The sequence below is a fragment of the Thermobia domestica genome, chromosome 14 (genome assembly GCF_964235325.1).
Source record: "Thermobia domestica chromosome 14, izTheDome1.hap1.1, whole genome shotgun sequence".
In the NCBI taxonomy this organism is placed as follows: domain Eukaryota; kingdom Metazoa; phylum Arthropoda; class Insecta; order Zygentoma; family Lepismatidae; genus Thermobia; species Thermobia domestica.
Window position 1 is genome coordinate 10,537,285 of NC_137467.1, and position 72,089 is coordinate 10,609,373.

Consider the following 72,089-nt stretch of genomic DNA (forward strand, 5'->3'; position numbering starts at 1 on the left):
TCATTTGTATCTTAGCGTCGAATGCTATGATCTTGATATAATGTATTTCGAATGAATTAAGGAACAAAGATACAAGAAATGGAAAATTTAACTTTTTCTGAAGACTTTACTTCGAAAACGTGCTGACATATCACGTCTCATCATGTAGATGCTTCCAAAAGACTTAAGTGATCATAATGTCATTTACAACAATTGTTATTTCAAACCGTTTCAGGGATACCGAACACTTGGATAGTGATTGTTATACTGTTTAAAATAACGTATTTGTGTTAATTTTTTATAATGATTGTTGCTCTCGTTTGCTTCTATAACATTACAACAATAGTTTTTGACGGTTTTAATTACAAGTCGCAGTTCCATTATTTTAAGCAGTATTGCCAACTTAAATAAATTGCTAAATATTATTCTAAATATAGTGCAAATAACGTAGCTACACTGCAAAATATTTTAAAATTACTCGTAATTTGTTTTATGGTGCAAGAATGTTTTCAAAACACGACGTTTTTCATATTCTTTATAATGTTAATGTTAATGTCAAAGATTTGGTTCCAGCAATACATGTAAATGCAAATTGTAACTGAAATTAAATGCACCGTAACTGACAACTTTTCAGTAACACTAGTTGTTCCCTTAAGCCTTATGCCTGATGTACACAAATCCATGCTTATTTAAAAATTCTAATTACACCCTAGTTATATTTCTATTGTTTTAGTTTGACCACCGACCATCTCAAACTCGATCCGTACCATATAGCTATATGCAATTATTCAAGGACTTATAGTTAGTAACACACATTGTATTGATTTTTTTTGTTTGGTTTGTTTTAGTTTAACTCCCCACGTTATGCTAGGGCGTCTAAAGGAGACGTGGAGCTAATGATTATAATGGAATTCGAACCACTTCGGTCGTTCAACTGTACCCCTACCGGAAATCGAATTCGGGACCACGTGAACCGAAGTCAAGCGTGCTATCCTCAAGACCAAATGGAGGTCCTCACATTGTGTTGATTTAAATAATTGAGTCAGGGTTGTGAGATTTGAAGATCAAAACCTAGCGTGTCTGTGCTCCAAAAGTAGCGGATTTGAACTATTTGTAGGCCAAATATACAGGGTGTTTTAAAACAAAACTACAACGTTTGGGAGGTGATTCCTCACACCAAAATAAGATGAAAAGTACAGACCAACCTGGATGCACAAATGCTTCCTTTCGGAGTTATAGGCTGCCGAAAACATGAAAAAATGAACTTTAAAGGTCCATAGCTCCAAAACTATGAGACCTACCGTAGTCGGGTCAAGACTTTACTTAGGAACCAATATGTGCTCTATCCAAAAATACATGTTTCAGAATCCTAAGTTACTCACGCAACAATTTTTGTACAGGCAATTTGGTTAGGGCTATAATCTGAAGTACCCACTAACCACCTATATAAAAATTGTTGCGGAAGTACTGCAGGATTCTGAAACATGTATTTTTGGATAAAGCACATATTAGTTCCTTACTAAAGTCTTGACCTGACTACGGTAGGCTCCATAGTTTTGGAACTATGGGCCTTTAAAGTTAATTTTTTCATGTTTTCGGCAGCCTATAACTCCGAAAGGAAGCATTTGTGCACCCAGGCTGGTGTGTACTTTTGGTCTTATTTCGGTGTTAGGAATCGCCTCCCAAACGTTGTCGGTGTTGTTTTGAAACACCCTGTATACAGTAGAAATGAATTATTTCCCAACTAATGACTGGTACTCATGAAATAATTTTTAACACGGGCTGGAAAATGTGCTGGACATATTGCAAGAAATTATGATCGATGGACAAAAACAATTCTAGACAGGATACCACGAGATAAAAACAGCCTAGGAAACGTCCTTATACAAGAAGGTTTGACGAAATCAAGAACAGCTGGGGAGTAACCTGAAAAAGAATTGCTCAAGATACACAGTTCTGGAGAAGACTTGGAAAGACCTTCATCCAGCAGTGGATTGATAATGGTTGATTATGATTATGGTTATGATTTTATTATATCTAGACCTCAGAGATAAACTAAACAAAGTCATAATTTCGTAATTTTGCAGTAGAAGCGAAAAACCGGTTCCTTAAGTAAGATCTATAGTACTATTTTTCAAACTATACTAAGTGGTTGCAAAGTAATAGGATGCTTTTAGACTTACATTATTACACCACTAGAAAGATCATAGTCTATTAAAAAAATATTGTTAAGTCAATTTCTACCAAAAAGTGACTTAGCATAGTTTACCTCTAAAGTTTATATATATATATATATATATATATATATATATATATATATATATATATATATATATATATATATATATATATATATATATATATATATATATATATATATATATATAACTTTTACTAGGTAATGTAGGGTAAAAACGGATCCAAAATTTAACGAAATTCCTACAGCGAAAAAAATTGTTTTGATCCTTCATATTGCAGCAAAACTACGAAAATTAATACAAAAGAAAACTAGAAAGTTAAGACTTGTTTGCCATGACAGAGAAAATAGATACATATAGCTCGAATTACCTATATACTGATATAATATGTATGTCCATGTTTCGCAAGTAATTTCAATCAATATAATAAAATGTTATAGCACTGGATATAGACCCTATGCTTATATAATACATTACGACCTTACGAACTTGTATAAGAAACAGAATGTACTTAAAATGAGGCGCGAACTATACGAAACATCGGACTTCGAATCTAATGTGTTTGGTGATCCAACCCGAAACCTGAGATAGCAAAGATGAGTGTCATAGCTCCCACCACAAGGTTAAAGTGTCAATTAAACACTGATATGTGAAATGGTAATAAAGCATTTGGTCAATTTGAAACAAAATATATTGTAGTGATAATTTACTCTATTTGTTAAGATAATGAACGTTATATTCTGTTTTTAAAATCACAGTCAAATCAGAATGTATTCGATGATAACTGAGAAATTGTAAAATTTCAATTTTGGTACGATTAAACACATTCGTGCTGCTACTTGTTGCGTTATCTGTTCGGAGGTATTGATCAATTCTGATTCAAAGGAAGGAAATAAACTACTGTATAGTAATAGAGTTAATTTAATAGAGTTTAATTGTATAGGCAGTACTGAGGCTATTTGAAACAAAATCTATTGCTGAAAGTAAAATATGGGTTACAATTAGGGTTTTATCCCAGGTATGTTATATCCACTGATGATTGAACCTGGAACACACGCATAGAAAGCATTAGCGCCTGCAAATTAGCTACAAGAGGCAGGGGCGGATGCAGGACCGACTTCTGGGGGAACGTTGGGTTGTCATACTGCTACTTTTAAGGGCTCCAAACTTTGGGATGGGTTTTATTTATATATAAAATATAAAAAGGTTCCTCTTCTGGGGGGGGCGATAGCCCCGATTTCCTCCTGGATCCGCCCCTGACAAGAGGTACATCATATCATAATTCTAAGTCAAGAATGAAGACAAAAAATAAGAAGCGGAAGCTACAGACTGTACGATAATAATACTTTCAAAATTTTAATTTCACACTATTTATTTCGAGACGAGACCGAGACTTGACCTTCGAGACCGAGACCGAGATCGAGACAAGCATCTGTTGACCGAGACGAGACCGAGACCGAGACGGCAATTTTTGACTCGAGACGAGATCGAGACCGAGACCGCTACTTATCAACCGAGACGAGACCGAGACTGTACAAAGTCTCGTCTCGTCTCGTCTCGATACCATCCCTACAGTGCAATTGCTGTGAGTATGGGTCCTTTTTCAGTTCTTCCCACGAGATGAGAAATGAACGTCAGATTATATCCAACTTGATTTCTTTTTGTTTTGAATTGGCAGTGTCGTCAAGAGAACTTGATGCGGTATCTTTCTCCCCCCTCCCCTCATAACTTTTTGGTTATTTCACTTTGTATCGCATCAATGAATAAAACACTCTGGATTATTGATGAAAACACGTAATTTTGTAGTCTCACTAATGCTATAACTCTTCTTCTTCTTCTTCTTATTATTATTATTATTATTATTATTATTATTATTATTATTGGTAGTAGTAGTAGTAGAAGTAGAAGTGGTAGTAGTAGTAGAAGTAGTAGTAGTAGTAGTAGTAGTAGTAGTAGTCCTAATGTATTTGTATATGTTATAAATGTTACTGGTAGCCCAAGCCATCAAACCAGTATACGTCATTCCATTTAATCATCTACTTACGTCTGGCTTAGGTTCTGACTACCCGGTCGTAGGTCGACCAGATGGGTAGGCTACTATACAGAACATAATAAAATAAAATTTTCATGAATCGTCGGCCGTTGTTAGCAGTTAATTGCCTGTTTATTGTTTCTAATATGAAGACAACTTCTGAAATATTAAGACATTAATAGACAACTTCTGTATCCCTACACTAGAACAAAGGGGAAATGTGGTAAATCTAATCTTTCTTCGTAAAGTAGTACAAAATGAGTTTAAGTGTACAGATATGATATCAACATTAAATTTTCATGTCCCGACACTTAAAACTTGTGTCGAAAACTCTGGCCTGTTCTATTGCAAAAAGGCAAGGACCAACGTATTATTGAAGTTAGGAATCTGGAGAATATGCTTTTCTTATAATTCTTATAATAAAGTAGTACAAAATGAGTTTAAGTGTACAGATATGATATCAACATTAAATTTTCATGTCCCGACACTTAAAACTTGTGTCGAAAACTCTGGCCTGTTCTATTGCAAAAAGGCAAGGACCAACGTATTATTGAAGTTAGGAATCTGGAGAATATGCTTTTCTTATAATAAATTATGTATCGAACACAACGAAATTGATATGTGTAATATGAACTATAATATGTTCAAGAAAATTATTGTAAATTTATTTTATAATGCACCAACACTATAATTGGACTTTGTCTGTTGTGTTGTTATTCACAAATAAATAATATATATTCAAGGATGAAAGTTAGGGGAAACGTGGGGGACGGCGTTACGTCATGCATCCCCGTATCTTTTCAGATTTACTTTTACCGCTGGATATACCTAATTTGTTTCACAGTACGAACATATAATGTTTTCACATACAAAATTATTTATATTTCTATAATCTTAGTACTAGTAGTTTTCTATATTAGCAATATACGAGGGTGGTTCCAAAACTAACCAAACAAAAAAATTGGGAAAAACTATATTTCCTAACAATCTCTTTTAGCTCGACATACTTTTCCGAACGATGCTCAATACCTTCGATACCCTGTTTATAGTGTGAATTGCCGAGCTCTTCAAAATAGAAATTAACCACAGACTTCACCTCTTCAATGGGCCGCGATTGCTCAATGGTAGAGCGTTTCCCTCTGGTGTATGGATACCTAGTTCAATCCCAGCTCGCACCAGGTGAGCTTTGTGGTGGACAAACACCGTGTGCGTGTGTTTTCACCGGTTCTCCCGTTTCCTCCCATTTTCTTCATGCCATCATTTCATTCATTTCTCATCATCGTCGTCTCCTTTAGCCTAGCCTTCATAAACGTAAAACTTAAAGATTTCATTTCATTTTTTTCCACTTCTTCATCGTTGGCAAATATTTTTACCACCGAGCCATTTTTTTCAAGTTTGGAGATAGAAAATAACCCCAGGGAGCTAAATCTGGGAATAGGGTGCCTGAGGAAGCAATTCAAACTTTGACTCATTCGTTTTGGCCATCACGATAACGGATGTGTGAGTTCCTTAGATTTATATTTTTTTCTCAATGAGTGTATGATCTATTAAATGTTCAATTTGTATGTTATAGAGCAGTGGTTTCCAAACTTTCCGATAACACGGACCCCCTGTTCATTCGGGAAGGGATCTGCAGACCCCTTGTTCATTCGGAAAGTGATCCGCGAACCCCCTTGCAATGCAATCTAAATTTCACATGGTATTGAGAAATATACTAACTAGAATTATTATTGATAAGAGAAAGATCAAGAAAAATAATGCAATAAATAATTAATTCTAAAGATACAAGATTGTTTCCTAGTGAACGAAGTTTCAATTGAAAATACACTAACTTTCAAGACTCGAAATCATTTTTGAAAGAAGGAAATTCATTTGATAAACAACGTTCCCAAGTGTGGGGCCACTAATGTGAGGAATGAAAATCTTTGTGTTTTTCCATAATTGCATTGAAATCTGGAATAATTTTTGTCACCATCAACTGTTAGGTCCGATTTCACATTACGAGGATTTCGCTTTAAAGTTTTAATACTGCAAAGACCAGAAAAGGTCTGCTCACATAAGTAAGTGGTAAAGAAAGGCATAAATGTTGAAATGCCTTTTCAGACAACTCTTCGTACTCACAGCGCGGATCTAGGAACATGTTTTGAGAGAGGTTTCTCATCTTTTTTCACAAATCCCAGAATTCCGGGAGAGGCTTGATGTTTATAAGCATAAAAATCATTGACATTTACTTCTTTTTTTTCTGTAAAAAAAAAAAAAACGAATTGATAGTAATGGGAGATTTCTGCAACTTGAAGATGAAATCCACGAAATTCTGAGGCGTCGTACAGTTAATGTACAACTGCTTTTGAAAAAGTGTCCTAACAAAGAAGAAATTTCTCTCTCTTCAAGTAGTCCTATATAACGGTTGCCCAGCTTCAGGGCAGAAATTTAGTAAAGTAGAAAAACATTCAAATTTACAAACGTAGGTATAATTTCTAATTGCTTTCTTTTCAGAAACTTAAAAAATACTTCTTGCATAACAGCTTTATGTTCCATTTTATTACAACACATATCAATTTTTACGAGCCGCGGACCCCCCTGGCTAGGTCCGACGGACCCCTGAGGATCCGCGGACCCCACTTTGAGAACTAAGGAAAAATTCTTCTAAAAGTTCTAACACTAGTTATATGAAAAGCGTATTTATAAGCATGGAGCACTCAGCATCATTATCTAGTGATGGTAGTTAAGAGATATCCCGAACAGATGGCATAACTTACTTATCAGTACTGCTTGAACTTTTATATTGTGCCTGTAGATGTCAGTACTAATCACAATACACAGGTGATTCCCTGCATATGTTTCCTTAAAAAAAAAAAAAAAAAAAGAAAGAAAGAAAGAAAACTCAACATTATCAGAGTACAAACCCTGTCACGCAGTTATCCTTGTTAATATCTTCAAGTACCTTCACAACCGGTGACGTCATTCAGCCGTTTCAGCGGTTTGTAAAATTTCTCAGATTCCTGGAACCGGTTATTAAAATTCTCTTCATTTGTAGATTCAGTCTTACAAAAGAAAATTAACACTTTCGATCCTAAACCCCAGTTAGACTCTTGTTTGTTTATTTGAAAACGCGGAGCCGGAGGTTTTTTTTTTTTTTTTTTTTTTTTTTTTTTTTTTTTTTTACATAGCCCGTATATAACTTATTACGGATTCCGGTCGGTTGTCGGCCGTGTTAAATGCTTAGTGAGACTCAGTTCTTGAAGAAATATTATTCACCCGGCATCCAGCGAAGAGTAAACGGACTTTTGCAGGTTGATTGTTGTGATCAACTTTCTGCGTTTGACTGTAGCACGTTCGATAATATCATGGAGTACCGTATTTTGTTTCGTTATAGAAGAAATATCAAAGATTTTTAGAACAAGTACAGTTTAGACCCTGTTCGGAAGGTGAAATTGATTATTCAGATTCAGATCCTGATTTCGAAATTTAAAAAGTAGGTGAGTACATGAGCAGTGCTGTACTGTGGAAAATCAGCGCCCGGGCCGGGAGTATACGACACCTCCTCCGCCTACATATGAGTGAAGTTGGCAGACAAGCTGCGAAGCGCCACCATGGTTGGCGCGAAGTGCATTAAAATTTTCAAAAATAAACCCTGCTTTTCCTTGATTTTGAGCACTTTTTATTACTTTTTCCTTCCATTTTATATATCTTTTCTTTTTTCTCATGAAATTTGCGCCCCCTTACTTCGGCGCCCAGGGTCGTCGCCGTACCCCCCCCCCCGCACGGCACAGTACTGTAAATGAGAACACCCATATAAAAATATTTGTATGAGAGCCATCCAGAAAGTAACTTTCCCACGCGTCCCATAGCTAGGAAACCGTATGTGGCACGCAACGACTGTGTTGACGTGAGAGAGTAAGGTCCTGGCTTCGCGCATGCGCCAGCGGTACTTTCCTAGTGCTCTCAGAAACGTCGTGGCAGTTTTTTTTTTTTTTTTTAATTTTTATTTTTATTCCAGCTCCCGCTGCGTGTGAAGTGCGAACAGTTATAACGTTTTTGAGTGCACAGGACATCGTGCCGATTGAAATCCGTTGTCAGTTGTGCCAGGTCTACGGACCTAACGTCATGAGCAAGCAGGCTGCTGGTAGACAATTTGCAGCAGGACGCTAAAATGTGATTGTTGTGGAGCGCAGTGGGAGGTCAACCGTCATCGCATATGTTCTTGTGGACCTTGTTCGGGAAAGCATCATGCAGAATCGTCGCTTCATATAATAATGGAACTCAGCGGTCAGTTCCCGCAGATTTCCCGCTCTTTATTACACACCATTGTCAGTGCTCGCACTTCACACTCAGCATTAGTATTATTTTTCTATTGTATTTTTTTTTTCGTTTGTTCAAAAAGTACATATTTCAAACAGTAGTGTGTCGAACTGTCTCTTCTTACATCACCAAATTATATACCTGTATATTCATAATAAAAATGTAAAGTCCAAAAACTTTTTTGCAATGTTTCTAATGCGTCTATTATTATTTAGCAATATGTTACAATTTTTTTTGAAAGGGCCTAGAAACCCAAGGATACTGGAATAAACAAGTTCAGATTAGCCCAGAATCGAAAATGTTAATTCCTTAGTAGGCCTACCGTTTTCGAAAATCAATATCCCAAATATCAACAAACAGATACTATCCAAAAGTTAATCCAAGTCTCTATTATTAGTATCGTTAAATTGAATAATTACAAGGACTTCCAAACTATAGGAATTCAATACTGAAACTTGGAATAGTACATGTGCAACTACAGGTTGCAATAGATCAATAAGATCAAATATAGTTAACGAAGAAGATAGGAAAAACTGCATCTCAATATTTCTTACTATTTTCGCTCTACGCAAATCAGTATTGAAACTGGACGTAATCAGGCCCGCAACCAGAGGGAGTCAGGGGGATCTGGCCCCCCAAAACTTTTCATGGCCCCTCCAGACCTCAATACAAAATGGTATTATTAATACAAAAATCATAATAATTTAGATATTTGTAAGAGAATTTTTAATGACTTGGCCCCCCTATCTTCTTCATGCCCCCCCCCCCCGAAACTTCTGTGTCTGGTTGCGGATCTGGACGTAGTAGAAACTTTCAAAAAATTCCGGTTTTGGTAGAGTGTTGCGTTGTGTGATGGCATGTTCTCTTGACATCCTGAATTGTTTGCTGAAAATTGCTTGATGCTTTCTAATACCATTTTGTTTTGTCGCGATTAAATCTTGAAACCGTACATGGTTTATTTTAAGCACTTCTGCTTTGAATAGATTTGACGAGATTAAAGTTATTATTGAGAAGCTGAAACAATGAAAGAAAAATCACATCTAGATATTTCTTACTGTTTTTGCCCTATGAAAATCAATGTCTATATACTGGAAGTGATAGTAAATGTTTACCACTTTCTGTTTCGGAATTCAGAAAAAAACTCGCAATTCAGAATTTTCCGAGTTCCGGAATTTTTCCATTTTTTCCAGATTCCGAAAAGTAAAAATTCCAGAATTCCGTCCCTATATAAAAGCTATTAATAAAGACTAAAATCCTTAATATTATTTTAAATAATACCTAAATTAAATTATTATAAGAATATCAGGAATAATAAAATCAGTTTTACAAGAAGATATTAAATATAATAATAATAATAATAATAATAATAATAATAATAATAATAATAATAATAATAATAATAATAATAATGCGTAACTAGAGCTGTTGTGATGTGATACATAATGTATTTGCATATACTTTTATTATGGTATGTCGCAACTTGTTTTACAAACACCCAGCAATGGTGAACAGACATGATGATGTCATATTCAACCAGTGGCGGCGATTGGACGTTAAAAGTGAGGGGGCAAGACATGATTTGAATATTTGTATATCAATTTTTCTGGCTGTTTCTAACACTTTGTGTGACTGAAGGTTGTATAACTAATAGGATACTATATTTTTCAGTTAAAATACCATATATCGTATTTCATATTTTATTAAGTAAATTGGCAAGACCAACGCAAGTAGGTAGTAGATACTAGACCTTTGTGCCCTTAAATAACGAAAGTGTAAGAAGAGATTTGATTTCTTGCTCATGAACATTTTAAAATTTTGTCTGGAAAATTGTGTGATCAGATTATTTAATAACAAATTTACAGAACAAATAAATACAAAGGGTAATATTAATCATAGTAATGAATAATGAGCCTTGTTTTGTAGAAGTCATATAAGTGAGGATTAATGAACAACTTATATTTTTAATTCCACACATGCCATTAAATGTATGTTATTACTCTCAGAAAATGAAAGACAGTAAATACTACAAGCATATGCTACGACATTTAAAGAAATATTTTTTTCTCAGCTTCCCGAAACATGTTCATTGCCATCAGGTGCAGTTTTCACTTTCTTGGAACACGTCAAAATACTTAGAATCACTCCACACTACAGTTATACAAAATAATCTTAAAACCTAGAATTATGTTGAATCACTAAATTTAATTGCATACACACTTACATCCCTAAAGACACACCACTTTACTCGTATATTACATTACAAAACAATGCAAAAGGTATAAGTTGTTTCTTATTACGCTCTTTTTAATCAATATTCCTTATTTTAGAAAGAAGAGAAGACATTTTAGGAATTGTCAATTTTTGTGCAATTAAAGAATAACTTGTGAAATACTTTTTTTTTCTGCGCGAAATGTTCTCTGAATTAGTTTCAAAGCGGCTAACTAACATATTGAACCCTTGTAAGAAGGGAATATAAAAGTAAAACCTGCTAAATCCATTTTTGAATTTTGTCTGGGAACGAAGAAAAAGTGACGCCCTCATGTTTTCAGAATTGTTGAACAACTTTTTTTGTTTAGAGGTTGATTTCACTCATTTGTATTAAGTAGGGACCACTAAACAAGAAATTGTTCAACAATTCTGAAACATAAGGGCATCACTTCTTCGTTTCCTGACAAAACTGAAAATGGATTTAGCAGGTTTGGCTTCTATACCTCTGGATTGAAAATATGCTCGAATTTTTGGATTGTTTTCCGTCGCACTTAAAACGCAATTCCTGTAGCTTTCTTAACTTTAGGGGAAGACAACCAAAACGTACTCACGCAACGGCAAATATTATATAGTACCATTTTTCTATGAAACAGTAATACATTCAAACACTTTATATATCCAAATGAAACATACATTAACGGGTTGCTTCAAAAATGTGGGGGGCAACTGCCCCCCTTTGCTCCCCCTAATCGCCGCCCATGTATTCAACCACGATGTTGTCACGCAAAGGATGGTGCAGACTCTCCATAAGTTGATGTATGAAACCTTTGTCATCCACCATATTCCTCCGATTTCTCTCCCACTGACTAGAACCTCTTCTGGTTCTCAATTTTCACTCACGCAATGGACCAACATGAACCATTCAAATTTACAAGAGTATATACCCAAATCCTATAGACCAATTACCAATTTTTAGTTTTGACAATTTCCAAAATTTAAGGGAGGTCCCCTACCCAAAATTTCAAGAAGATATATCATGCTTCCTATGTAATGTTCAAGAAGAGAAATTAATGTACTTATCCATATCATCATGTCAAGGAATAAAATTTCATCATAGTGGGCCCTTGGTACACTCCTTTCAAAATATGAACTCACCTATATATTAAAATGTTGGGTTTTTATGTTTGTGGTCAAGAAAAGTTAATATGTTTGTGGGCGTTTATATGTTTGTATCCAATCCTTTCGACAGTGAGTTCCCGGGAACCATAGGCTCCAGTAAGACGTCGTTTTCACTGGTCAATTCCAAATTTTCTGTAGAGTGTCCAGTTCTAATTGAATATTTTTTAAAAAAGAAAGCATGGCTGTTATTTCTTTATTACATTTTTAGGAGTACACTAGAAGATTTGAAATTTTAAAAAAGTAAAGCATCATATCCTACCAGTTATACATTCCAACACCACAAATTTGTATGCAAGACTTGCATCTCTGAGACGCTTATTTCATGGTCAAATGATAATGAAAAACGAAGATAACAATTTCTCCAGTCTGAGATGAATCTTTATTGTTTGGAATGTTTTGCCCAATGAACACCATATATATCAACGACATTATAATTAATTATGTGTGTAACGTATTTTCTTATTAGATACTTGCATGCAAGAAGAAAGAAAACACTGATCATACATTAATTAGAAACTCCAACCGGAAGTAGACTCAAATCTTGGAAGCGGTGCGAGATTTGAGTAAAAATCTTCCCTTTATGATACCCCTTGCCGATTTTTATCAAGACATCCTTGACTTGTATCTATAAAGGGCCATGTATAGATACCGTGAGGAATGACAAGATAATCCATGCTTATATGTGAATGATGCGCTGTGTAGAGAGCACAGGTTCAGCCAATGTTAATTAAAATTTCCCATCAAAATATAATATGTTACCTGCGTAGAGTTTTTGGCATGGTTTTAATAATAGAAGGATACGAAGTGAACATCATAAATTTACAGAATTATATATCGAGTCTAGAGAGCATTTATCAAATTTTATTTTTGACAATTCCTAAATTTAAGGAGTGAACCAGCACATCCCGGTCAAAATTTAAGAGGAATATGCCAATGTATGGACAACTCCAAAAGTGTATTCCCACCTGGAATTCTCCTTTCCTGCAATAGTAGGCAACCTAGAAAACAAAGTCGTTGAGGTGGTTGAGAATTAGAAAGGCGTTGGTCCAAACCCCAATTTTGTTACAAATATATCAGTGTGGCAAACTGCAAATAAGAGAATAAAATAAATTGTTAAGAATAGAGCAATTGATGACATAAAAAGTTACAAAATGATCTTACTTAAGCAGTTCAAACCAGACGAATGGCAAGAAATAGACATAGGAGGAAAGCAGTTTCTCTTATTTTTCCAAAAAAAATCGTAAGAAAAGAAAAAGTTTATATAATGTAAAGGTTTAATATAATAGCCTAGCAGCACAAAAACAAATATCCACACGAAAACGGAGAGACAAACATAGAATAAAAGACACCAATGGCCTAGCAGACTTGCGGGGTTCCAAGGCAAGATAAAGAAATTGGACCCTAGTTGTAAGCCAACTGTTATTATTATTATTATTATTATTATTATTATTATTATTATTATTATTATTATTATTATTATTATTATTATTATTAAGAACTCGTTTCTTTTTCAAAAATCTGACTTTCTAAGATATTGTCTGCATATAGCAATCATGTATGCATTTTTTGTTAATGAGCGATCCCAAACGCCAAAAGGAATGGAAATCTCAGAGAGAGAGAGGAACAAAAAACTTTCTTATGATAAATTCTAGGTCAAAGTTCGAAGCACTTGCAAATTTGCAATATTATACGAGTATACTGTAATTTCTTAGCCACCGAAACTTTTCTGTTGCCGAGAAAAGAAACAAAGAAGCACCTGTCAAAAGCAAGTGGATTAATTTACATTGCAATTTGTGGTAATAAAGAAATTGTCATTAGAAGACATTATTGTAAAAAATAAGTTTTATTTCTTCATCCATCGCAAATCTTAAGGGCCCCCTATACCTCGTTCCCCCGAATATCGATTTCGAAAATTTAGGATGTTGATATATCTATGTCGATATATATATGTGGTATCAAATATTGATATATGTCGATATCGACGATTTCGATATATCGACATATTATACAGGCCTACATCCGAGAAATAACGCTTGAAATATATTGGAATCAACAATCAAAATCTTAATATGTTCTTCCATTTCTGTACCCAAGGTTGAGGAGTAAGAAGGTGAACCCGAACAAAAATTTCAAGCCAAAAGAATTCGTTAGAATAAAAGTAGTTATACTTTCCAGTTAATAGAAAACTATTGCTGTAATTTACCTTTAATTTCTGTTTCTGAGTGTCATCACAAATCAGCGACAGTACACATACTTTACATAGTATACCAATATACTCTATAATTTTTCACAACTAAGCAAACCGAAAGATGAAATTCCTGTAATATTAAAGTGGAATGTTCTACAAAATAATCATAAGTTATTGTCCATTTTTCTATCAGTACTTTTGCCACGGATTGATTCCTTTTTTCTCTCAAACTAAGACGTCCGCATTTCGCTGTGATTATCACTTTTTTAAATATAAGGTCCCTATCCAGGGCTAATTCAGCCTACCGGGGTTTCAAGGTCATCGGTACCCGAAAGTGTAAATTTGTCTACTTTCAAATTTCGACAGTTTGTTAAAAGACATTTCACATTTCATGTTGTTATTTCTTCGTTACAAAAGCACTTCTAGTTGGCTCTATTCATGATGAATTACTGAACTTATACACTCCACACTAAAAAAGCGACAGCTAAGCTGTAAAACTAGGCCACCCAATATACAACTTCTTATACCATAATCTTTTTGGTTAGGAGACCCCTCTCTCCTCATTTCCTCTCTCCCATAGTATAATCAGCAACAACATGAGCAGAAACCTAATTTCAAAATATACATGTATTAGTATCAATAAAGCGAAAGAATAAAAATAAGACGAAACAAGATTCGTAAGTTGATGTAGAAACAAACTTAAACACATCTAAATGAAAAATGGAAACCAATGGATACCTGTTAGGGTTACAGAAGTGAGGCAGAGAGAGAAAAGGAGATAAAAGAAGAATAAGAAAAGGGAGAACAGATAAAAATATTGGATTTAAAAGTAGTAAGTAAAGAACCTAACATTTAAAGTTCCGTTTCCAAAAATTCAACAGTAATATAGAAATAACGTTTATATATATATATATATATATATATATATATATATATATATATATATATATATATATATATATATATATTTCAGTACTATTCAAATATATAGACTTTGCTTGAAAAATTCATTAAGTCACTTTCAAAATAAATGCCGCACTTGGTGGTCAAATTAAATACTCAATTTCCAGTGAAACTGTAGTGTTCCGAGACATATCTAGGATCATGCCAAAAGTTTAACACATGCTTTGTTTCTGCGTGGTGCGGTTGCAAATTCGGTAGTGTTCATTAAACATTCTGATCCGAAATACATTATAATAAATTAGTAGGTAGCATAGGTAATAACTTCCATTCCGAACTACTAATGCAAACTAAACAAAAAAGAAAGAAAAATGAATGCGTGCTATTTTACTGTTACTGGAAAAAAAAGAGATTTTACTTACTTCCTTGACATAAAGTGTGTGTTTGTGTGTGAGGGATAGAGAGGGAGACAGAGAGAAGCAAGACATAAGGAAACGTCAAGTAAGATAGATAGAGAGAGAGAAAGAAAGACGAATATAAATATGAAAAGTATTTATCATTTCACTGTATGATGAAGAACGCACCCACTAGGTATTTACTCGGATTCTCGCCAGTAATGGCTTGTAACTTCTTGTTTTACGGCGGTGAGCACCCAGGTACCTTAAGGCATCGTTCCTCAACCCGCTGTGTCGCGACACATTGTTGTGTGTAGCGAATATATGTTAGGTGTCTCGCGATATTTTTAATATCTTCTAAGATTTTCCGCAAAGAAATTATCTTGAGAAGAAAATATCACCAACCGACTTGATTTGACACTTGTATTCCAAGTTTAAAGCTGGAAAGTTTGCTTTTAGAGCTGTTCATTTTCCTTTAGAAAGAAACACCGGACATGAGAGTGTGTCTATCAAGAGTTCGTCCACACATAGACATGCTTTGTAAAAATCGCCCGGGATAAATATCTCACTAGTTTTAAGTTTGATGTCTTCTTATATTTCTGATGGTAATATTTCTTTCTCATATTCCTGCTTATGAGAAATGAATTTCTTTTATGTTAATATGTTTTTATTCAAGAGTATTACGTAATTTGCATGTGAGATTTGTCTCATTATCGTTCCATATATATATATATATATATATATATATATATATATATATATATATATATATATATATATATATATATATATTATTGTATGTATTTTACGTGTTTGCTTTTTGCATCTGTGGTCACATGCAGAGGTGTCGCGAAAGTTTGAAACGTACTTTGGTGTGTCCCCCAGAAAAGGTTGAGAAACGCTGCCTTAAGTTATAGTGTAAGTTAGTTAAGGTGTAAATTCAAATCCGCTTCTTTTATCGTAATTTATGTATTAAAAATTCTTGAAAATTGTGCAGAGTTTCACAGTTGGGAGTCTGGGCTAGAGTTACCCATAATACGAGACGAGATAGATCTCTTTTATTAGAAATATATACACTTTCCGAGACGAGACATCATTTTCACACATCTTCATCTTCACCTTTTACTCCAGGCTTTTTTCCACAAAGTGTTTTCTGGGAGGTAGAATCAAAATGTGAGCGGGCTGCACCGGAACACAATTTGCTAAAGGGCATGTTTCTCCACAAAAGTAACACGTAATCACAATTTATTTTTTTCCAGTTCCTCTCAGGATCTCAGGAAGTACATGACTGGAAGAAACCCTACTTGTCTTGTGAGAGCTCCATCATGATTATATGGTTGGTACACTCGCCTTCGGTGTGGGAGACCCAAGTTCAAATTCCGGTGAGAGCTCATTTGGTTCGAACCCCACATTAAGCTATATGCAAAACCGTAGTTAGAGATTTCGGGGCCTGGGGTGTAGTAATATTCGGTGCCCCCTACACTCATGTCACCAAGCTTTTCCTTCTTTTTTTAACATATAAGAGAACCAGCTTTTGTTGTTATGCTACGCAAGAATTTTTATCAAGCTGCTTGGGCAGATCATTGCAACAGTCATAAGAGGTCATTGTGTATTCTTTTACAGACAAGAGCTGTTTTCAAGAGGCTTAGTTTGGATTTTTTCGCTAAAGTTGACGAAACTACCTTTGATTGGTAAACAGACCCACTTGGAAAACAGCTATCAAAATGTTTTTACAATTTTTGAAATGGATGACGGCATTAATTTTCAGCAATAATTGTAAACTTTTGAAGTTTTATTATGTATGTGACCACATATATAGCATTTTTATTTCGATTCTCTTACGGCAAAAAATATTTCGTGAAATGTAACGGAAATTCAGAAAGAGCCTTCTTTGCAAATTTCTCAATAATAATCGATGAGGCTGAAGAATATGTTTAATGTTTGTATTTAAAATCCAAAATATAATTTGGGTACTACATATATTTATGTTGTTGATGGAGAAATTATCCCAATATCCTTCAAATTATCCTTCAGATTGGAAGCATTTCATATATCAATGGAATAAAAAAATTAGTAGCAGTGATCAGTGTGAGAAAAGAAAATTCATTGGGTTAAGTAAGTTCTGATCCCTTAAACCCCTATACTACAACTGCTTGAATTTCTAAAATGTTATTATTGCCCTGCATTACCTTCAGTTTTAATATTCTCGTGGAAATAACAGCTTCCATGTGTCTCTTAGTCCCTCTCATTTAGGTCTACGAGCCTTCATTCTCACCGTTGCATCGTGATTAATTCGATTGGGTAAAAAAGTGGGATGCTAAGCAAACGTTAGCATCAAAACGCTAAACATGTATTTCAGACTCTGATCGTATTTAATTTTGAAAATCTTTCTGCGTACTTTATAAGTGCACCTTATATATCACATTGTCATTAACAAATCATATGTCATAACTTTTTAATGTAATACGCATAAACTTGTTTGTGACTCTTGAAACGTTTGGGTTGCGAGCGGAGCGTTCAAGAAAATTTTTACCAAAAATATTTCTTTGCAAAACGACAACAATATTGATTTAATATCGCCTGAATACTTTTGCTGGACGCCAGGTCGTTTGCTCTTTTCCAACATTTTTCCTTTCTTCTTCCTCGTTCGGCGCCCTCTTGCTATTACCGTCCGGAGCAACTGCCCCGCTCGCACCCCCGTAGGTACGGCTCTGGTTGTATGTCTCTATTCTATATAGCCTCGGTGCTGAAAAGGATATAAAATTCCAAATCAACAACAAACCAATGCCATCTCATGGGTATGCCACTAATACTGAATTTTTTTAAAAAAAAAGCTAAATATAATTCTTAAAATAAGTTGTTTGTTTCTTAAAGATCAAATTTGTACCTAGACTTTTATTTAGGGGATTGGGAGATAACAGCGTTTCGTTTCTCTTTCGAGAATGATGAAGTCGTGTCAGTTTTGTTGTTTTAATAATGTAAAAACAATAAATTTATAAACAAAAGTCTCATTGTTAATGGTTTATTTTGTAGTTACTAATATATTACAAATATTACATCCAGAGTTAAAGCACGTTATTTTATAAATTAAAAACAACCTCCCCCCCTCAGAAAATCTAGATTTTACACATCTTCAATTTTGGTAAATATTCTTATCTTGATTTTTGAAAAACTCAATTTTGTTTCGTCTTATGAAACAGTCTTGTTCTCTTTACACAATCAGCCTTTGTTTGTTTAGACATTTGATACTTTAAATATCATATAGTAGCTTTAAGCTCTTTGTGTATAATGCAATTTATGCAAATTTCGGTACAGATTTATAATAGTCCATCAAATTAAAAAAAAGAAAATGTTTGAATCTTCTTGCTTCAAATTATTTGCTACGATACTACTGTCTGTCTTTACCCTAACACATGCCCAAATATTTGCGTACAGATTGCATATAAACTGATTTGTCTCCCTTTAGGTGTATAAATACACATTCGGACGTATGAAATAAAAATTACTCCCAAAAAACAAAAACACAAATCAACCTGTGCTAGGTGGCTACTGAAAGCAAGAATGCTATCTAACCAGGAGTGCAGCAAGGGAACCCGAGCGAGGTGCGTTCATAAGAAGCAGGTGCGTTAGTGACGGAGGGTATGTGCTTAAACGAGGATAGTGTAAAAACAAAACAATTGACATTGCATAAAATCACATACATTACAGCACTTGTAATGGTTTCACACGCACTAAGAGTAAAAAAGCTTATTTTTAGTTTAGAAAATCTGGAGATGCGAAATTTAGAAGGATTTCTGTATTACAGACACAACTTTCTGTACCAGGCTACGTATAGGTTTGTAGCTCACCCAGGACCAATCTGTACAGCCGCAAGTGGACGAAAATCATGTGTGTTCTTCCTCGTCATGTGCAGGATACAGAATACCATGGTTATGTACCTTAATAAACATTATCTGTTTGTATACAGACACTATACACCGTGGCAGGAGCAGCACTAGGAAAGCTGGAATGTACAGATTTATATAATACAGGTTTTCTACATCTTGAGAAATTTTGCACCCATAGAAATTAGTGTGTTATACAGTGGTCATTGATATGCATAGTTTCCTGCATTGTGCAGAAGTGCTCTGACACTAGAAGTTAATAAAAAATTAACACTTTCTGACCAGAGCTTAATACATTTATTTATTAGAACTAAAATAAAATTTCACAGTGTCAACAACTTAACGTTCACACAATCAGAGAAGTCTATAGGACAACGTTAAGTTGTTGAACCTTTATTATAGTTTCAACAATTTAACGTTCAGACAAGTCAATAAGATAACGTTAAGTTGCAGAAACTGTAACACTTGATTCTAGTTTTATTAAATCAATGTATTAAGCTCTAGTCAGAAAGTGTTAGTTATGTACGTAATAAGTCCCAGAGACATAATAGATAGAGTTACATGGAAATTAATGTCCTAAACACTCTTCTTTGTTATGTTATTCATTTAACGTTAAACCTCGCATTATCTAGGTATTTTTAGTACCAAGGGAGAGGGTCATTTTGTACCCACCTATTAAGATTAAATATGTCTCCCAAAAACAAATTAATAACTTACACATATCTACAGTGACTAAAGTGGACTGTACACGGGATAAGACTAATACCTATTTATTATATTGTCATCTAGGAGTGACATTTCTCCACCCACCAATGTCCACCATCTCCTACCAACGAGATGGCACTTTGTGTCCACCTACTTAAAATGCCAAATTTATGAGACACCCTAACTTTTTCAATTTGCACCACCGTAACGTATATACTTTAGCTAAATGTGTTGAGCAATAACATTATTTTCTTACAATTTCAAAGAAACTGTTAAAAGAGTAATTACAAATAACATACTGTGTTGAGCACAAAGGAACCTCTTTGTACCAATCTTTGATCAAACATGATCCCTTCTTAGTCTTTCTTTTTGGATTTTGATATTGTCAAGACTTAACACACTGCAAGATTATAAACTTACACTTGATTTACATTTTTCTTTTACTAGGACAACTCTGTTTTTCATTTGATAATGTGTTCTGATGTATTGTTTTAAAATCACATTAAAATTTACTTATTTTATGATTTACATTCACAATGTACTCTGTGGTAGTTGCAAATCACTTATAGATTTCATGTTTTTCGTGTGTGAATATATATTGGTTTATTTACTCAAAGTGATAAAAAAAAAACAGGAACTAATAGAGGGAAATAGGTCCATTATTGTGCTTGAAGAATATCTGGCAACATTGCAAGTTTTACAATCACAATCTATTTACACATACATTCTATTAGTTTGTGTATTATTAATTCTTACATATTTATTTTATAAACAAAATTAATACAACAAAGAAATAAAACATTATAAATAGCACCGACTCAATAATTTCTTAAATTAGCAAAGTAAAAACTTTTCTTAGATATCTTGACATTGATATTCGTCCATAGCAGACATATTAATATGTTTTCCACATTTAAACTTCCAAATATATTCTATTGTTGCGTAATTTTTCAGAGCATTTTGCCATTCTTCAGTGGAATTCATTTATAGAGACAAATGCAATATAGTATACGACACATCATATTATATTACATAGTAATAGAGTTTACATGATGTGCTTATAAATTAGGTGATACAAAAATAGAATACGGTAAATATTTTAGTAATCTAAGAAAAATAAGTTATCAAATATTAGTATTCTATCAAATATTAACAAGTCGTTTTATTTTTTGGTGAACTTTTGTGTTCAATTTCGAATAATCAATTATTCTTAAGGAAACGATTTCAGAGATTACAACGTACATAAGAAGCACGTTACAATTAAAGAGAGATGTATGTACATAGCACAAAAGCACAGAGAATACTGAGTGTAGATGAAACCAGGATAATTCCTGAATTGCTACCATCGTCTGGTGTTGATGAGGAGTCCGGTAGCGTAGTATCTGGAGGTGGTGTAGTATCTGGAGATGGTGTAGTATCTGGAGATGGTGTAGTATCTGGTGGAGGGGTAGTATCTGGAGGTGGTGTAGTATCAGGTGGTGGTGTAGTATCCGGTGGTGGAGTAGTATCTGGTGGCGGGGTAGTATCCGGTGGTGGAGTAGTATCTGGAGGTGGTGTATCCGGTGGTGGAGTAGTATCTGGAGGTGGTGTAGTATCCGGTGGTGGAGTAGTATCTGGAGGTGGTGTAGTATCCGGTGGTGGAGTAGTATCTGGAGGTGGTGTAGTATCCGGTGGTGGTGTAGTATCAGGTGGTGGCGTAGTATCCGGTGGTGGCGTAGTATCCGGTGGTGGAGTAGTATCTGGTGGCGGGGTAGTATCCGGTGGTGGAGTAGTATCTGGAGGTGGTGTAGTATCCGGTGGTGGTGTAGTATCAGGAGGTGGTGTAGTATCAGGTGGTGGCGTAGTATCTGGTGGCAGGGTAGTATTTGGAGGTGGTGTAGTATCAGGTGGTGGAGTAGTATCTGGAGGTGGGGTAGTATCTGGAGGTGGTGTAGTATCAGGTGGTGGCGTAGCATCCGGTGGTGGAGTAGTATCTGGAGGTGGTGTAGTATCAGGTGGTGGAGTAGTATCTGGAGGTGGTGTAGTATCCGGTGGTGGTGTAGTATCAGGTGGTGGCGTAGTATCCGGTGGTGGAGTAGTATCTGGAGGTGGTGTAGTATCCGGTGGTGGTGTAGTATCCGGTGGTGGTGTAGTATCAGGTGGTGGTGTAGTATCCGGTGGTGGAGTAGTATCAGGTGGTGGGGTAGTATCTGGAGGTGGTGTAGTATCAGGTGGTGGAGTAGTATCAGGTGGTGGTGTAGTATCTGGTGGCGGGGTAGTATCCGGTGGTGGAGTAGTATCTGGAGGTGGTGTAGTATCAGGTGGTGGTGTAGTATCAGGTGGTGGTGTAGTATCTGGAGGCTGTGTAGTGTCCAGTGGTGGCGTAGTATCTGGAGGTGGCGTACCGTCTGATGGAGGCGGAGTATCTTCAATAGGTTGTATTGGTCGTATGTTTTCATCTAATAAAACTTCATTTTCTTGCAGAGGCTTGGGTTCAACCTTCTCTATTTCATTGAAATATGAATCGTGTTTGATTAATCTCTTGCTTCGGACGTTTCTCATGTGCAGTTTCTGAAAGTTGGCAGAATCTGTAAATAGAATTAAAACATTATGATGATTAACAAAGTTTAACTTCAAAGATTTCAGTACATTTTAAATAAAATCCCATGCATAGTAACATCGCGGTATGAGAGCAAACTAATATGAGAAATTCTACTTGACTCTATGGAAGTACATCAAATATACTAACAAGGGACGTATGCGAATCGTGACAGCTAGATATTTATAAAAATTGGTACACTGAATAATTGTGGATTGTTAAACATCGTGGTGATAGTCATTCGGTATGGAAATGCCTTGTTTACCAACTACGTATATAATACGGTACATATGCCAAGTAGTGAACGGGTGAGGCTGTGCCGAGTTATACCCCAAAAACACCGGTAGAAGGCAGAAAGTGAAAAATGTGTGTAGGTAATCTGATACCTACAGGACTGGGACATGTGACCAAGAACATGGCGGTAGTTTCACACAAGCAGTGTTACCATCCCTACACAAACTTATAGTTTCTTTTAAATAGAACGTATACGATTTTATGGCATTAAAATAATTGGCATAAAACTTTAAAAGAAAATAAACAAAAGACAGGTTATCAGTGTTACCAAATAAAGGAGATATAAATCTCTAAAGTTGAGAAATTATGGGGTCCGTACAGAGAAACTAATAAATGTACGACAACAAAAAGACTGCAGAAGGAACAAATGTACAGTAGGGAGTAAACCACAGCATGAACAGCATCCAGTGACTAACGGGCTTGATACGTCATGTAGAGCGTGCGGTTAGGGTGAGAACTGTACCTATTTTGCCATACTATCTTTGGCTTTTCTGTTGTATGTATTGGTGTATTATGTTAAAATATGTATTTTGTGCCTGTATATTACAGGTAACCTGAATGTAGTGTGTTTTAACTTTATCGTTGTCTCAAATGCTTGCTAACTATACATTTTCTATATTCTCGACTGACACCTGTCACAGGTCATTAATCTTTGAGAATCGTTTCTGACGTACTTTCTTGTTACAGGTTTGTTACCTTTCGTGCTATAGCTTTTCTGTACTCTTTTCAGGCGCTACAACGTCGCTTCTGTGGTTTGGAAGGCCGGCAGGATTTTATGCAGTGTTGCAACCCCAAGACAGTTCATTTGATAGCTTTCGGGAACGATTCAGGAAACCAATTCGACACAAACACCCTTGGAATTGCTGCGCTACAGGAAGACTTGTTCATATTTTCGCATTATGTCACATGGGACTTCCTCTTTCTACGGCTACTCTAACTTTGTCCTTTTTGGGGTGAATCCTGTATGAAGTAAGTTAGTCACTGGATGCTATGCATCCTGTGGTTTACTACCTACTGTACATTTGTTCCTTCTGCAGTCTTGTTGTTATAAGTAAACATTTATTCGTTTACTTATACAAACTCCATAATTTCTCAACTTTAGAGCCTCATATCTCCCTTATTTGGCAACACTGATAACCCATCTTTTGTTTATTTCCTTTAAAGTTTTATGGCAGTTGTTTTAATGCCATAAAGTGGTATGCGTTCTATTTTGAAAACTACAAGTTTGTGTTGTGATGGCAACACTGCTTGTGTGACACTACTGCCATGTTCTTGGTCACGTGTCCCCCTCCTATAGGCATCAGGTTGTCTACATACATTTTGCATTTTCTGTCTTTTTCCGGCGTGTTTGGGGGATATAACTCCGCACAACCTCACCCGGTCACTGCTTGATATATGTATTATACGTAGCGAGTAAAAAAGGCATTTCTACACCGAGTGAATATCACCACGATGATTAGCTATCCACAGTTATTCAGGGTACCAATTTTTATAAATATCTAGCTGTCACGGTTCGCATACTTCCCTTGTAAGTTCGATTATCTTGCTGATCTTCGCATTCATGAACAAACAACGAGTAGGTGCAAAGTATATAGATATACAGGGTGCCCCAAGAATAAATCTCGTTTCTTTGAGAGGTAAGAAGGGGGTCATTCAAAGCAAAAAAAAAAAAGTTTCTACCACCATTAGTCGTATTTTCAACATTTTCTACAGAGATCAAACATAACGCATTTCAATGATAATGAAATGGCCTTTCCAATGATGTGCAGCATGTGACAGTGATATCTTTGGGAAGAATTAAATTTAAAATACTTTCAGTTCACTGGTGGATACGAAATATACCGGGTGTTCAAAAAAGATTGTACTTTTGTTTGTTTCTAAGTGCCCAGTGTGTGCGGAGAGTTTTCAGCGACAAGAATTACTATTAGATTAAAATAACTGCTATTCCCAATACCACATTTTTCCCAGATGGCGCCCACACACAATACATTTGGTTTTATGAGCGAAAAGTGTGTATCATCCCTATCCAAAATCACTCAATTTTTCGCACATGACTAAAATAATTGACACGGTTAATCGTCCTGGGGTTTCGAAATTTGGATTCTGTTCAACAAAATACGTCGAATCTATACTCTGGGGTCCGATGCGCAGAACTTTTATATTTTTGGTGGCTGTATTAATTTTAAGGGTGTTAGATTAACGTCCAACGATAAAAAATACTGTAAGGTTCCGCATGTCTTCACACCAGTGTAGCCATGTGCTTATTACACGTGTTTGCAGTAAACAAATACAACGCAGACGACAGTACCGAAGAGGATCGCCCACCATCGCCAACAGTCGGCAAGACGAAGATTACCGAAGGTAGCCGACATTTTAGGATAAAAGTCACCAGCACGCCTCAAGAAGCTTGTCCAAGCGAGTATAGAAATTCCATATCAGTTAATGAACAGAACATTATTGAGAACTAATTACAGAAATCAAACAATTTGTTCTCTTGTGTAGAGATTTCATAATCATATGGTTTCCTTCTATTGCAATTTTTATTACAACACAATCTTAATATAGCAAGTGCTTCTTCTGTAAATAAAATTTAACAGTTTAAAAACTGATCATTTAAAAAAATGTAATAGGCAAATATTACTTTTTGCTTTTTTCTTACTGTTACAGTAAGTATTAAGAGTGGAAGGTGGTAATATTTAAAAACGTAGATGGCAAATTGTTTATGATTCTCTCTTGAAGGCAATTTTGAAATCTGTTTCCTGCTCTATTTCGCTCAGTACCATTGTAGTATATAAATCGAAGGACTTGTGGTAAAACAGCCCTTGTCGATTTTTTTTTTTTTTTTTTTTTTTTTTTTTTAGATAAATGTATAGAAAGCTGCATGTTTGTACATGTTTTACAAGGTATCAGAGACACGTGCAAAGAAACAAATTTGCTGAGTTCCTCATACTGTGTACTTGAGAAAGCTCTCTTTTCACTCTTCAGAGAAATTTTGTTTTGACAAGGGTTATTTTCCGAAAATCTCTTCAATTGACATTAAAAATGGATATTTTTAATTAGATTATAGACAGACTTAATCATCAGAATTATATACTTGCAGGCAGACAGGATTACATATATATTAGTCACCATCAGCTGCTAATATCTACAGTTTGTGGGAAGGTAACTCTTGGGCCGCGCCGTGATCAGTTTCGCACACGGCACAATAAAGTCGCTTATAACTCAGGCACTATTAGTCCTACACTAATATAAGTATACATTTTTTGGAAAAGTATAAATGACAAAAAACTTTTAGAGGAGACATTTTTCTGAATTCGATCTTGTAAAGAATCTATGGTTAAAAAATTGACGTCACGTCCAACGAATACTGAGTAAAAATGAAAATATTAAGAAAATTGTTATATTTAGCTCAAATATGCACCGGAATTAAATTGTAGAAGACAGTTTAACAAAAAAATGAAAAAGTTTGTATGCTCTAGCTCCATTGATTACCGAGATATAGTGAATAATAGAAACGGCTAAAATTTCGGCTTTCTCCCCTCCCCTTCCCCTTCCGTGAGGTATTTTTTCTGGCATCCGGCATTTTTGTGATCAGTGATGTGTATATATTCAAAAAATATCGGATGCCAAATTGTCACATGATTTGCCCGTAAAGTCGAAAAGGAGAGTACTTCTGGCAGATAGATGCCTAGACTATTACTATAATAAACAATACACGCACAAGAACGTTTAGACAATCGCAAACTGCAACCAATCAGAAACGTGTATTTAGTTCCTATGGCTAGGACCGAGCGTGAGATAAAATATTCCTGCTGGACATCGACAAGATGGACGCGCTGACAGTGTACAATGCCTTCCACACGTGTGGCAGAAGGTAACAGAGATGAAAGATGATTATGTTCTAGGAATGTAACTGGTGTTCTTCTGTGCACAAAGTCAGGTACGAATTATAACAACATTACCTTTACTTTCTACTCGCTAATTGTATATTTATCTGTGGGAGACCCGGGTTCGATTCCCGGCGGGAGCTCATGTGGTTCGGATTCCACGTTAATCAGTAGGTCCACTTCTCATATAGCCTCGCTGCTGAAAGGGACGCTAAACTAAAATTCACTCACTCACATGTATATTTATCTATAGGCAATGTAGGTAATACAGAGATAGTAGACTTTATCGTTTGTCAAATTTGGAATGAAACTTAACAAATGCATCTTTGTTATTAGTGGAGATGTCAACTCATGTATATTTTGTGTCATCAGTTAATGTTTCTTATCAATCTTGAGTGTCAGTATGATTGATATGTTTGTGAAAATTGTGACAAATTCAACTTTATTCCTTTTCCAAGATCTCAACTAATATCTATCAATCATGTTATAATGGAACTTATCTCGTAATTGTGTGTTGAATGATCTTCAAAAGTAGATGCATCTTAGGCACAGCAATTGCTCTTCAGTTTTTGCCAAATCAAATATTAAATTATAGATAGGGAATACTGCGTAGTAACTCTATTGTAGCAAAATGGCATCACATCTGACTTTATACTCCAAGTTCGATTCTTGGTTGGGACACTTCGTTTTAACTTAGCATCTTGATACAATTGGACTGCTTGGGTGCCAAATGGCTTAAGAGCCTGCCATACTAAAAATAATGCAAAATTTACCATTTTTTTGCATGTTTTTCAGAAGTAAATGGAGATAATAAAATGCAACTTACCACAATCATAGATAATGTTATTCTACAGCGGGGAAAATAAACCTGAAGAATTTTCAGTGTTGCCAGAATAACATTTCCCCCCAAATCTAAGTTAAGACAGGAATTAGAGGAACGAACTCAACTGCATTTGATTACGTATCAGGTATCATGTTGTCTTAGAATCCTGTGAACTACTTTTTAAATAATTGTTGTAATTGGTTTGTAATAAACAAAATAATTTTAACATACAGTTATTAAAATTAAATAATAATGTTATTTAAAAAGTAGTTCTCAGAATACCAAAACAACATGATACGTAATCAAATCCAGTTGAGTTCGTTCCTGTAGTCGTTGCCCTAGTTTAGATTTTGGGTAAAATGTTATTCTGGCAACACTGAAAATTCTATGGATGGCAATACTGAAAATTCTTGAGGTTCATATTTTCTGTTGTAGAATAACATTATCTATGATTGTGATAAGTTGCATTTCATTGTTTCCTTTGAATTGTAAAAAACAAGCAAAATAAAAACGGTAAATTTTTAGTATGGCAGGCTCATAACTCCAAAAAATGAAAAAAAAAATGAAATAATGCATTCATTCACTTCTACAGACAAGTGTGTTTTAAAGAAAGATTTGTGTAAACAGTAAATTATAGGACCACATTATTCATAGTTCTAGTTTTGATTCCCAATTAACAGAAATATGAATCGTTCATGAAAGAGCTAATCTTCAAATTCCACTTCTAGAAAATTTCAATTTTGGAGTTAGGCCACTTGGCATCCAAACAATCCGATTAGGAATTTCGGTTTAACGTTCCACGATTATATCTTTTAGGCTAACAAAGAAAGATGACGATTAAGCCAAGAGAATGATGATGGAGAAATTGGTGGAATGAGAAAGTGGGAGAAAATGGGAGTACCACGAGAAAACTCACGGACACGATGTTGTCCACCACAAACTTACTTAGCCGGGGATCGAACCAGAGGCAAACGTTAAAGCACTGAGCCACCATGCCCCCTCCACAGTCTGATTGGGAAGTAACTTGAACCAAGAAAACAAACTATAGAGTTGAGCGGCCCCGATTTCGATTCCCGGTGGGGTCACTCGGTCGAAAAAGTGTAACACGCTTTTTCAGGCCAGCCACCCTCAATGAGGTTTTCCTGGGTTTTCCTCATTCACACCAGGCAAATGCCGGGATGGTACCTAACTTATACAGATGGTGATCAAAAAAATGGAAACACCTGCAGTTGGCAACACGTCAGATGTGTGGGTTGGCAGTGGTGTCGTGGAGCCCGCAGCGCCGGACCGCTGGTGGTGGTGTGTTAGGTCGGTCTCCATACTACGTCAGGCGCAGTGGAACAGCAGTGTCCAGTGGCTGCAGCAGACGGAGGTAGTGTAAAATGGGAGACCTCTCAGATTTTCAAATAGGGCAAATTGTTGGTGCGCGGTTATGTGGAGTGAGTGTGACGGCAGTGGCTACTGTGTTAGGTGTGTCGCGTGGGACAATGTCGAAGGTGATGACGGCGTACACAACACACGAGAAAACCACATCGGGGAAGCGGAACAGTGAGCGGAAGAAAATCATGAGTGACAGGTCACGCCGGGTATTAAAGCGCATTATCATGGCAGAACCGTCGTGCCACTGCGGAATAAGTGACGGAGGAACTCAATCAGCACCTCCCCCACCCTGTTTCGACAATCATAGTCCGCCGCGAATTACATGACATGAACTTACGGGGTCGTGTTGCAGGGACCATAACGCTTTCGCACGCCGAAAATGGTGCCGCGACCATGCAACTTGGACCGTTGAGGACTGGAAACGTGTGATATGATCGGATGAGTCATCCTTCACCCTATTCCCAACCACGGGCCGTGTTTATGTGTGGAGAACGCCCAAAGAAGCTTATGATCTGCAGTGTCTCCGCCCAACTGTGAAACATGGTGGCGGCTCGGTGATGCTGTGGGCCGCCATATCATGGTTTTCATTGGGTCCTGTGGTCACACTTAGCGGACGAATCAATGTCAACGATTATGTCGCAATTTTAGGAGACCACTTGCATCCTATGGTTCGGATGTTGTTCCCGGACAATGACGCCATCTTCCAGGATGATAATGCACCCATTCACACAGCTGGCGTTGTTGCAGCGTGGTTTGAGAAACATCGGGATGAAGTTCAACACCTCCCCTGGCCCGCCCAATCCCCAGGCTGATTTGATCACTAATACTGCTATGGAATCAATTCCTGATATTCTGCTTCTTTGGCTTCTATGCTCTATTAAAGAATTATCAATGATGATGGGTAGAGAAATTGGTTTTAAAGACAAATCCATCAGTTTCTAGAATATTTTCGACTGGCTGTTGTTCTGTTAAAGTTTCACGTTACTTTTCAAAACCTTGGCTATATGAGACATGGACTTATAGTTTAACATAGGAATCTGAATCATCGTAAAAATATGTCCAAATTTCAGGTTCTTCCATCAGATGCAACCCTGGACCTCGTACATCAAAGCCACGCGCATTACCCACTAAACAAGCAGGAGAGACATAGTATTCTACAATATTTTTTATAGTTTACCTTAATGTTCTATCGCATCATTACCTCTTTTTCCCTTTATTATTATTATTATTATTATTATTATTATTATTATTATTATTATTATTATTATTATTATTCCCAGGGACATACGCAGGAATTTATTTCGGGAGGGGTCCAACGCTTTTCGGGGGGTCAAACAGAATTTCAGGCTAAATTATATTAAAAATTGTAAAATTGCTTCTAAAATTAGACTAAATTTACAAGAAAGTCAGGATTTCGGGGAGAATCCGGACCCCCAGGACCCATCCCCTGCATACGTCCCTGCCTAATATGATAATCATGGTCTTCGTAATCGAAAAGTTTCCAACAGGGGCACGGTGGCTCAGTAGTAGAGCGTTTACTTCTGGTGCGTGGGGTCTCTGATTCGATCCCCGGCCACGTAAGTTTGTGGTACACAAAATCGTGTTCGTGTGTTTTCTCGGGCTGCCTGCGTTTCCTCCTACTTTGTCATTCCACAAATTTGTCAATCATCATTCAGTTGCTTTAATAACCTATCTTCCTTAGCCTAAAGGGTATAACCGTGGGACGTTAAACTGAATAATTTCATTTGATTTTCGAAAAGTCTCCATTTCGAACCCTGGGACTTGGAAATCTGACTGCTTCGTTTCGATTTTTTTTATCTGTTTCATCAGGTGGTTTCTGAGATAGTAAAATTAAGGTGGATCACTAGGTGTTCCCAGTGCTATGCTAAACGCTGCTTAAATAGTGTAGCGTTGCCAGATAGTGTCGAGTGTTTACTGATGCCAGATAATAAGGAAGTAATCATGGAATTCTGCTTGGATACTTGCTAGAGAAATTAGTTTTCGACCTTTACCGCAATTTCGCTTCTCGAACTGCAACGCTGGAATCCAGGAATTTTCTTATTGTAACTACTACAGTAAACGTACAAATTTGGCAACAACACATTATGGCGTTCTGCGCAAGTTTCGTATCAAAATCTATTTCCTTAAATTTAAATTAATATTTAAATAAAATATGAAACATAACACGAAAAACGGGCGAACAATATATCTATTTCGTAATAAGATCGTTACCTTAAAATACTTTACACGTACAAATAAACATTTCGTGAAACTGAGCATTTCTTGTAAGATTTTACAGAAAGTGCCATCTTGTGTGTTCCTTGTAAAACAAGTCAAATATTTTCCTTTGTTTGTTACATTTTTGGATATCAGGAGACACAACAAAATGGGTCAGTGTCTTGTGCTGTAGCTGAAACATTACTCTATCTTATAGTACAATATTTATAATATGTAACGTTTCATTGCGGAGTAGTTAAGGCAATGAGCTAAAATATGTACTGACATCCGGGTGGTTATCCACCTTAAATGTGTAAATTGCAGGAGGCACGATGACTCAGCGGTGGGTAGAGCGCTTACCTCTGCTGCATGGAGTCCCTGGTTCTATTACCGTACAAGTAAGTTTGTGCTAGACAACATCATGCTCGTGGGTTTTCTCGGGGTACTCCTGTTTCCTCCCACTTTCTCATTTCATTAATTTCGTCATTCACTTGCTTTAATAGTCGCCTCCCTTAGCCGTGAGACGTTAAAATAAAAGATTTTATTTCCGAACTGTGGGAACTGCAAATCGGACTGCTTCATTATGATTTGTCATCTGCTTCATCAGGTGGTTTACACCAGTGGTTCTCAACTTTTTTTGACTGACGGCAAACTTCACTAAACGTCCAGGGCATCGCAACGCATGTGTTCGATATTTTTAATAATAATAATAATAATAATAATAATAATAATAATAATAATAATAATAATAATAATAATAATAATAATAATAGTGTAACCCTAAAAGATTTTATAATGTAATGAATCTGTGTTGTAGCTAGCGCCAGAGGTACAGTCTGTCTCGAAGTTGATTTTAACTAATTATTATTAAATTCTTCATGATTTTTTAAATGCTAAAATTTCGTGACATTCCCTAGGATACAGCGTGGCACACCAATGTGTCGCGACACAATGGTTGAGAACCACTGGTTTACGCGGATAGCAAAGTAAATGTGTAAATTCTGACCGTGTTTCCTGTGATTTTGTTTTTTCTTCTCTCTTTTTTTTTTTTTTTGAAATGAAACGTAATTTCTGGTTTAGCGTCTTACGTTTATGCCTCTCAAGCTAAAGAAGACATATGACTAATGAATGACTAATGAAATTTAATGATTATGAAATAATTAGTGGAAGGTTAATGTGGAAGAAAATGGGAAAACCTCTAGAGAAAACCCTCAGAGACGATGCTGTCAGCAGAAAACTCACACGCCTGGAATCGAAGCAATGATCCCTCGCACCAAAGGTGAGAACTCTACAAGCTCTGTAAAATGTTTTATACTGATATGACTTAAACTTTGACAATAACTTTATAAATAAATTCTGCTGAAGACAGTAAAGAGGATCATGGGGTATGGGGTATGGATAACCATCCTTAAAGTCACCGTTCTTAGACACCATTAACGAAGAGGACCAAGATAATGGCACTAAGAACAGCTGCATATCCTTGTAGCATAGGCAACCAATATTTCTATGCTCCTGTACGGGTTGCATATAAACTAGGAAATGTAACAGATTTTAAATGGGATATGAATAGCCACCGTTATAATCATTACCCATGAAGATGTTTTAACGGATTGATTCTATTGACGAAATCGGCCGAGATAATGGCAGTAACAACACCTACATATCCTTTGCCCATAGGCAACCAACATCTCTTTGCTACTATGCAGGTTGCATAGAAGCTAGGGAATGATTTTAGAATGTATACAGAATATGGACAGCTAATGTTTACATCACCGTTACCCATGAATTGTGTTAACGGATTCACTTTAGTAATGAACTCAACCGAGCTAATCACTTAAGCTGTCTGTTGCAAAATAAATGAATTAAATAAATTCGCTTTCGTTCAAGAAGTACGTCATGTGTTGTGGGACGTATTAAGACTACAAATTTTGAAAGTCCCGCTGTGTGTTATAATAAATTGGGCACCACGAAGTACGAATTTATTCCAAGTATTTGATAATTAATAATTATAATATCATAGCCTTCAAGATTTTCTTTAAAACAAAAGTCTTAAAAAGCAGCAAATTATAAATTACTGACTACAAACAAAGAAACTAACTCTATGGTCTATGGAACTCGAAGGTTCAATGCCGCCTTCACAAAAGCTCTCCACCGGCTTCTATCCTTAGCTAATTGGACCCAGTTTCTACTTTGTATTCCTATTTCTGCGAGATCCATCTTAATATTGTCCTCCCATCTGCGCCTAGGTCTTCCTAATGGTCGTATTCCGATTGGTTTACCAGTTAAAACTTTGAAAGCGTTCCTACTTTCTTCCATTCTGGCTACATGACCTGCCCACCTAAGACTCCTAGATTTGATGTCCCTAACAATGTTTAGTAAGCGAAACAAATTATGCAATTCCTCGTTATAAGGTTTCCACCATTCCCCACTGCGGTTGCTCTTGGGTCTCAATATTCGTCTCAGGGTTTTATTCTCAAATACTTTCAGTCTACATTGTTCCCTAAGAGTAAGAAACCATGTTTCGCAACCATACAGAACAACAGGCATGATTATCGTTTTATAAATTACAGTAAAAAAAAAAAGTAAAGAAAATGTCCTAAATTGAATTACGAAACGTAACCAGTTATGTCAAGTAAATTATACATTATACTGAAAGATACCTGCTGCTGAATATCGTGGAATTCCGTCAATGCTCAGAGCTATTGCTAAGAGCAACGCAGTATGCACTGTAATGCGGAACATCCTTCGTACACTGCAGAGTTAGATCCAGATGAAGCCACAGCCGCGAAGCGACTGGATGAGATCTAGATTTATCAAGAGATTATGAAGTCGGTCAGAACCAATGTCTCCTTAATTATCTTTCCGTGCTTAAATACGATCAGAAAAGAATTAACATTGATAAACTCCATCCTAAGCGTTTCATTGGTTGGCGATTAAAAGCTAATGTTTTCTACGTCAGAGAAAATAAAATGTTTGTCATCTTTCATTGGAATGAGGAAATAACTGTTTTTAAAAATTTATATTTGTGTTGCAATTTGGTGACACGTCAAAATACAATCTAATATTATTATTATGTTTACTGAAGTAATAGTTGTTAGCAAAACTAGGAGAAGTGTCTTCCTTTGCATGGAATAAGATAAGATTAATGTCGAGCATTTGAGAGATGTGCAAACTTCTGGGTTCACTGTACCCGTTGTCATAAGTTCGAACTTAACTGGTGTTTCATAAACCTTTTCAAATAGTGTCCCCAAATTACTTTTACCAACATCAAGTCCAGCTAAACCGAAGTAGATTGGTCTGATTTTCAAGGGCACCGATCCTGGAGGGGCCAGGGTCTCCGGGCCCCTTGTATTTTATGAATATGCATTTTTATTGTTATATGTATCATCCTATATATATATATATATATATATATATATATATATATATATATATATATATATAATTTGTGAATGGGCCCCACCAAAGTTACAGAGAAATCGGCGCCCTTGCTCATTTTATGGAACACATTAGTTTTCAGAAATATCATTGTTTTTTACATATGTTCTCAATTTCTCTTTCCTCCCTTCCCCTACCCTGAAATCAAAACCCGATTGATCAATTATCTCTCCCCAAAGTAATTTTTAAGATATCCTTCAGTATTTAACGAAAAATATTTCAGTTTAACGTCTCACGATTATGCCTGTTAAGCTAAGAAAGACAAATGGTTAAAGCAACTGAATGATGATAGAAGAATTGGTGGAATGAGAAAGTGGGAGGAAACGGAGTAACCCTGAGAAAACCCATGTACACGATGTTGTCCACCACAAACCTGCCTGGTCCAGCATGTAACCAGGGACCGTACGCACCAGAGGTAAACGCTCTACCACCGAATTACTGTGCCCTGCAGTATTTAACGGAAATTGTTAGGTTCTACAGATTTGCATTGTAAGTAATAACAGAATATTAACTCGGTTGGCAAAGGGGCGCGGTGGCTCAGTGGTAGAGCGTTCATCTCCGGTGCTTGGGGTCCCTGGTTCGATCCCAGCTCGCGCTGTGTGGACTTTCTGGTGGACAAACACCGTGCTCGTGTTTTTTCTCGGGGTTCTCTCGTTTCCTCCCACTTTATTCATTCCACGTTTTCATTCATTTCTCATTATCAACGCCTTCTTTAGCCTAACCGGCATGACTGTGGGACGTAAATCTTAAAGATTTCATTTTTTTTTTCGGTTGGCGTAACGTCCCGATGTTCTCGAGTTGTTTACAAGAGCAAAATTAGCACATGCTTTTTTTTGGGGGGGGGCACATTCCTTCCGGTTCGATCACCAGTCAGGATTAGTGTGAGGGCACCGTAGACCAGTTGTAGAGTGCTTACCTCTGGTGCATTGAGTCCCTGTTACGATCCCCGGCCAAAATAAGTTTGTGGTGGTCAACATCGTATTCTGTGGGTTTCCCGGGACACTCCTACATTCTCATTCCACCAATTATTCTATCATCATTCACTTGTCTTAATCATCATCACCCTTATCCTTAAAGGACATAATAGTCGGATGTTAAACTGAAAGATTTCATTTTACCAGTCGAGATTCCTACATCAGATAAAAATTTCAAGCATTATTCCAAAATCAAATTTTAAACAATATGTACTACAATTTCTTATTAGGACGACGCAAGTGGGATTTATAATATTGGAGTTTTAGTATGGTACTTGTACCGATTATGGCCCAGGTCCCTAATATGGCCCACCCACCATATCTCTGCAGATTTACGTTGGTGCTACTAGACTATGACAATATAAACTATGTTCTCATGAAAAGCGTATACATATTTGCGCGGCTCAGAGGACATAGTTTATATTGTCATCTAGTAGCATCAACGTAAATCTGCAGAGATATGGTGGGTGGGCCATATTAGGGACCCGGGCCATAATCGGTACAAGTGCCATACGTAAGTTCGTTAATTCACACGATAGCTCTTGAACGGAAGTTAAATTTTTGAATTCTGTTTTTCGTACGAGCGATTATCTCTTTCGAGTTCGTTAATGGAATCAATCCATTAACGTCTTAACGAGTAACGGCGACTTTGACGGTGGATATCCATATCCTATTTTCTGCAATTGAAAAACGAAGCTAGTAGAAGTTACAGATCTCGCCGTCAGATGGCAGCACACATCCTCCAGAGGCTGACATCTACAGGACGAAATTGAAACTTCTAGTGCCTGATCCTCTTTACTGTCTGCCAAAGTGTATTTAACTTGAATAAAGAAATATCTTTATAATAATCAATCAACCCGGGGACAAAAAAACAATCCTCTTGCAGTTCTTTGTGCCATCGTCCACGTTTCTGTCCTCGGCAAGAAAGAGGATTAAATATTATAAACTTAGTACCGTTATGTAAAATTATTTAAAAACTTCTTAGTCGCTGGTCGGTAGGTGAAAACATATTTTCCAGACTCTGAGTTAGATTCGTCACTCCAGGTGGCCAGTGGGGCTCAGAACTTTTGAGACTAGCTTCAATTCCCTTGAAACTGTGAGTTGCTTGTTTAGATGAATTATATGTTCAAAAAAATAAACAGACAAGAATATGACATAACCTGAGGTTACACCCTCCAAAATATCTCGGAACCTTGTCTCAGTGTTCTGCCTACGGGCCTGCCCTAGGAGTTTAATTTTAGTGGCAACCTTATCAAAATTTTACTTACTCTTCAATTAGGAACAAATATGTGTGCTATCCAAAAATACATGTTTCAGAATCCTGCGGTACTCACGCAACAATTTTTATAAAAGGAGTTTGGCTACGGGCATATAATTTGAAGTACTCACCGACTACCTCTATTAAAAATGTTCCGGAAGTAACACAGGATTCTGAAACATGGATTTTTGGATAGGGTACATACTAGTTCCTCAGTGAAGTTTTGACCCGACCATGGTAGGTCCCATAGTTTTGGAGCTATGGGCCTTTAAAGTTCATCTTTTCATGTTTTCGGCATCCTATATCTCCGAAAGGAAGCATCTGTGCACCCAGGTTAATTTATACTTTTCGTCTTATCTTGGTGTCAGAAATCACCTCTCAAACGTTGTCTGTGTTGTTTTGAAACACCCTGTATACTCAGCGAAGTCTCTATATGGGATATACGACATATTCAGAGAATATACTGTACACAACCTACGAATATTTAGAAGAGTTTCCGTATCCAGCATTTGAATTAGTCAGCAAAATTTTCCATACTCTGGTCGTTGAATATTATCTCTTTGTATATTTTATCATAACTCTTAGAGTCAGACCATAATCGGCATTTTGGGAAAGAATCTATATCTGGCCCATGATGTATCAAGCAAAATTTCTGTAGTCGCTCATTATATGACCTACCTGTATTTTACGCATACTTTCTACACTGACAAGTAACACATTGCTCCTTTGAATCCGGAATGGCGGAACGCCACACATATTCTGAAAAAAAAAAAAAAGTAGTAATTACGATGCAGATGGATTCACAGCGTCAGTCAGCCATGGGTTTGGGAGTGATGGGCCTGTAAAGTTAGGATAGGAACCCATAGGAAATACAATTTCTAGGCATTTCCTTGATGTCTCTTTGTGCTTACCTATTGTAATATACTAAATAGAAACCATACTATCTATAAAACACGAGAGGCAAGTGGAAGATAGCTTTCAAACAAACAATAAAACTGACTTTGGTTTAAATCGATGGATAGTTATTGAAGCTATTATCATCGCATAAAACGAATTTACGACCATGACTGTATAGAGTATTTAAATTATGATTTCGATCAACTATCGACCAAATATTTACCATTCGCCAAATACTCGAAAAAAAAAAAAGTGGGAATACAATACCCCAGTACATCAACTATTGATTGATTTTAGAAAGGCGTACGACTCGGTTAGGAGAGAAACATTATACAACGTTCTTACAGAACTTGGAATACCGAGAAAGCTAATTAGATTAATTAAGATATGTTTAAATGAATCCCAAAGTAAAGTCCGGCTAGGAAAACTTTGTCCACGAGCTTTCACGTCGAAAATGGCCTGAAACAAGGAGATGCGTTGTCGCCATTATTATTTAACTTCGTTCTGGAATACGCTATAAGGAAAATCGAGAATAGCAACCAGGGCCTAGAGTTGAACGGTATTCACCAGGTTATGGCATATGTTGATGATGTAAATTTAATAGGGGATGATAGGAGAACAATAGAAAGAAATGCAAAGATCTTATTAAACGCTTGCAGGGACATGGGTTTACAAGTAAATGCAGACAAAACTAAATACATGGAAGTGCGGCGGGACCGGAATACAGCGAATTATGGATGCGTTAAAATATTAAATAATACTTTTGATAAAGTGGATAGTTTCAAAAATCTAGGATCAATATTAACAGAGGAAAATCATATTCACGAAGAAATTAAATGTCGACTAAAAGCAGGGAATTCGTGTTAATATTCGGTTCAAAATCTCTTGTCGTCGCGAATTCTGTCGAGGAATTTGAAGCTTAAAATATATAAAACGATAATCATGCCTGTTGTTCTGTATGGTTGTGAAACATGGTCGCTTACTCTGAGGGAAGAACATAGACTGACAGTATTTGAGAACAAGATCCTGAGACGAATATTCGGACCCCAGAGGAACGGGAATGGGGAATGGCGGAAACTTCATAACGAGGAACTACATAATTTATACGGTTTACCCAACATTGTCAGGGTCGTCAAGTCTAGGAGGCTTAGGTGGGCAGGTCATGTAGCTAGAATGGAAGAAAGTAGAAACGCTTTCAAAGTCTTGACTGGAAAACCAATCGGAAAACGACCATTAGGAAGACCTAGGCGCAGATGGGAGGACAATATTAATTTTTGTGTATACCGGTACACAGTGGCGTATTTAGGGGGGTGGCTTCCGGGCTTAAGCCCCCCCCCCGAAATCTTACTTAGTATAGTAAAGTAAATGAAATATCTTGCAGAATTTTCACATTTCCAGGTACAGCCCCCTCCTCGAAAGTTAGCAAAGCCCCTCCCGAAACAAAATCGTAAATACGCCACTGCCGGTACAACTGTTTACAAGTAAATTTAGTTCCGTATTTTTTTCATGTTTTGTAAACTTATACTACTAAAATAGGGAACAGCGTAGTGTAGTGGTTGGAGTGTTGGATTCATATCCGCGTGGTCTCGGGTTCAATTCCCTGCCAGTGCTTCCCCAATTTTCGGCGTCCACCTAGCGTCGTGAGACAAAACTAGCGAGTCACTTGAATACGTCTACAAAGCTAGCAATACGCCGGTTAGCGATAGGGCGACCACGTGTTAGTCGTTAGGTTGGACGGAGTTCCACCAATCGCTAACAGATGGCGTGGAGCGGCTCACGCCTACAAATCGGGCCGTTTGGTGGTTTTGGTATACCACTCCAATGAAAATTCGATTTAATTTGAAATAAAATCTGAAATTAAGACTACCACAGTACTAACAATTAATACATTACATTTCCTTATCCCCTTAGTTTCAACTTTTTTACTTTGTCCAGTGTCACTGCCCTGCGAGCCGCCTCTGAAATTGACCAACTTTACTAAAAAGTACTGCCCTTCTCAATTTTCTTGAATTTCCATTATCCCGCTGCACATCTTTTTTTTTTTTTTTTTAAATGGCAAAGGAATATGACTCATTCGAGTCAAATATTTGTTTCAATTTCTTATTTATCTCTTCCTTCTAAAAGCATCACCTGATTAATGAACTAATCCCTTGTAATTAGTTAACGATCTCTCTTCTAAAAGATAACTCTGTATTGAAAAATGCCGATCATAGGTGACTGACTGATCTGCGTCACCATCTTAATTATTTTTCATTATAATTTATGTACTAGTTTTATTGGTGTTTTTGTTTTTTTCTGTGAGTGAACACATGAATAGCATATGGCCCTAATGAAAAGAAAAATGTTCCATTTCTGCTTCCCTTTCATCACATTTCCTTATAAAGTCCACCAATATACGATAATGTGTCTCTCTGTCTGCTCCATACTTGTAAAATTTATACAATTTTAATACAAGTCAACCTGTCATTACTTTCAGGATAAGCAAAGCTTCAAGGAAAATATGCGTCACATTCTATCAAAATCGAATTATAAAGGTAACTAAGAAAGTTCTGTCGCTTTTTCACCCACCACCCTCAAACATCGATATGTCATCTAAGGCGTACCTCGAACATCAAAGATAGTCCCCATCACACCGAAGACCTTCTGCTAACGTTCTGGAAGGCCATGGATTCCATCGCAGTAGAACTTGGTGGGCCGTAAAGCGAAGAATGTATCAAGTGCATTTTGCATCTCTACTAGGGATTTGAACTACCGTCCTCGAAGGTGATTGTCCAAGGAATGGAACAGATGATAATTGGACGATGCAATGTCCGGGGAGTATGGCGGATGCAATAGTAGTTTCCCATCCAAGGCATAGAATGGTGTCCCGTGTGATCCTAGACACGTAGGGCTTAAATTTGTCCTGTAACAGAGGACACCTTTGCTATTCAGAAGTGCTGGCTCCAGAGTTTTCAGTTTTTCTTGAACACGGCTCAACTGCTGACAGTACACAGTTGCATTGATACTCTGATCAGCTGGGAACAGTTCCCGATGCAAGATGCCGTGTCCACCAAACACACAGGAGGACCTTCATTTGGTGCAGTGCTGGTTTCGGCTGTTTTGGAACCAGTACATGGGATGATGACGGCGTGGAGCTTCGTACAGGATCCACTTCTCATCACATGTCAACACCTATCCAGAAAAGGACTCCTTCCTCAGACGAGACAGCAGAGAAACACAGGTGTCTGCTCACGGTTGCCTTCTGATCCAACGTCATTGGAAGTTGGGACCCGCTCCCGACCCAACTTGTAGTGCTTCCCAAGTTGATGGCGATGCTGCCGAATGATTTCTTCACTCACACTGAGTTGTAGTCCCAGTTTCTCATATGTCTGGTCACTGCTACCTGTAGATCTTCATTTTGTATATGTGTTGGTCTTTCAACACGTGGTGTGTCTTCGAGTGTTTCGTCACCGTCTTTAAACCTGTTAAATCACCGCTGCACTCTCCGCGTAATCATGACACCCTCACCAAAGGCCTAACATATCTTTCGCCCCGCTGCAGCGGCGTTTGACCCCAGTTTGAACTCGTACAGCATAGTAGCCCTTATAACGCTCTGTGGAGGTCCCATGTTCACTCTGTTCTTACGCAAGTTGACAGTGTAACTGAACTGCCATAACCATGTAGTATGTTGGACATACTCACACCAACAACTGATCTTCGTCTTATCTCCATTCGCATTGAACTCACGATGCAAGGACCAATTGAACACGGACCTCCACAAAAAGCGACAAAACTTTCTTGGTTACCTTTATATTTTACGAAAGTTATAATAAATGTTTTTAAAAAAAAATCGCAAGGAAGGAAATTCATCCCCTTACTCTATGTAGAGATGTTCAGGAACCTTAAAGAAAATATACTTCATTTTGTTCAAAATCGATATTTTTTTTTTTTTTTTAAAGAAAGAAAATTGTAATGAAACACATGAATTTAATTGCAGGAGGACATAAATTTTCCTCTTTCATTCTTGAAATGAAATGAAATTATTTAGTTTAACGTCCCACGATTATGCCCTTTTAGGCTGAGAGAGACGATGTTTAAGGCAAGTGAATGATGGCGGAAGAATTGGCGGAATGAAGTATGGGAGGAAACAGGGGTACCCCGAGAAAATATACAAACACGACGTTGTCACAACAATCTTGCTTGGACGGGAATCGAACCAGGGACCTCATGCACCAGAGATAAGCGCTCTACCGTGTCCCCTCTTTCATTCTTGACTGAATCTCAAAGAAAACACGTGTCGTATAATTTTCCGGAAATATACCGATATATATGCACAGGGTGCGACTTTTATAATGTCCAATCGTGATAACAAAAAATCCAATAGAAACAGAGAAGCGAAACTTTGAACAAAGTAACCATAGAAAGGGAGACAGCTACCCATATATTTTCTAACATAGCCAGATGAACAGTGTTGCCAACTCAAGATAAAGTTACGTTAAAAAAAAATGGAATGAAATATATTTTATTTCATAATTGGAATCAGCAATGAAAACAAAGACAAAAGAGATGTCACTCACAGATCAGTGTTGCAAACTTTTTGAAAAATAACGCTAAACATATGTCAAATTGAAACCCCTTTTGTGCACACATAGAGTGAGGTACTAACTTTTGGCAAGAACTGTTTAAGTTGACTCCAAGTTTGGAACGGTCAGTTAAACAGTGTTGCCACAACATCAGATAGAAAAGTTGACTTTAGAAATAGTGTAATAACTTGGAAAAGGTCTTTAGTAAATTATGGATTAAAATTTATAGAGTAATTAGATATGTCATAAGAAGCATTGCCGCGTTTATGTGAGATCGTTAAGTCAAGAACTTACAGAGATATTCGGTATTTTGTGAAAGCTGAAACTTTTGCGCTGTGAAAGATGGCAACACTGTCTTAAAATTTCCTGTTTTTCCTCAGCGTTGGAGATTGTAGGGGAAGCAAGTTCAGCAATATTTATGATAGTAATCTGTGACAAAAGCTGTATTCTGTGACAAGTCGACCTAAAGCAAATCCTTTGAAATAAGAAAATCGAATCTTTTTTTCTATGCAAAGGAAATCGCATATTTTTTTCTATTTCATGAATTTTGTAATATATGCTATAAATAATTACAGTAGAACCCCTCTCGTCCGCCCTTGGCTGGTCCGCCACTCCGGTTGATCCGACTAGGCTGCAATGAAATTGCGCACACTTTCCCGGTTTTATCAGTTTTATCTGATAAGCCATTGACAAGCTGTCATAATGTACAAGATTGCGCACAAAAATATTAAACAACGTTGTCAGATGGACAATATTTTCTCTTTTGCCATCTTTGTATATGTGTGTGATTTTATTGACAAGTGTAATTTTGAAAATACAGAGGAATTAACACACAAGCATATGAAGAAGTGCAGAGAAATGATGTACTGTATTCGCAAAAAAAAAAAAAAAAAAAAAAAAAAAAAAAAAAAACACCAGTTCTTCCGAGAAATATTACAGAGGCTGTTGAGCAAACGGTTGAAAGAGAAGATGAGTTAAGTCATGATGGAGAAAAGTTTCTATTTGCAAATGAAGAAGCTAAAATTGTCGTCCTTGGTTAGTAGTGGGAGGTATGCCGTCTATATTATTATTATTAACTTTGAGAATGTAATCGTAATGGTTTGCTTCGTTTTATTTAGGTTTCCACCTAGAATATGGGCTTCAGAACCCTCAGTAGCTCTTCGATCGACGAATGGGGCCGGAGCATTTCATAAGCATTACAACGAACAAGTCTATTCACCGGGTCCAAATATTTATTAAGTGATTTCATCTTTGGTGAAGATACAACCAGAAACAAAATTGAAATTAAGATCATTTACGAAAGGATATACCAATACACAAAGAAAGGAAGATTTGAGGAGACATAACTTAATATTGAAACTGTATCAGATACTTCGTGATACATATTTGGAGTATCAGACAAGGAGAATTAAATTTCTAGAAATTGCAGGCTTAAAATTACAACCAGGAAAATTTTAGCATGTGGATTATAAATATTGGTTTTGGAGATACCTTGACTTGTATTTACTGATCAAATTATATTTAATTAAGCCTCAATATAAATTGCATTTTATTTCTAATTTCTGTTTCTATCTTAGTCTGCAGGAAAACCCTGCTTGCGCACAGATTTTAAAACTATCATTGTGGCAACGTTAGACAAAAATTTGTGTTGAAAAAGGCCAACAGAGATTTGTACTCAATTTAGGATCTAGAGTGTGCGCAATCCAGTTGCTCCCTCTGACTGTGCTCTAGCCGAACTTGTCCCGACTCGTCGGTGACTCACGAAACCCATTGTTATTTACTGCCATCGCGGCATTGTTGTTTACTTACTGTTACCGCATATCCGGTTTGATGTTCCGTCATCTCTTCTATCGTTTCTTTCGTTGTGCGTGTTTTCTGTACTGTACTGCGCAGTTTTTAGTGCTTACTGTTCGTTTGTTTTTACTGTAGAGAACAATACAGTAATTTTTTATTTTAAAGATTGTTTATTTTACTGTATCTTTCTGTATTTTCTGATATTCCGACCTTTTCTTCGTTCCGACCACATCCCCAGTCCCAAAGGTGACGAATTAGAGGGGTTCTACTGTACTTCCTGATTGTCATAAACGTATTCTTTTACATTCTTATTTTCAAGGATCTTATAAAATAGAGGATCTGCTCTTACAACAAAATCTTGAAGCCATACGTCACAGTTTCGCCACTCCTACTCTGCCCACTCCGTCCAATAGGATCGCAATGTTTTGAGCCAACAATCATGGCGGAAACGGACGATGGCGGAAGTAGCCAATCGGACAATGGCGGAAACAAGAGTAATTAATCAGACGTGCCGATGCTCGGTTGTTGTTTGGCTTCATCGATTTAATAGGATGACGATACATATGGGCAGATCCTCTATTTATAACGTCCTTGCTTATTTTAATTTAATTTCTTTCTATTCATTATAAGTTAGAAAATGCATTAAAAACATAGATAATAATCTTTATCAAATTGTAATTGGAAATACGTAAGTTTTCGAATAGTAGCCAAATTGCCGAAATCATCCAACAGTTACAGGTATTCTCCTGTTTTAAGGGATGCACACAGAACTTTCTTTTGAGTTTCAATCACCACGAAATTGACTTCAACTGACTTACAAAAGGTGCCTTCCATTTCAACTCAGGCAAAAAAATATAAAATTGTACCATCACCATCTCAGATATTGTTGAAACTTTTTTTTATAGCAACTAGACGTGTTTTTAAGAGACCCATATTTTTTGTTTTGTCGAAAAAAATTTTTCCGCCAAGTAATGGGCCATCAAAGACGGGGAGTACAATTTATGAATTGTAGAAGACATGGAAAATGGTCAACTTCGGAGCCTCACCATTCGCCTATGGAGACAGGTAAAGTTATAATTCTTGTTGTGGTATGTACATAGGGATATAAATAAACTATATTTTATTATAGTTTGGTTTACGCATGCGTATCTTTTTGTACATAAATTAACAAATGAACGTCAATTTATCTGAAAAGTCGAAGTTTGCGAATATTTTTCGAGCACTTTCGGTTCGAATTTTAAAATTCTGTTTTCGCGGTTGGTAAGACCTAGCTACCCGCTTTCCGAAAAAATTTTTGTATCGCTTCTGTGTGCAACCGTTTTGTCGCAAAAAATTCGAGAAATTGTAAAATTTTCAAAAATCGCCATTTTTGGGCGCCATTTTCTCGAAAACACCATTTTTTAAAATTCTGAAATTTTGTCAGATGGTTCAACTTTACATGAATAATAAACACACCAAATACCATTCTCGACCAATGCTTCATGAATTAACTGCAGGCTTTTAAAGTTAGCGAAGTTTCGTTAACTTTGATGTCACAGTTAGCAACACTGGGAACAATAAAAGTGCAATGATTTGATGATGTTTGTGGTTCACATTCATTAAATGAAGAATAAAAGGTTTTCTTGACTGTTTTGTTCATTATTTTGATCAAGGAAGCTCTCTGAAATAGTAAAATGAGCCTCCCCCTACTCCTCCGTTTTCCGTTTTCTTAAACCGAAATAATCTGAGGTGGAAATTGCGATTATGAAACGCACAAATTTCAAGTTCACTCACTTAAAATGGTCTTCGGAAACAAAATTTCACTTACTTTTTTTATTTTTTACGTGGACCAATCATTTGCTTGGTTGGTGTCTTCTTCGCTAATAGCATGTAACCGTGAAGGTGCTCCAATAGGTGTGGGCTCACTCACAACTCGTCCAGGAGTGGATCTAGGGGGAAGAAACTTTTTTATTTTATATATAAATAAAACCGATCTCAGAGTTTGGAGCTCTTAAAAGTAGCTCTAAGTAGCAGTATTACCTCCCCCCTTCCAGAAGCCCCTGCGTAGCACATTGTCGATAGTCACAAATGCTGAAGGTCCATGTGGAAGCATAACAGCACTTCAACTTCACGTAATTCATGATTTGTATTTCTGCTACGCACCACTGATTATCATACATATAATATGTATGTAACAAAAGTTCCTTTTTGCAGATTTCTTAAATCTACACTTTGAATTGCAGAAGTTCGATTTTGGGGGAAGCATGAAGTTAGTTCATGGTCACCCGTTACTGCCATAAAAACTTCGCCATTTTCCGAAAGCCAAAGATGACTTCGTTGAATACCAGTTACCGGTCGCATACTTTCCCTTTTTTTCTTCCGGAAGTCGTCGAATTCAGTTCCAGGCAACAGAACGAGAGTAATACCCGGAGTTTGTAGTTGCACTATACTCACGAATTCTCCTGCGGTTTTAGTGGGGGCGCGGTGGCTCAGTGGTAGAGCGTTCACCTCCGGTGCTTGGGGTCCCTGGTTCGATCCCAGATCGCGCCGTGTGGGATTTGTGGTGGACAAACACCGTGCTCGTAGGTTTTCTCGGGGTTATCCCGTTTCCTCCCACTTTCTGCATTCCACCATTTCATTCATTTCTCATAATCACCGTCTCCTTTAGCCTAACCGGGATAAGCGTCGGACGTAAAACTTAAAGATTTCATTTCATTTTTTTTCTTCTGCGGTTTTAACACTGTGTATCTGTATTTGCCTAAGGTTATGCCGCGTTGCCACATTCTTTACACCCCCCCCCTCAATAACGTCGCAGAGAGCCTTGCATGGCCGGTTTCACTGCAAAACCACTGCTTTATCGGACCTGTCTGCATCTCGAACATTTGAAATCGATTTTTAAAGTGGGATGCAGCACCATCAGAAATCACTGACACGGTTTGGGAAATTGTAGACACTTATTTTCTCGTATTCCAACCTTTTTCTATAAAATATATTTTCGCTTTTCTTCGAGTATTTTTAGAATCTTGTCTATGGCTATGAGTACATGAGCCGAATCGTGTGTTTTATCGTCGTTTATTACAACAAAACTGTCAGTTGATTCATATTCCGGTGCTAACTCTGAATTTCACTTTGCAGAATAACAGTCCAGTTTTCAGCGAAGTCCACATAAAGTAAAATAGAATTTGTATCTTGAAATTTTATACGCTGCTTTTCGGTAGCAATTAATTCTCTTTGTATTTTCTTGATGTAGTCATGAATTACAGTTAAACCAGCAATGTACGATACGGAAACAGAAAGTGGCACAGTTTTTTTTTTTAAACGAGATTATTGTTTTCCCATATGGCATACCTAACACTTTCATTTTCATCAGGATCAACAATTAAAGACTCCACACTTATTCCTTCCACTCCAGGACATTCACCACATTCTTGAAGAAGACAGTTGTCATTTTCTACGGATCATACTACTAATGGAAATAGGTCACTCATAACAGCTTCAATACAGGCTGCACCTTTGATTTGTAGCAACGCAGTAGCAGCTAACTTAAAATTTGCACAATACTCACACACACATACACACTTCCCTCGCAGGTTGCGGACTGACCCACTTTAGTCGAATACTGTAAAATTCCGAGTGACCCATTCTTATGTTGGGATTGTTCTGTTTAAAAAGTCAGTAAATTTCTTTGGAACGCGTAAGAAAACGTTTCGATTTTTTAAACTTTTTGTCCTTTTTCGATCACTAATGACACCGCACTTAATTGAGACTTTGTTTGGAGCATTCCAAATCATCACTGAGGTAATAGTTCAGGTTTTGTGTAGATCATCAGAATTTATTGGATGGCCATTTCAAGTAAACTTAAAATTTATGTGTTTCGTAATCGTAATTTCCACCTCAGATTATTTCGGTTTAAGAAAACGGAGGAGAAGGGGGAGGCTCATTTTACTATTTCAGAGAGCTTCCTTGATCAAAATAATGAACAAAACAGTCAAGAAAACCTTTTATTCTTCATTTAATGAATGTGAACCACAAACATCATCAAATCATTGCACTTTTATTGTTCCCAGTGTTGCTAACTGTGACATCAAAGTTAACGAAACTTCGCTAACTTTAAAAGCCTGCAGTTAATTCATGAAGCATTGGTCGAGAATGGTATTTGGTGTGTTTATTATTCATGTAAAGTTGAACCATCTGACAAAATTTCAGAATTTTAAAAAATGGTGTTTTCGAGAAAATGGCGCCCAAAAATGGCGATTTTTGAAAATTTTACAATTTCTCGAATTTTTTGCGACAAAACGGTTGCACACAGAAGCGATACAAAAATTTTTCGGAAAGCAGGTAGCTAGGTCTTACCATCCGCGAAAACAGAATTTTAAAATTCGAACCGAAAGTGCTCGAAAAAAATTCGCAAACTTCGATTTTTCAGATAAATTGACGTTCATTTGTTAATTTATGTACAAAAAGATACGCATGCGTAAACCAAACTATAATAAAATATAGTTTATTTATGTCCCTATGTACATACCACAACAAGAATTATAACTTTACCTGTCTCCATAAGCGAATGGTGAGGCTCCGAAGTTGACCATTTTCCATGTCTTCTACAATTTATAAATTGTACTCCCCGTCTTTGATGGCCCATTACTTGGCGGAAAAATTTTTTTCGACAAAACAAAAAATATGGGTCTCTTAAAAACACGTCTAGTTGCTATAAAAAAAAGTTTCAACAATATCTGAGATGGTGATGGTACATACTCTGCCTGAATTGAAATGGAAGGCACCAAAATGTTTCTTAGGAGGCGAGTTGCATCCCTGGATTCATAGGTGCAGTTTCCCCTTATGAACGCTTCAGCGTTATAGGCATAAATACATATATATATCCTACGGATAATGCGGATATATCCTACAATAGCTAAAACGGAAAAACACCAAAACCTGTGTGTGGTTAGGTGGTCACTAAATGCAAGAAATTTATCTGGCCAAGTGAAAGTAGGATGAACCTGGTGGGCCCATCCAGGGGGTGCATCTGTAGTGAGCTGCGGAGCGTAAACAAATATTGTGTTAAAAAAAAAAACGATTATTCTATGCTGGATGACCACTACAAGCAAGAACAATGTCTAACCGAGTTAGGGCAGGACGAAACTAGTGGAACCACTTGGTGTGTGTCCGTAGGAAGCAAGCGCGTTAGCAAAGGTGGGTATACGTGTCTTCCATCATCATTCAGTTGCCTTTATTCATCTGTCTCCCTTAACTTAACGTGCATAATCATGGGACGTTGAATTAGAAGATTTAATTTTATACATACAGTATGTGTGTGTGTGTTTCTTGGGATCAAATATAATAACGAATACTTGTAGGTAATCAAATGATTGTCGGGAGATCCCCGAATTCTGACCCAGTTGTTACATGATTACATAAACTCTTGAATGAGAGCAAGTAATGTTTACATATCCAATAATCTTCCATCAACAGTTCAATAAGAAAGATTTTGCACATAAAATAAGTAATCTTTTACTGTATAGGATAATCTAATCAATTAGAAGTAATTTCTTGTAATGCTTACGTCATAAATCTTTCAGAAAAATTATCTCACAAAAGATATCTTAAATGCAATTTGATCATTCCATCTTCTTCTGCACCCCCTTGCGCCTTGTACGCCCGACAGCTTTATAAAACTATTTTATCTTGCAAACGATTTTGACAATTTATATCCCTAAGCCATTTATTATCTATGGTGATTGATTCAAGATTCACTGTCATGTCTCGTCACTCAATAAAATATTATTCAAGATAAAAAGTTTGAATTATCTTTAACTACATGTTTTTTGAAGGATTGCCATCAAAATTTCAAGTTCTTCAAGGAAAATAGCTTTTGTTTTGCAAAGTTTGCCATCCATATTTTGTCTAATAAATTTCGGTAAAAGATTTTCTTGTGTTATACAGATACCTTTGTTTAAAATTTAAACATGGGGTCAGATGGTAACGATCAGGGCCAGCTCTATCATATCTACAACACGTGCATTTGCACAGGAGCGGCAAGTTTCGAAGGGCACCAAAATCTGTCTAAACTGTTATTACTTAAAATAAATATTTCTTGTTGGAAACAGACTTCATGATGATGGTAGTTAAATTTACTAAGCTGACCTTCTATTTGAATACTACATTCATAAATTATGTTTAGGTCGCATTAGTTTAAGGTCACCGTCATATCGACAATGCTAAAGCAAATTATCAAACAAATCCCACATCTTAGCATGAATTGCTTGATTGTTGTGAAACACAAGCACTCAGTTCTCGAACATTAGCGTACACCTGTTCCATTTAGTTAGTTATCACAGTTTTGATATGGAAAGTAGTGTTGTCTTTGAAATGAAATGAAATCTTTAACTTTAACGTCCCACGGTTGTGTCGGTTAGGCTAAAGGAGACTATGATAATGAGAAATGAGTGAAATGGTGGAATGAAGAAAGTGGGAGGAAACGGGACAACCCCGGGAAAACCCACGAGCACGGTGTTTGTCCACCACAAAGTCCACACGGCGCGATCAGAGGATCGAACCAGGGACCCCAAGCACCGGAGGTGAACGCTCTACCACTGAGCCACCGCGCCCCTAGTGTTGTCTTTGTCACAAATAATTTCCTTATCATTGAAGATGGAAACAAGTTTTCATTTTATTGAAGAGACGTAGAATGAAAATCAACAAATAAAGATAAAAGAGCTAGTTGCACTGGAATTGCAAACTGATATATTGAGATTGAAGTTCGATATTGAATTCTATAAAAAGAGTTACCATCTTTCCTCTGCACTTGTGTTTGCTTTATAGAAAAAGAAAACAAATACAATGTGATTGTATTTGCAGAGTTTAGTTCTTCCTGAGTGCGATTGCTATTTACGTTCCCTTCGTTGTTCATGATGGGGAGCATATTTAAAATCGAGGTTTTTAAGATTTGTTCTTTCTGGAGAAAGTTGGAGTTGCAAAAGATGCCATGGCACGGGGCAGGAAAATTACCTAGGGCCGGTCCTAGATACAATATTGCTCCCAGGGAGCATTCTATGTTTTAGTTCACGAAACCAGAAGCTCGTTAAGGTCTGTAAGACACGATCATACTTGTCTATCAGATATTGTGTCTAATTTTTCTTGAATGAAAGTTTGGAATAAGAAAATGAATAAAACAACAATTGCTGTTATACACGACCAAATACTTAAAAATAATTTTGGTTACTTCTTATTGAAATGTCTTCATTCGAATGTTTAGACAGATAATTTCATTGAGTTTTTTTTTTAAAATATCGATCGATAGTTCTTAATGCGCTGAACAAAATGATTTGAGTGAGTGTAAATCCTCTTGTGTATTTATCGAAACAATTGAGAAAAACTGTGTAGAATATAAAGGCAACCAAGAAATTTCTGTCGCTTTTTGTGGAGGTCTGTGTTCAGTTGTCTCTCACACCGTGAATTGAATGCGAATGGAGATAAGGCGAAGGTCAGTTGTTAGTGTGGGTATACCCAACATATTACCTGGTTGTGGCAGTTCAGTTACATCTTGAACTTGAGTAGGGACAGAGTGCACATGGGACCTCAACACAGCGTCATAAGGGCGTGACTGGGATCAAACGCCGCTGCAGCAAGGTGGGAGAAATGCCAGGCCTTTGGTGAGGGTGTCGTGACTACGCGGACAGTGCAGCGGTGGTTTAACAAGTTTAAGGACGGTGAAGAAACGCTCGAAGACGCAGTACATGCCGGAAGACGAACACATGTACAAAATGAAGATCATCAGGCACCAATTGAGGCGAACAGTGGCCACACACGGGAGGAACTGGGACTACAATTCATTATGAGTGGAGAAATCATTCGGCAGCACCTCCATCAACTTGGGAAGTACTACAAGTTGGGTCGATAAGTCCTACATTATTTAACTCCGGGCCAGAAGGCAATGCAAGCAGTCAACTGTGTTTCTTTGCTGTCTCGTCTAAGGAAGGAGACATTTTTGGACAGGGTTTTGACATGTGATGATAAGTATGTCCTGTACGAAGCTCCACGGCGCCGTCATCATTGGTTAGCATCCCATGAACCGGTTCCAAAACAGTCGAAAACAGCACTGCACTAGATTAAAATCCTCCTGTGTGTATCGTGGATTGTTCTCGGCATCATACATCGGGTAGTGCTACTAGCTGGTCAGAGCATCAATGCAACTGTGTACTGTCAGCACTTGAGCCGTGTTCAAGAAAAACTCAAAACTCTGGAGCCAACACTTCTGAATCGCAAAGAGGTTCTCCTTTTACGGGACAACGTTAAACCCCACGTAACTAGGATGACTGAGGATACAATTCTTCGCCTTACATGGGAAACACTATTACATCCGCCATACTCCCCGGACATTGCACCGTATTATTATCACCTGTTCCATTCCTTGGACAATCACCTTAGAGGACGGTAGTTTAAATCCCTAGTAGAGATGCAAAATGCACTTGATACCTTCTTCGCTTTCCGGCCCACCAAGTTCTACCTCGATGGAATCCATGACCTTCCAGAACGTTGACAGAAGATCGTCGATGCTGATGGGGACTATTTTTTATCTTCGAGGTATGTGTTAGATGACATCGAAGTTCGAAGCTGGTAGGTGAAAAAGCGTCAGAACTTTCTTGGTTACCTTTATATAACTGCATATATCTATAACTATCAGAATACCTGTTCTTCGCAGAGGGAGAATACGTTTGATTTTAGACGTAAAGGCCTGAATTTGGAGTTAAACGGCATCGGAAGTGTCACTGTTCGTCTCAGCGACTCCGAAAACTATGAATTCGACATTAATATCGGTCATTTTCGATCATTTTCAAATACCTCCCCTCCTCCTCCTCCCCTAAGTTGCACTGTCAAAGTGAAAAGATAAAAACCATCCCAGGTCAGAACCTCATCAATGTTAAAAATTTGATAGAGATTGGTCGGGTGGCTAAAGATGTATGAAGTCACAACATAGTCACTTTCATTTATATACATATATAGATTGCGATGAAAACGAAATATTGCATTGAAAAATGCGGTATACTTTTGATCATAATTTATTACCGAAATTTGCTCTTGCAAAAATAAATAAATCAATAAATTATTGCTTTTCTTTCAAAACAGAGAACAGTTCTCTTTCGATGTCATACGGTATATAGTAAACGTTCAGTGAATCCTTCCCCTTTAGGTATATTTAAGTTTCTTGACAATGCAAACAAATCCACTACGAACTACATACCATATTACTGGAGGCGGAGGCTAGTCATGACAACCAAGATATCTTTTATACTTTGACATTATATGGGATCTGGAAATAAAGCACGTGTTAATAAGATTTTAAGACACAAGACCATACTTTACGTTTCGGAAATTCGTCATCTGTTTTCTGTACGTGTAAGAATGGAGCGCTTCACAATGGAACAGTGTGTTGGCATAGAGAAAACATCACAAATGTGGTGAATGTGGTGAATTCCTTCCCGTACAGAAAACAGGTGACGATTATGCACTATTTGGCGCTCTGTGACTTACTAACTAGGGATGGCCAGAACCGGTTCCTGGTGGAACCGGTTTTCGGGTCTGAACGGATCCGGTTCCGGAACCGGTTTTTCGGATCCAGGTCTGGAACCGGTTCTTCGGATCCCGGTCTGGAACCGGTTCTGAAAACAGAACCGGTTCCGCTGGAACCGAAACTTTGTTACCATCCCTACCTAAACGCGAGCTGCTGGCAAGCTGTGAACAGTATGCTAGATGAAATGGTGGAAGCGACAGGCAGGCGCCCAGGCGGCGGCAGCTTGTCTCATTTGGCTAAATAAACTGGGTAACTGGCAAACTCATTGGCTAAACAGGCAAACTGGCCAACTCATTTGGCTAAACACCCACTGGTGGACCAAATTTTTTTTCTGGGGGTACAAGCGGGTCTGGGCGGGGAAGGCACAACTGCATGGTCCTCTTTGCATTATTTTTGAAGGTCAACTTTGTGCCTCCTTTACGGGTTTTTGGGGGCTTTCGGATCCAGGTCTGGAACCGAGTTTTCAGATCCAGATATGGAACCGGTTCCTAAGATCCGGTTCTGGAACCGGGTTTTCGGATCCAAGTCTGGAACCGGTTCCTAAGATCCGGTTCTGGAACCGGGTTTTCGGATCCAGGTCCGGAACCGGTTCTGAAAACCGGATCTCCGAGAACCGGTTCCTCGCGGAACCGGTTCCGCCGGAACCGGAACTTTGTGGCCATCCCTATTACTAACCACAAAAACAACATATGAAAATGGTGTAACATTCAGTGCTGCCAACTTACGGAAAAAGATATGACATGTATTTTGAAAATTGCGTACTTTAAGGGACACCCTTTAGAACTGCTTCGTCTGTCTGTCTCTCTATCACTGGCGCAAATTCCGGGAGGATGAGGGGTACATGTCCCCTCCAATCTTGGAACTGGGGGGAACTGTCCTCCCCCCAATAATCCGATCTGAAATGTGTTTTTTTGGGAGAAATGTGACAATTTGTTTCCGATTGCTACAAAGGAAAGTGAGATGAAATTTATGTCTCCCTCAGAATAAGCCTCAAATGTGCCCGACTCCAAATGTTGACAACTCTGCTTCCCTGATCCTCCCCAGTATTGTTTTTCAACTTCATAAATATGTTCACGATATATATATATACAGGGGTCGATCCAGGGGGGGCTATAGGGGTTATAGCCCTCCCCTTGGTGCTCATGTATACACTGGATAAAATGGACTTTAATCCTGCTTTACAGTGGACAAAACGACAAAATATGGTTTAGTCCCTCCCTTGATCATATCCTGGATCCGCCCGTGTGTATATATATATATGAAAACGGTCTTACCCGTCCCCCCCCCCCTAATGTTGAAGACAGATTTGCGCCTCTGCTCTCTATCAATAGGTTTCAGGAAAGTAATGATAAAAGCTAGCGAGAAACGTTCTTTGGTATAGATAAGGTCTCCCAAGAATAACTTCCATTTCCTTCTTTTATCCCTGTATTCAAACTGAAACTTCAATTTTGATCATAAGCCAAAACGGTCATTGATAGTGAGAAAGTAGATTTATGAAATGGATTCAGTTTCCGAAAAATAGGTTTCATTTCCACTTTATCTCCCTATTGAAACCAGAAGTGATAGACATTACTACCATTTGCAGTTTTTAATAATGGAACGTTAAGGTGTAGTGAGAAATGTTCTTTGAAATGAATTGAGCTTCCTAAGAATAGGTTTCTACTACTAAAACTGGAATTGGGAAAAATCTACAAGCACTTCCGGTTTCAGTGCTGACCTCCATAGAAGAAAAGTGTTAATATATAGAAAGAAGTTTCTTTATAACATAAATTCATTTAAAATACATTTCTGACCAGAACAAAATAAATTATTTAATAACTATAGTTTTTTTTTTTTTTTTTTTTTTGTTACAGTTTCAAGGACCTAACGTCCTCTTCATCAGACATTGAGAAAAGACAGATGATAGCAAATCTTATATCTTCCTCAGCCGTTAGTTAGCATATTTATTTTCTATGTTCGAATGAAAAGAGAAAATAATGCTATTTACAAACATGTAAAAGAAACGGGGCATATGATAGGTTGGGAAGGGGCTAGAGGTTTAGAAAGAGAAAAAAGAAAGATTATTAGGAAGTGGGAGGAAGCGAGAAGAATAAAGAAAGAACAAGAGGAGAACTTAATGAACTGGACAAGTGGTATAAATATACATGAGCAATGGGAGAAATTATTAGAAGTGATAGAAAAGAAAAATGCATAAGACTATTAGTGCAATTTGAATATTTTCAAATTTCTGTTATTTTATTTTATTTTATTTTATTTTATTTTATATAAAGATCAATAGAATTGTAAAATTGCATTGACAATTAACATGTATTAACAATGTATTTATATGATATTGTTACATATTACAAATTTAAATTTTATATATATAAAAACAACAATATAAATGAATATGCTAACTAACGGCTGAGGAAGATATAAGATTTGCTGCTATCTGTCTTTTCTCAATGTCTGATGAAGAGGACGTTAGGTCCTTGAAACTGTAACAAATATCGTATAGTTATTAAATAATTCATTTTGTCTGGTCAGAAATGTGTTTTAAATGTTATTGTGATTATCCAGAACCATGGAGTTTATTTATTAACATAAATTCAGCGTCTCAAAAATAAACTTCACGTCAACCCTTAAAACTAGGCCTACTATTCAAACCAAATCTACAATTTTCAGTTTCAACACTGAAGCCGAATTTGAATTTTAACGTCCCGTTTAACAGCGAGGCTATATGAGACGTGGACCTACTGATTAACGTGGAATCCGAACCACATGAGCTCCCGACGGGAATGGAACTCGGGTATCCCACGCCAAAGGCGCGTACGCTAACCGCTTACCCGCGGAGAAGCTCCGGTTTCAACACTCATCACCATGAAGGAAAAATGGCAATAGATATCAAGAAGCAGTTTCTTTTTATATGGATATTCGTTGTCAGAGAAGATATATTTCCGCTCTTATATTCGTGCTAAAACCAGAAATGGTGGAAATTTACTATCATTTCCGGTTTCAATATTTATAATATTCCCCTAGAGCTAAAACGGTAATAGGAGATTACTCAATTTTTTAAAATAAGTTCAGAACCGCAAGAATAGATTCTCAATCTTTATTCTACTGTTCAAACCGGAAGTATTAAAAACTTGTAGAGCTTCCGGTTTCAATACTCATTTCTGCAGAGAAAAAACTGTAAATAGAACAAGAAACTGTTTTCTAGATCTATTCAGCGTTTTTTTTTCTTCTACTGCAGTCGGTATTATTCTTCTATTACACCAGGTAGTAATTGGTATAGCATTTCCGGTTTTAATATTAAACGTCCGTAGTTCGGAACTTTACTGTAGTTTCACAATTAGAAACAAAGTTGACTTGTTGTTGGAATAAAGATGGCGCTTAACTCTTACCTTTGTATAATAAAAAGCTAAGTACAGGGTGATTCAAAGAAACGGGAAATTTTGAAAGTTGTGTTGGCAACAGCGAGCGTTTGGTAACACTGAATAACGTGCGCCAGCTTGTCAACGACACCCTCCATTTAATTTTCATGAATACTTGGAGTGGTGCGCGATCAAATAGTTTCACAAGAACAATGACACTGTGGAGGAGACACGTAGAGAATTTCGCCCGAATTTAATTTAGGATGCCACGTTCATGGTCCACCAGCACATGTAATTAAAACATGCATATGTAATTTCGAGCAAACTAGTTCGGCAATGAACAAGAAACCTCGAGGACGTGTGCGAACCGTTACACAGAGAAAAATCTGTTCTCCGGACAGCGGTATATTGTACAAATATACGGTATGATCTTGCTTACTATAGAAATCAGTACGGAGCATACGTTATCCGTATGCTACATAGGCACTGCCCTTAGATGTTACATCATGCCGTTGCAGGATGTCTGACATCTAACAGTTTTCCGTATATCAGATGCATATACTTATGTTACCTTCGTCAGCTATATGTTATATACGCCCATTTGTATGCGAGATCCTGACCGCCTATATTGTTTCATACGGAAAGTAGGTATAGATGGAACACTTATACAGAAAATATTATAAAACATGCGTTTTCACTTATACGTCTGCTGTACGTTAAGTCCAAAAACTACAGGAATTACGCATGTAACCTATCTTTTTAAGTACGCCACCTACAATTTTTTTCTCAGTGTGTCAAACCATGAAGAAAGTAACGAAGAGACTGCAGGAATGTTTGTATGAGAAGGAGCTTATCTGCAAGAATAAATTATACTGTTTGTATTCTAAAATGACATTATTTTTACTATTAAATGAGATAAATAATTTTAAAAAAATCTTTTCATGAAATTATTTAATTTTCAAAATTTCTCGTTCTTTTGAATCACCCTGTATTATATATTCCATATCCTATAACCTAGAAACATTTTTTTTTCTTTAAATTTATCTCACTCATTATTAGCTTAGCTATTTCCATTTTGAATATTCTTATCATAGTTTTATTTTTATTTTTAGAACCTCGATAGTTGAGTTGATTAATATGCTCTTGTTTATTAACACAATGTATTATAACATGCGTCACAGTAAAAGTTATCCTTAATTTAGCTAGATTATCCATGCTGATTAAAAGAAACTGTTATTCTAATTAACAATAATTAGGCCGCACCCACTCGTGTTCACTGACAAGACAACACAATACTTTACGTATTAATGATATTACCAGCTTAGATAAAATTAGGAGTACATTAATTTATCATAAAAAAATAATTATCTTACTGAGAGCGAGAGTTTCGCTCACGTTGTAGTGATGCAGCGATTAAATTATTAGTACCTTCACTTTGAAAGGAAGATAAATTTGCAGAAAGAAGAAAGATTAAACTGTCTAAGTGGGGGGTTGAACCTGGGATTACGTGAACCAAAGACACACGAGCTAGCCTCTACATCAGCGGGAAAGATCTCTTTCAAGTATGATCTTAAATCTGGTGATTCCCATTGCTATAGTCTTTCTATTTGAAGTAGTAACCTTCTGTTGATGTGTATTTTCCCGTACCTTCCTCGAAAGAGGAGGGATAAGTTCCTGTAGCCGAGAATCTTTAAGAGTCTTCATCCCGGCGAAATTAAAATACCGCTAATTTTACAGTAATTATGTGATATCTTCAAATAGATAAAATATAATTGAAATGTGAAACAAGAGCGCCCTAGACAATATTATTTTACATGAGAAACCGTTATCACGACTCACTTATCTGCTTTCGATTTCGAGCCATTTTGAAAATCGGCATTTATTTTCGCGTTTCTAAACAGCTGAAAACTGAAAGCCACTAGGTGACTTGTGATAACGGTACCTCACGCAAAATAATATTGTCTAGGGCGCTCTTGTTCCATATTTCAATTATCTTTTATCTATTTGAAGATATCACATAATTACTGTAAAATTAGCGGTATTTTAATTTTGCCGGGATGAAGACTCTTAAGAGTTTAATGCGGACAGCGTTGCCTTAATAAATTATTTCACGGCCTTCGCTGTGCGCTGTTTGCATATCCACTCTAAGTAGCCTACGATCTTCACTCGTCAAGATCATACGAGTGAATGACAAATTAGGAACACAGCTGAGATCATTCACTTCTTTTCCCTATGCAAAGGGAAGGTTTCATCCGTCAGAGGGTGGCGGGGGTGGGGCCGAAGTATGTTTCACATATTTTCCGAGAGCACACTTGAAATAGAAAGGCTCTAGCTGAGAGATTTCAAACATCACAGTACTAAATCCTAGTAAGAAGTCTCAAAGAAAGTACTAATAATCCGTGTTAAACGACGAAATCTACAAATTTGTAGGGAAGGTATCATTATAATAAACTTTATATGCAAATATCAACGACACGGTCGGTGTCAAATATAGGAGTAAGAGAAGAGAAAATAGAACAGGTGACCAGTTTTCGATACCTAAGTAGTATTATTAGTGACGATACGAAACGTGAACGTGGAATAAAAGTAAGGATAGGAAAAACGAAAGAAGCCTTTAGGAAGAAGAAAATACTATTTTCTGGGACCTTCAATAAAGACTTGAGAAAAAACTAACTCACAAAATGTTTTATGTGGAGTATTGTACTGTATGGTTCAGAAACATGGACATTATGCAAAAACGATGGGAAACGGCTGACCGGGTTCCAACGCAGTACAGAAATCTGCACCACAACAGATTGGAATTCTCCGGTCGTGTCAAGAGAAGCATCAGGAAAGATGCCTGTAGCCGGAATCTAAGGATTTACCTTCTGGATGGTAAAGAATCGTTTCAACATGGGGAAAATGTGTAGGGAACACACATAGAAAGATAAAGAGTACGTATGCATCTTCTAGGCTGACCTGGCTATAATGCAGTACAGAAAACCTGTACCACAACAGAGATTGGAATCCTCCCGCCGTGACAGAAGCAACGCCAGGAAAGCCGCCTGCAGCCGAAATTTACAGATTTTCGTTCTAAATACGTTCAATTTTTGTATCCGTATAAACTGGAGGATGATATTTGCTTCTGAGTGTGAGCTCCAGAACAGATCACAAGTGCTCAGTAGTGTGCGATCTAAGAATTGGGAGAAGCAAATTCTATATGCGAAGTTATCTATATCTTATTTAAGTCACATATCTTGATAAGTAATAATTTCCATTTTAAGAGACAGAATATAGGTTGTGCGTTTTTTTTTTTTTTCTAGCGATAACTAAAGGGATCCATATGCACAGACACATCCATGAAGAAACCTTCCAGCATGAATAAAAATGATGAAAGCACAGGCAAGTTGATCGTGTATGGCCACGTTCATCCACGTTGAAAGTTTTAAAAATCTTTTAAACATGTATGATGGTTTCGACTTTGTTCATGCATGTTTACCGTGTATGTGCACGTTCATGCAAGATTTTTTTTATAATTAGATCCCCAATCACGACATGGGAAGAAATCATGTGACTCTTTACTTCGATTCATTCTTCTAGTAATTTGGACAAGTTAGTGCGTGCGTGGGCAGAAAAATCTTCCAACATGCATAATGAAACAAATCTTTCATGTAAGTTGGTCATCCATGTGTGTGCGTCTATGGACTCCATAAGACAACGATAAAACTACGAACACCGATTTTCCCAACCCCTAAATAAGGACGGATATGACACCTTTTTAACCCTTATGTAACACAGACTAGGAGTGTACTCGTTCTCTTTTATGATCACTTTTTCCCTTATTTTAACATAGCACAGTTAATAAAAGAGTATGCATTATTTTTCAATCAATATTTAACATAGCACAGATTACATAAGACTATGAACACGTATTTCAACCCCTATTTAACATAGCAGATCTTATTATTCTTTTATAGGGGTAATTACCCCAAACCTCCTACTTACGCGTCCAGGGCTTGGGACCAGCAGTGGCGGAGTTAAAATCATAGACTATCGCAGAGTAGACCATAGATTTAAATAGTAACAAGACCATTTAACACAGCACACACATACACACAGGTTTATGAAGAACTTAGTCTCGCTCCACTGACCATCACACACGTTTTACGGAGAACTTAATCTCGCTCCAGTGACCATCATATTCTCATAAAGAAATAAAGCACAATATCATTAGCATCAGTAGTGGTGAGTGAGAATTTATTTAAGACATCGTGTAGTGAATAACCAGATGCACAATATGCTAGATATATAAAATAGTAATGTCCACAAAATTGAGATAAGTCACCTTGAATACGTCTATTATTCAATGTATAATACAAACAGTTTCGTTTTAACAAACATATAATATTGTATGTAGGGTGGTATACTATAGTTATCAAAATACTGTCCCACACGCATGTTAGATATATAAACAGCAACCCAATATTCACGAGACTTATTACTAGAATGAGTGTTTAAAATTATGGCTGCCTAAATGTATGAATAAACTGAGGAAGTTAATCTGTAGCATATACACCTATAAAATGGTTTTTAGGGAAATTTTGTTGTACTGCCTGATAAAATTGAAGGGTGTTTAACATTTTAATTAATTAATATATATTTTTCTCTGGAAATCAATTTCTAGTTGTGAAAAGAATTCACCGTAAATAATTGCTGTTACAGGGGATGGCAGTGCTTCTTTAAAATAAACCTCTAATGTACACTTCCTTAACGTTGTGGACTAGTATGAAATGCAGCACTAGCACTAGGGTCGGGAGTTAAATCAAACAGCAATAGAGTATAACCATCAGAATATTCGGTGTAGGATATATCATTACCTTGATTAGAGTAATAAATACCAGAACCTGTAAATAACGTAAGCTTATTATTAAAATCTGGTTGCAGTGGTTTGGATTGTACAGGCATTACATCAACTTACAATGTAAAGAATGACATACTAAATGCTTAAAATTGAAAGGTTTTGTCTAATAAGTACCATTGAAAGCAGTATTAGTAACAAACCCAATAATAATACGCTTAAGCACTATGGTGGAAAACAGACCTGGAAGTGTATTATCCATAATTCCTTGTGGTAAAGTTTCTCATTTCACCTGCACTTTTGTTATAGGATATTTTATTCTAAATTTAGCATTTTGTAGTACTTTATTTTGTGCTACTTTAACCGCGGGTGATACATCAACTTTTTCAACAAGCAATGTTGCATCTGTAATTACAATTTTTCCCTCAGCAGCTGCTTCACCCATTAGAAAAAATGCAGGTTTATCTGTAATTAGTTTAATACAAAGTTGTATGCCATTCAGTAGAAATTTCTCCAAATTGAAAATATCAGCATGTATATAACCCAATAGTTCAAATGACTGACTTAAAATAGTGAGAAGAAAACGTTGTCTAAATCCTAAATTACTATCAACCACACTATCCATATGACGTGCAGTATCTTTAAATCGCATGGATGTTTGAAGATGAGTTGATTTTGCATTAGCATTATAATTTAGTAGTTTTTCAATATACGATCGATACGGATATGTATGTGAGGAGTAGGAAATAAGTTAATTATTCAAATATATATGCACCTCGCTGAACATTGACTGAGAAAATAATTTACAGGACCAATTAATTTTCTTACCAGCTTATGTTAAATTTGAACCATCTGTTTTAGTAATTTTACCTTTAATATATAACATTGTGTATGGTAAATCAATATAATCGTCCCCATGACCTGGATCTACAAACTCTATTGGTGCATTATCAGATATTGAATCCATATGCTTATATGGAACTATGTTATTACCTATAATACTTGTTTGAGTGGGTAAACCCGACAACAAATCTAATTCTGATTTCATACACTCACACTGTATTTTTCTTACTGTTAATATTCACACAAGTTAAATTTACAATACCGTATTCAGTCTGCGAAAATGTAATTTTACACATACACTGCCATATTGGAAAAGAAGTGGATTACCTGTGCTATCTCTTAAATCAATAATAATTTTATCAAACTGTTTACGTTGCACGGGGACATAATGAGGATTTTCAAAAATATGTACATTATTAAAACCATACTCTTTAATATTTGTATTTATAATACATAATAATGGAACTGAATGAAATGAAATCTAAGTTTAACGCCCCACGTTATGCCGGTTAGGCTAAAGAAGATTGTGATAATGAGACATGATGGAATGAAGAAAGTGGGAGGAAACGAGAGAACCCCGAGAAAACCATCGAGCACGGTGTTTGTCCACCACAAAGTCCACACGCATAATAATGGAGCTATGGTATCACCTACCAACTGTGGTTCTACAATATCACTATAAATATACATGAGTGTGGGTAGCGATTTTTGTAAATCTGGTGGATGACGAGCATGATGTACAACTACAATATCTTCTTGTTGTATACGATCAAAACCTAGGCTAATTCGGGGTATAGGCGTACTTCTATATGCTTTTCCTGATATTTTCGTACTCTATTAACTTTAATTCGTTCTACCGATGTTTTAACTTTTAATTTAATATATCACTTTCATGATTAATTTGAGATAGAATATTTTCAACGTGATAATAGTGTCCTGGTAAGATTTTAGTTCCAGTTTTCTTTATTCATGATACGGTAATAAATATTATTAGTATATTTGGAAACATTCTGAAATGAACTTGTATAATGTACTTCAACAACAGCTGTTTTTCACACTCTCTTCTCCAGTACAATTGGATGGAATAATTTAGTAGTATAACAAGCAAAAGTATTTTGAGGAAAATATTCCATAGAACTGTTGCTAGGAAATGTGAGGTAAAAACCATTACTTTGCTCCATAATTAATCTGATCAATAATATCTGGATTTTTCATTCGCTTCGTAATTTGTTGATAGCTTTATGTTTACGGGGTGTAGGACCCTCCTCTACCCCCTCCTCCTCTTTCCCTTCTACTTGTGTATTTTTTTAAATATATTTCATACGTTGAGGATTACCAATGTACCCTAAGGGGGATATTGGCTTTTGCTAATAATAGACCTATTAGCAGGAGACGTACTAGATAATAATAGACCTATTAAAGAGGCTTTATAAAATCGGTAGCAAGAAGTTAAAGCAATTTAAAAAATAAAGCTCAAAATAAATTTAATCAAGTATTGGTAAGATCGGGGAGAAAAAGTAAAGTTCATTTTCTATCAATAGGTTGTGGAATGAAGCGATTAAAAAATCCAGAGATATTTTTGATTAGATTAATTATGGAAGAAAGTGATGGTTTTTACCTCACATTTCCTAGCAACAGTTCTATGGAATATTTTCCTCAAAATACTTTTGCTTGTTATACTACTAAATTATTCCATCCAATTGTACTGGAGAAGAGAGTGTGAAAAACAGCTGTTGTTGAAGTACATTATACAAGTTCATTTCAGAATGTTTCCAAATATACTAATAATATTTATTACCGTATCATGAATAAAGAAAACTGGAACTAAAATCTTACCAGGACACTATTATCACGTTGAAAATATTCTATCTCAAATTAATCATGAAAGTGATATATTAAATTAAAAGTTAAAACATCGGTAGAACGAATTAAAGTTAATAGAGTACGAAAATATCAGGAAAAGCATATAGAAGTACGCCTATACCCCGAATTAGCCTAGGTTTTGATCGTATACAACAAGAAGATATTGTAGTTGTACATCATGCTCGTCATCCACCAGATTTACAAAAATCGCTACCCACACTCATGTATATTTATAGTGATATTGTAGAACCACAGTTGGTAGGTGATACCATAGCTCCATTATTATGCGTGTGGACTTTGTGGTGGACAAACACCGTGCTCGATGGTTTTCTCGGGGTTCTCCCGTTTCCTCCCACTTTCTTCATTCCATCATGTCTCATTATCACAGTCTTCTTTAGCCTAACCGGCATAACGTGGGGCGTTAAACTTAGATTTCATTTCATTCAGTTCCATTATTATGTATTATAAATACAAATATTAAAGAGTATGGTATTAATAATGTACATATTTTTGAAAATCCTCATTATGTCCCCGTGCAACGTAAACAGTTTGATAAAATTATTATTGATTTAAGAGATAGCACAGGTAATCCACTTCTTTTCCAATATGGCAGTGTATGTGTAAAATTACATTTTCGCAGACTGAATACGGTATTGTAAATTTAACTTGTGTGAATATTAACAGTAAGAAAAATACAGTGTGAGTGTATGAAATCAGAATTAGATTTGTTGTCGGGTTTACCCACTCAAACAAGTATTATAGGTAATAACATAGTTCCATATAAGCATATGGATTCAATATCTGATAATGCACCAATAGAGTTTGTAGATCCAGGTCATGGGGACGATTATATTGATTTACCATACACAATGTTATATATTAAAGGTAAAATTACTAAAACAGATGGTTCAAATTTAACATAAGCTGGTAAGAAAATTAATTGGTCCTGTAAATTATTTTCTCAGTCAATGTTCAGCGAGGTGCATATATATTTGAATAATTAACTTATTTCCTACTCCTCACATACATATCCGTATCGATCGTATATTGAAAAACTACTAAATTATAATGCTAATGCAAAATCAACTCATCTTCAAACATCCATGCGATTTAAAGATACTGCACGTCATATGGATAGTGTGGTTGATAGTAATTTAGGATTTAGACAACGTTTTCTTCTCACTATTTTAAGTCAGTCATTTGAACTATTGGGTTATATACATGCTGATATTTTCAATTTGGAGAAATTTCTACTGAATGGCATACAACTTTGTATTAAACTAATTCCAGATAATCCTGCATTTTTTCTAATGGGTGAAGCAGCTGCTGAGGGAAAAATTGTAATTACAGATGCAACATTGCTTGTTGAAAAAGTTGATGTATCACCCGCGGTTAAAGTAGCACAAAATAAAGTACTACAAAATGCTAAATTTAGAATAAAATATCCTATAACAAAAGTGCAGGTGAAATGAGAAACTTTACCACAAGGAATTATGGATAATACACTTCCAGGTCTGTTTTCCACCATAGTGCTTAAGCGTATTATTATTGGGTTTGTTACTAATACTGCTTTCAATGGTACTTATTAGACAAAACCTTTCAATTTTAAGCATTTAGTATGTCATTCTTTACATTGTAAGTTGATGTAATGCCTGTACAATCCAAACCACTGCAACCAGATTTTAATAATAAGCTTACGTTATTTACAGGTTCTGGTATTTATTACTCTAATCAAGGTAATGATATATCCTACACCGAATATTCTGATGGTTATACTCTATTGCTGTTTGATTTAACTCCCGACCCTAGTGCTAGTGCTGCATTTCATACTAGTCCACAACGTTAAGGAAGTGTACATTAGAGGTTTATTTTAAAGAAGCACTGCCATCCCCTGTAACAGCAATTATTTACGGTGAATTCTTTTCACAACTAGAAATTGATTTCCAGAGAAAAATATATATTAATTAATTAAAATGTTAAACACCCTTCAATTTTATCAGGCAGTACAACAAAATTTCCCTAAAAACCATTTTATAGGTGTATATGCTACAGATTAACTTCCTCAGTTTATTCATACATTTAGGCAGCCATAATTTTAAACACTCATTCTAGTAATAAGTCTCGTGAATATTGGGTTGCTGTTTATATATCTAACATGCGTGTGGGACAGTATTTTGATAACTATAGTATACCACCCTACATACAATATTATATGTTTGTTAAAACAAAACTGTTTGTATTATACATGGAATAATAGACATATTCAAGGTGACTTATCTCAATTTTGTGGACATTACTATTTTATATATCTAGCATATTGTGCATCTGGTTATTCACTACACGATGTCTTAAATAAATTCTCACTCACCACTACTGATGCTAATGATATTGTGCTTTATTTCTTTATGAGAATATGATGGTCACTGGAGCGAGATTAAGTTCTCCGTAAACCGTGTGTGATGGTCACTGGAGCGACATTAAGTCCTCCGTAAATCTGTGTGTAAGTGTGTGCTATGTTAAATGGTGTTGGTACTTTTTAATCTATGGTCTACTCTGCGATAGTCTATGATTTTAACTCCGCCATTGCTGGTCCCAAGCCCTAGATGCGTAAGTAGAAGGGTTGGGGTAGCTATCCCCATAAAAGAATAATAAGCTCTGCTATGTTAAATAGGGGTTGAAATACGTGTTCATAGTCTTATGTAATTTGTGCTATGTTAAATATTGATTGAAAAATTAGCCATACTCTTTTATTAGCTCTGCTATGTTAAAATGAGAGTTGAAAAACGTGATCGTAAAAGAGAACGAGTACACTCCTAGGCTGTATTACGTAAGGGTTAAAAAGGTGTCATAGCCTTTCATATTTAGGGTTCCATACTCTTGCCTAATTTTTGCTAGGTAATATAGGGGTTGCGAAAGTAACTGTTGGTAATTTCTGTGTAATTTTTGCTATGTATACATAGAGGTTGAAAAAAGGGGTCGTAAAAGAGAAGGAATACACCCTCCATTATTCTCTGCTATGTGTTGATAGACTTATGTAATTATTGCCTTGTTAAAATGAGGGTTGAAAAAGTGGTCATAAAATGGAACGAGTATACCCCTTCTATGTGTTCATAGTCTTATGTATTCTCTGCTGTGTTAAATAGGGATTGAAATATATATTCATAGTCTTATGTAATTTTTGCTCGTTATATAGGGGTTGAAAAAAGTGGTCATAAAAGGGAACGAGTGCACACTCACAAAAGAGAACAATTTTCATCGGGTACTCAATTTTGCATGGTTGGCAGGTCCGTGGGTCATGGCATTTCGTGCGACACTGAGAAATCGAGTCCATGCTATCAGGAATAGCTGAGAAAAACATGGAAAAAAGGGTTTCCACATGTAGACCCTGGCCCAGATCAGTAATTTTTATTCTAGTAGGGTAGAAAGGGGTAATTGGGCGCTGGCGGTAATTGGGCGGAAAACTTTTTAAAATTTTGAATTTTGCATTTCAGTATATTTTCATGGGATTGAATTGCACCAAAATGTTTGGTGGCTAGATGCTGATCAGTAAAAAAAAAGAAAAAAAAAAGCTTACATGAATTTTCAAACTGTGTAATAATGACAAGAAAAACAAAAAAAAAAACTTATTTGGTTGAGAAATAACATAATTGAAACCGAGTTCCGGGTTTGTGTGTGTTTTGGTATGAGTCACAATAAATCTCTCATCTATTACTGTTTTGATCCAGATTTTTTACAGCTGCTGAAAAACATCATAAGGATGGTGCCGTGAAGAGGAGCAATCTTGAATCTTCACTGTGAGGCAGTTAAAATTTTGTTAAAATTTGTACCTCCCAATTACCCCCACGAGGTAATTGGGCGCACGATGTGGGGGTAAATGGGTGGAATGCCTTAAGTGAACATTTTTTGCTTAGAATTCATTTGAATGGCGTGCTATCTTTGTCTTTTGTGGTGTACACTTCTGTTTTACAGTGCGTTCTGCTTATTAAGCTAGTTTTAGGATTTAGATTTCTGGGCTTTTGACATCTAAGGCCATTAGAATGTCACGTACGAGGGATGACGTCCCCCGGCAAGCACACTATCTGGGGGAAGGGAAGGAAGAAAGGATTGGGGAGGGAAGGAAGTGACCTGAGACCTGTAAATTAGGTACCACCCCGGTATTTGCCTGATGTGAAATAAGGAAAACCCCATTCAGAATGGCTGGCTTGAAAAGCTTTTTATACTTTCTTGATCGAGTGCTCCCACGGGGAATCGAACCCGGGACACTCGCACCGAAGGCGCGAGTTAAGCTATTTTGTTCAACTTAGGCCTCCGGTGGCCGTAGCGTATGCCAATAGTGCTGATGCTGTAAATAGAACCTGTTTATCTATCCCGAGTTTCAACACATGTTCTATTGTAATAGTTTATAGCTAATTTAGCGTTAGTCTTATTACCTTCTCCTATGTTTATTTTGAACATCAGAGGGTGTTATCTTTTTTTTTTTTTTTTTTTTTTACGTTTTCGGCCAAAATTTCGACCTCTTATAGCTTTTTATCGTATGTGATATATTCTGGATTAAGTTCACAGGACAATATTCTATGCTATAAACAATAACTGGAAGGCTCGAAAAGGCATTCAAATATCTTTAAAATTCAGAAATAAATTACTCCTTATTTTGCGTAAACAATGGTTTAATTTCTTTTCTAGACCATATAAAACTATTAGTTTTTAAGTGGAATACAAGTTATATGCACCAAACTAAAAGTTGAGTTTTCTTCATTTACACCCAATCACTCCCACGGGTCTATGTGCAGCAGCAATGGCTTTAATCATTTTCCGCCCAATTACCCCCTTGGCGGAAATTGGGTGGAAATCAGATCACAAAAATAAAAATGTTGCAACACGAAAAGTAAAGATGTCAAAGCTTATCACTACTACAGAATATGCAGAAAAACCTGCGACATATAATCAGTTCTTAAAAATAGAAAAAATACTTATAACCTGTCAGGAAAAAATGTTGACAAAAACATATCTGCCAATTCCCCCCTTCTACCCTAATGGTTAAATATTTATTTGACATAAATTTCGTATGCCTATCTTTTTACACACCTTTTAATAATCTAAAGAAAAAACAATATTAACTGACTCACCAAAAGTTGAGTTGATTTTGAATTTAACGTCCCGTTCAGAAGCTAGGCTATATGAGACGTGGACCTACTGATTAACGTGGATTCCAAAACACATGACCTCCCGCCGGGAATCGAACGCGGGCCTCCCACGCCAAAGGCGCGTACGCTAACCGCTTAGCCACGGAAGAGCTCAGACTCAACAAAAGCACTGGCAGTAGTAAAATGAAATGAAATCTTTGAGTTTAACGTCCCACGATTATTCCCGTTAGGCTGAAAGAGACAATGATTAAAGCAAGTGAATAATGATGGAAAAATTGGTGGAATGAGAATGTGGGGGGAAACTGAAGTACCTCGAGAAAACCCACGGACACGATGTTGTCCACCACAAATTTACTTGATCGGGAATCAAACCAGAGATCCCCCCGTACACCTCTACTACTGAACCACCGCGAACCACCCCTACAAGTAATAGTAGTGGTAGTAATAATGGTGGTCTTGAAACCGAAAGTGATATTATTGTCACAATGAATTTTTAAATTATGAAGCTGTTCTCAACACATGTCTTAACAGAATTCAATATAGCATCCATTTAAGTCACGGGCGCCTGAAGGGGGAACAGAGAGCCTGTCACCACTGGCTCACGAAAATGTGTTAAATTTCTTAACATTTTCTTAATACAGATAAAAAAAAAATTCCAAACGTAATATAGCAACCAGGGATATGAGCCCCCATAGAAAATTTTCTTCGGGCGCCCATAGATGAAGTCTTTCATAGTCTAGCGCTAAAGATTTATAGTCAGAGCTTGAAATCTACATGTAATCACTGGGAAGGCATACTCTTTAAAGCAAACGGGTTGAATTGGTTTATCTTCTCGTTTTCTGAAGTCAGTTATGATATAAACAATCTTGTTAATTTCCCTTTTCTTGATAATTTCCTTTTCATATTATAATTTATCAGTGTATTTGACTGATAGTCATATTTTATTGAATATAAATGCTCTAAAATTATAGCAGTTATTAACTTTCCTAAAAGATGGCAGTGTTTCCTGCTGCATTTACTTTCACACCTTTGAGGTACTCCCATCTAGTGTCGGAAATGAAAACTTTAGAAGCAGTGCACCTCTTTAGTATTTGTGGATGTGAAAATGTAAAGATGTAGACCAGCATTTCCCAAATTTTTCACACTGCAGCCCCCTTTAGAGTGTACAATACATGTGAAGAACCTCTTGTAATATATACAGTTAGTATTTATATTTCTTCCTCATGTTATAAATATATATACTGGTCACTGTTGTTGCTTGATCTTATTGTTTACCAAGTGGATTTCCTTCTTTAAAAAAAGAAAGAAAAAAGAAAAGAAAAGAAAAAAGACATTGATTTTGAGTTGAAAGTTACTGTATTTTCAATTAAAATTTCGTTCACTAGAAAACAATTATGTATCTTTAAAATAAATTACGTATTGCATTATTTTTCTTGTCAGTGGTAATTCTAATTAATATATATATATATATATATATATATATATATATATATATATATATATATATATATATATATATATATATATATATTAATACACGTGATTTTTTTTTTAAATACATGCCCACGTTTGGCCTACCTGAACGTTGTGTAGCAGGCAGGCACGCTACCCCTACACTATCGGCCGCGTACGAGATAATTAATTTATCTCGTTTGAATTCGTCTGGAAACTGGCACTTCTGTTTATAGACGAGACAACAAGGGAATAATGAGATAGGATCTATGTCCCGCAATAAATAGAATTGAATTGGATCTTTCCAAGTTGTCTTTGTACCAAGCAAAATACCTTTGTAAGGAGTTCATAGCATAAAAGTTGTTGTTTCTGTTTTAAGCACCCGTTTAACTTGTATTAACTTGCGATAACTCATGTTTATCGACTTTTCTTCTGGTTTTCGAGTTTTGGCTCTTAGGCCCTTTCTGATTTTATTCAATTGTCCTCTTGTCTCGCCTCGTTGACATTACTAAGCACCAGTTTGCCGTGAATAAATTCAATTCAATTTCTTTTTCATACCTGCCCCTTCCCTTCTGATGATGACGCCACTGCCTTGGATTGACATTGCGTGTGATCCTTCTTCATATCCTTCATTATGGCCGCCCCTTCTACTCTCTTTGGTTCAGCAGTGCATTTTTATAAGAAATGGCTACTGGGTATCCAGGCACAAAAAGGCCCTTGACACACACAGCAAAAATCAAACGCACAGAGAATTTTTAAAGTACATTTTTGTATAATATACACTTTTGAAATAATGGCATACAAAATGACATATTTGTCAAGACATCTACTGTTTCATTTCCGATTCAACTCATCGCCATCAATACAAGAGCGGACATTTATTTTTTTTTTTTTATATATATATTTTGGCTCAGATCCGCCTTCAAGATAAATTCGTACTGTACAATCATAATTGGATATTTTCTGTCATATATT

General features: G+C 36.5%; 1 protein-coding gene across 1 annotated transcript; it reads right to left on the bottom strand.

The window, feature by feature from the left end:
- Nucleotides 1-18,394: 18,394 nt before the first annotated feature.
- Nucleotides 18,395-33,985, bottom strand: LOC145669515 (uncharacterized). Its single transcript, XM_081737699.1, has 2 exons — nucleotides 33,810-33,985; nucleotides 18,395-22,537 (listed from the first exon to the last, which is right to left on the bottom strand). Exons 1-2 carry the CDS (start codon nucleotides 33,889-33,891, stop codon nucleotides 21,231-21,233), a joined length of 1,389 nt encoding a protein of 462 aa, XP_081593825.1. The 5' UTR covers nucleotides 33,892-33,985; the 3' UTR covers nucleotides 18,395-21,230.
- Between the last annotated feature and the right edge of the window lie 38,104 nt (nucleotides 33,986-72,089).

Coding starts and splice junctions, on each gene's coding strand:
- LOC145669515 (XM_081737699.1), bottom strand. CDS start 33,891: ATGTTCCGCATTACAGTGCATACTGCGTTGCTCTTAGCAATAGCTCTG. Junction 22,538..33,809: donor TCCACGATATTCAGCAGCAG/GTATCTTTCAGT, acceptor TTCTATTTACAG/ATTCTGCCAACTTTCAGAAA.